This window comes from Lytechinus pictus, chromosome 11, assembly GCF_037042905.1.
Source record: "Lytechinus pictus isolate F3 Inbred chromosome 11, Lp3.0, whole genome shotgun sequence".
Classification (NCBI taxonomy): Eukaryota; Metazoa; Echinodermata; class Echinoidea; order Temnopleuroida; family Toxopneustidae; genus Lytechinus; species Lytechinus pictus.
Genome location: NC_087255.1, coordinates 26,000,866 through 26,072,954, shown reverse-complemented (window position 1 = coordinate 26,072,954; position 72,089 = coordinate 26,000,866). Strand labels below are relative to the sequence as shown.

The 72,089-nt window shown below is 36.6% G+C and overlaps 4 protein-coding genes across 6 annotated transcripts; 3 read left to right on the top strand and 1 right to left on the bottom strand.

The window, feature by feature from the left end:
- The first annotated feature begins 24,504 nt into the window (after positions 1 to 24,504).
- On the top strand, positions 24,505 to 32,577 carry LOC135155979 (receptor-type tyrosine-protein phosphatase alpha-like). The gene is made up of 9 exons (XM_064106651.1): positions 24,505 to 24,636; positions 25,273 to 25,422; positions 26,164 to 26,263; positions 26,645 to 26,718; positions 27,406 to 27,540; positions 27,992 to 28,126; positions 28,435 to 28,589; positions 29,357 to 29,492; positions 30,185 to 32,577. The coding sequence occupies exons 1-9, from the start codon at positions 24,544 to 24,546 to the stop codon at positions 30,260 to 30,262; spliced, it is 1,056 nt and encodes a 351-aa protein (XP_063962721.1). The 5' UTR covers positions 24,505 to 24,543; the 3' UTR covers positions 30,263 to 32,577.
- A 10,120-nt stretch (positions 32,578 to 42,697) lies between these two features.
- On the top strand, positions 42,698 to 54,905 carry LOC129272038 (trimeric intracellular cation channel type 1B.1-like). 3 transcript variants are annotated; one of them, XM_064106221.1, is made up of 6 exons: positions 42,698 to 42,914; positions 46,075 to 46,285; positions 46,792 to 46,948; positions 48,205 to 48,389; positions 49,040 to 49,127; positions 50,794 to 54,905. In XM_064106221.1, exons 2-6 carry the CDS (start codon positions 46,144 to 46,146, stop codon positions 51,068 to 51,070), a joined length of 849 nt encoding a protein of 282 aa, XP_063962291.1. In that variant the 5' UTR covers positions 42,698 to 42,914; positions 46,075 to 46,143; the 3' UTR covers positions 51,071 to 54,905. The 3 variants fall into 3 exon arrangements, with proteins under 3 accessions (XP_063962291.1, XP_063962292.1, XP_063962293.1); XM_064106222.1 differs by lacking the exon at positions 42,698 to 42,914 and adding an exon at positions 42,973 to 43,078; XM_064106223.1 differs by lacking the exon at positions 42,698 to 42,914 and adding an exon at positions 43,722 to 43,745.
- A 641-nt stretch (positions 54,906 to 55,546) lies between these two features.
- LOC129271601 (glycoprotein 3-alpha-L-fucosyltransferase A-like) lies at positions 55,547 to 59,768 on the bottom strand. Its single transcript, XM_054908912.2, has 2 exons — positions 59,114 to 59,768; positions 55,547 to 57,292 (listed from the first exon to the last, which is right to left on the bottom strand). The coding sequence occupies exons 1-2, from the start codon at positions 59,156 to 59,158 to the stop codon at positions 55,967 to 55,969; spliced, it is 1,371 nt and encodes a 456-aa protein (XP_054764887.2). The 5' UTR covers positions 59,159 to 59,768; the 3' UTR covers positions 55,547 to 55,966.
- A 1,518-nt stretch (positions 59,769 to 61,286) lies between these two features.
- On the top strand, positions 61,287 to 66,283 carry LOC129271600 (alpha-(1,3)-fucosyltransferase 7-like). The gene is made up of 2 exons (XM_054908911.2): positions 61,287 to 62,393; positions 63,511 to 66,283. Exons 1-2 carry the CDS (start codon positions 62,316 to 62,318, stop codon positions 64,795 to 64,797), a joined length of 1,365 nt encoding a protein of 454 aa, XP_054764886.2. The 5' UTR covers positions 61,287 to 62,315; the 3' UTR covers positions 64,798 to 66,283.
- The last annotated feature ends 5,806 nt before the right edge of the window (positions 66,284 to 72,089 follow it).

Here is a 72,089-nt window from a genome sequence, read left to right as displayed (position 1 = left end):
AATAAATGATGACTCGAAGATGCATACCGATGGTAGGTGCAAGAACGCGCACGCATACCTGTGCGCGCGCAAATTCTTGACATGCTCAAAATGACCCGAAACGTACCCAAACTTGACCACGGTTGATTTGGGGAATTTTTGAATTTTGACGCGCGCGTACGTGCGCGTCGTGACCTTTGCATGACCTCTGATGACATGTCCTGATGACCTGTCACCTGAACTTGATATGATGCAAATATGGATGATTTTTTATGATTAGTTGCGATGATATGATCAATCATATAATTTTACAAAATGGCGCCTAGATGACGTCATCATGATTTGATAACCTTGAAAAGTTTCGTTTCACGATTCCATAATAATTTCCATACATATGACATGAAAATCAAGAAATTTGACAAGCCCGATTTTGAGATAAAGTGGGAACAAAATTTGGCAATAAAAATAAATAAAGTAAATTCTGACGAATATAATAGGTGATCTGTCATATTCATGACAGACCACCTAAAAAGGAAAAAAAAAAAAAAAAAAAAAAAAGGCAGGCAAGGTTTGAACCACCGACCCCTGCTTTACTAGTCAGGTGCGTTATCCAGTCGACCACAATGTTTCCGACAGACGGCAAATGCAAAACAGGAAACATATTGTCAATGTAAATTTTTGCAAGTAGAAAATTGGCATGATGACAAACCTCTACAAGTTCTAGTTTTGAGAATAGCACAAGCTTTAAAATGATACAATGGACATATTGTCTAAAGGGTACATTCTAAGCTAAAAGATATTGAAAATTTGGCGAGAAATAACCAATATTTACGGAATTAGAATCAATTTACATGAGTGCGATGACATCATGAAACAGAAAACGTTAATTTTTAGTTCCGACGCCATTTTGATGACGTCACGATGTTTTTAAGGGTCAAATGTGGCATGAAATCATATCTCCTTTTCATACTCTATTCGAATAGGAAAAAAAAATTTGGGGTCAACGGACTCCCTGAAGAGCTACAGTGAATTTTATATAGGCATATTTTTGCCCATTTACGCGCGAGTAATGCAAATTTGAATGGACGCGCATTCCCGTATTATTGGTCGTAAGAGGCTGAATGAGGTATCAAATTAATCAGAAGCTAATGGACAATGGACAGACATAAAATAAATGATGACTCGAAGATGCATACCGATGGTAGGTGCAAGAACGCGCACGCATACCTGTGCGCGCGCAAATTCTTGACATGCTCAAAATGACCCGAAACGTACCCAAACTTGACCACGGTTGATTTGGGGAATTTTTGAATTTTGACGCGCGCGTACGTGCGCGTCGTGACCTTTGCATGACCTCTGATGACATGTCCTGATGACCTGTCACCTGAACTTGATATGATGCAAATATGGATGATTTTTTATGATTAGTTGCGATGATATGATCAATCATATAATTTTACAAAATGGCGCCTAGATGACGTCATCATGATTTGATAACCTTGAAAAGTTTCGTTTCACGATTCCATAATAATTTCCATACATGACATGAAAATCAAGAAATTTGACAAGCCCGATTTTGAGATAAAGTGGGAACAAAATTTGGCAATAAAAATAAATAAAGTAAATTCTGACGAATATAATAGGTGATCTGTCATATTCATGACAGACCACCTAAAAAGGAAAAAAAAAAAAAAAAAAAAAAAAGGCAGGCAAGGTTTGAACCACCGACCCCTGCTTTACTAGTCAGGTGCGTTATCCAGTCGACCACAATGTTTCCGACAGACGGCAAATGCAAAACAGGAAACATATTGTCAATGTAAATTTTTGCAAGTAGAAAATTGGCATGATGACAAACCTCTACAAGTTCTAGTTTTGAGAATAGCACAAGCTTTAAAATGATACAATGGACATATTGTCTAAAGGGTACATTCTAAGCTAAAAGATATTGAAAATTTGGCGAGAAATAACCAATATTTACGGAATTAGAATCAATTTACATGAGTGCGATGACATCATGAAACAGAAAACGTTAATTTTTAGTTCCGACGCCATTTTGATGACGTCACGATGTTTTTAAGGGTCAAATGTGGCATGAAATCATATCTCCTTTTCATACTCTATTCGAATAGGAAAAAAAAATTTGGGGTCAACGGACTCCCTGAAGAGCTACAGTGAATTTTATATAGGCATATTTTTGCCCATTTACGCGCGAGTAATGCAAATTTGAATGGACGCGCATTCCCGTATTATTGGTCGTAAGAGGCTGAATGAGGTATCAAATTAATCAGAAGCTAATGGACAATGGACAGACATAAAATAAATGATGACTCGAAGATGCATACCGATGGTAGGTGCAAGAACGCGCACGCATACCTGTGCGCGCGCAAATTCTTGACATGCTCAAAATGACCCGAAACGTACCCAAACTTGACCACGGTTGATTTGGGGAATTTTTGAATTTTGACGCGCGCGTACGTGCGCGTCGTGACCTTTGCATGACCTCTGATGACATGTCCTGATGACCTGTCACCTGAACTTGATATGATGCAAATATGGATGATTTTTTATGATTAGTTGCGATGATATGATCAATCATATAATTTTACAAAATGGCGCCTAGATGACGTCATCATGATTTGATAACCTTGAAAAGTTTCGTTTCACGATTCCATAATAATTTCCATACATGACATGAAAATCAAGAAATTTGACAAGCCCGATTTTGAGATAAAGTGGGAACAAAATTTGGCAATAAAAATAAATAAAGTAAATTCTGACGAATATAATAGGTGATCTGTCATATTCATGACAGACCACCTAAAAAGGAAAAAAAAAAAAAAAAAAAAAAAAGGCAGGCAAGGTTTGAACCACCGACCCCTGCTTTACTAGTCAGGTGCGTTATCCAGTCGACCACAATGTTTCCGACAGACGGCAAATGCAAAACAGGAAACATATTGTCAATGTAAATTTTTGCAAGTAGAAAATTGGCATGATGACAAACCTCTACAAGTTCTAGTTTTGAGAATAGCACAAGCTTTAAAATGATACAATGGACATATTGTCTAAAGGGTACATTCTAAGCTAAAAGATATTGAAAATTTGGCGAGAAATAACCAATATTTACGGAATTAGAATCAATTTACATGAGTGCGATGACATCATGAAACAGAAAACGTTAATTTTTAGTTCCGACGCCATTTTGATGACGTCACGATGTTTTTAAGGGTCAAATGTGGCATGAAATCATATCTCCTTTTCATACTCTATTCGAATAGGAAAAAAAAATTTGGGGTCAACGGACTCCCTGAAGAGCTACAGTGAATTTTATATAGGCATATTTTTGCCCATTTACGCGCGAGTAATGCAAATTTGAATGGACGCGCATTCCCGTATTATTGGTCGTAAGAGGCTGAATGAGGTATCAAATTAATCAGAAGCTAATGGACAATGGACAGACATAAAATAAATGATGACTCGAAGATGCATACCGATGGTAGGTGCAAGAACGCGCACGCATACCTGTGCGCGCGCAAATTCTTGACATGCTCAAAATGACCCGAAACGTACCCAAACTTGACCACGGTTGATTTGGGGAATTTTTGAATTTTGACGCGCGCGTACGTGCGCGTCGTGACCTTTGCATGACCTCTGATGACATGTCCTGATGACCTGTCACCTGAACTTGATATGATGCAAATATGGATGATTTTTTATGATTAGTTGCGATGATATGATCAATCATATAATTTTACAAAATGGCGCCTAGATGACGTCATCATGATTTGATAACCTTGAAAAGTTTCGTTTCACGATTCCATAATAATTTCCATACATGACATGAAAATCAAGAAATTTGACAAGCCCGATTTTGAGATAAAGTGGGAACAAAATTTGGCAATAAAAATAAATAAAGTAAATTCTGACGAATATAATAGGTGATCTGTCATATTCATGACAGACCACCTAAAAAGGAAAAAAAAAAAAAAAAAAAAAAAAGGCAGGCAAGGTTTGAACCACCGACCCCTGCTTTACTAGTCAGGTGCGTTATCCAGTCGACCACAATGTTTCCGACAGACGGCAAATGCAAAACAGGAAACATATTGTCAATGTAAATTTTTGCAAGTAGAAAATTGGCATGATGACAAACCTCTACAAGTTCTAGTTTTGAGAATAGCACAAGCTTTAAAATGATACAATGGACATATTGTCTAAAGGGTACATTCTAAGCTAAAAGATATTGAAAATTTGGCGAGAAATAACCAATATTTACGGAATTAGAATCAATTTACATGAGTGCGATGACATCATGAAACAGAAAACGTTAATTTTTAGTTCCGACGCCATTTTGATGACGTCACGATGTTTTTAAGGGTCAAATGTGGCATGAAATCATATCTCCTTTTCATACTCTATTCGAATAGGAAAAAAAATTTGGGGTCAACGGACTCCCTGAAGAGCTACAGTGAATTTTATATAGGCATATTTTTGCCCATTTACGCGCGAGTAATGCAAATTTGAATGGACGCGCATTCCCGTATTATTGGTCGTAAGAGGCTGAATGAGGTATCAAATTAATCAGAAGCTAATGGACAATGGACAGACATAAAATAAATGATGACTCGAAGATGCATACCGATGGTAGGTGCAAGAACGCGCACGCATACCTGTGCGCGCGCAAATTCTTGACATGCTCAAAATGACCCGAAACGTACCCAAACTTGACCACGGTTGATTTGGGGAATTTTTGAATTTTGACGCGCGCGTACGTGCGCGTCGTGACCTTTGCATGACCTCTGATGACATGTCCTGATGACCTGTCACCTGAACTTGATATGATGCAAATATGGATGATTTTTTATGATTAGTTGCGATGATATGATCAATCATATAATTTTACAAAATGGCGCCTAGATGACGTCATCATGATTTGATAACCTTGAAAAGTTTCGTTTCACGATTCCATAATAATTTCCATACATGACATGAAAATCAAGAAATTTGACAAGCCCGATTTTGAGATAAAGTGGGAACAAAATTTGGCAATAAAAATAAATAAAGTAAATTCTGACGAATATAATAGGTGATCTGTCATATTCATGACAGACCACCTAAAAAGGAAAAAAAAAAAAAAAAAAAAAAAAGGCAGGCAAGGTTTGAACCACCGACCCCTGCTTTACTAGTCAGGTGCGTTATCCAGTCGACCACAATGTTTCCGACAGACGGCAAATGCAAAACAGGAAACATATTGTCAATGTAAATTTTTGCAAGTAGAAAATTGGCATGATGACAAACCTCTACAAGTTCTAGTTTTGAGAATAGCACAAGCTTTAAAATGATACAATGGACATATTGTCTAAAGGGTACATTCTAAGCTAAAAGATATTGAAAATTTGGCGAGAAATAACCAATATTTACGGAATTAGAATCAATTTACATGAGTGCGATGACATCATGAAACAGAAAACGTTAATTTTTAGTTCCGACGCCATTTTGATGACGTCACGATGTTTTTAAGGGTCAAATGTGGCATGAAATCATATCTCCTTTTCATACTCTATTCGAATAGGAAAAAAAAATTTGGGGTCAACGGACTCCCTGAAGAGCTACAGTGAATTTTATATAGGCATATTTTTGCCCATTTACGCGCGAGTAATGCAAATTTGAATGGACGCGCATTCCCGTATTATTGGTCGTAAGAGGCTGAATGAGGTATCAAATTAATCAGAAGCTAATGGACAATGGACAGACATAAAATAAATGATGACTCGAAGATGCATACCGATGGTAGGTGCAAGAACGCGCACGCATACCTGTGCGCGCGCAAATTCTTGACATGCTCAAAATGACCCGAAACGTACCCAAACTTGACCACGGTTGATTTGGGGAATTTTTGAATTTTGACGCGCGCGTACGTGCGCGTCGTGACCTTTGCATGACCTCTGATGACATGTCCTGATGACCTGTCACCTGAACTTGATATGATGCAAATATGGATGATTTTTTATGATTAGTTGCGATGATATGATCAATCATATAATTTTACAAAATGGCGCCTAGATGACGTCATCATGATTTGATAACCTTGAAAAGTTTCGTTTCACGATTCCATAATAATTTCCATACATGACATGAAAATCAAGAAATTTGACAAGCCCGATTTTGAGATAAAGTGGGAACAAAATTTGGCAATAAAAATAAATAAAGTAAATTCTGACGAATATAATAGGTGATCTGTCATATTCATGACAGACCACCTAAAAAGGAAAAAAAAAAAAAAAAAAAAAAAAGGCAGGCAAGGTTTGAACCACCGACCCCTGCTTTACTAGTCAGGTGCGTTATCCAGTCGACCACAATGTTTCCGACAGACGGCAAATGCAAAACAGGAAACATATTGTCAATGTAAATTTTTGCAAGTAGAAAATTGGCATGATGACAAACCTCTACAAGTTCTAGTTTTGAGAATAGCACAAGCTTTAAAATGATACAATGGACATATTGTCTAAAGGGTACATTCTAAGCTAAAAGATATTGAAAATTTGGCGAGAAATAACCAATATTTACGGAATTAGAATCAATTTACATGAGTGCGATGACATCATGAAACAGAAAACGTTAATTTTTAGTTCCGACGCCATTTTGATGACGTCACGATGTTTTTAAGGGTCAAATGTGGCATGAAATCATATCTCCTTTTCATACTCTATTCGAATAGGAAAAAAAAATTTGGGGTCAACGGACTCCCTGAAGAGCTACAGTGAATTTTATATAGGCATATTTTTGCCCATTTACGCGCGAGTAATGCAAATTTGAATGGACGCGCATTCCCGTATTATTGGTCGTAAGAGGCTGAATGAGGTATCAAATTAATCAGAAGCTAATGGACAATGGACAGACATAAAATAAATGATGACTCGAAGATGCATACCGATGGTAGGTGCAAGAACGCGCACGCATACCTGTGCGCGCGCAAATTCTTGACATGCTCAAAATGACCCGAAACGTACCCAAACTTGACCACGGTTGATTTGGGGAATTTTTGAATTTTGACGCGCGCGTACGTGCGCGTCGTGACCTTTGCATGACCTCTGATGACATGTCCTGATGACCTGTCACCTGAACTTGATATGATGCAAATATGGATGATTTTTTATGATTAGTTGCGATGATATGATCAATCATATAATTTTACAAAATGGCGCCTAGATGACGTCATCATGATTTGATAACCTTGAAAAGTTTCGTTTCACGATTCCATAATAATTTCCATACATGACATGAAAATCAAGAAATTTGACAAGCCCGATTTTGAGATAAAGTGGGAACAAAATTTGGCAATAAAAATAAATAAAGTAAATTCTGACGAATATAATAGGTGATCTGTCATATTCATGACAGACCACCTAAAAAGGAAAAAAAAAAAAAAAAAAAAAAAAGGCAGGCAAGGTTTGAACCACCGACCCCTGCTTTACTAGTCAGGTGCGTTATCCAGTCGACCACAATGTTTCCGACAGACGGCAAATGCAAAACAGGAAACATATTGTCAATGTAAATTTTTGCAAGTAGAAAATTGGCATGATGACAAACCTCTACAAGTTCTAGTTTTGAGAATAGCACAAGCTTTAAAATGATACAATGGACATATTGTCTAAAGGGTACATTCTAAGCTAAAAGATATTGAAAATTTGGCGAGAAATAACCAATATTTACGGAATTAGAATCAATTTACATGAGTGCGATGACATCATGAAACAGAAAACGTTAATTTTTAGTTCCGACGCCATTTTGATGACGTCACGATGTTTTTAAGGGTCAAATGTGGCATGAAATCATATCTCCTTTTCATACTCTATTCGAATAGGAAAAAAAAATTTGGGGTCAACGGACTCCCTGAAGAGCTACAGTGAATTTTATATAGGCATATTTTTGCCCATTTACGCGCGAGTAATGCAAATTTGAATGGACGCGCATTCCCGTATTATTGGTCGTAAGAGGCTGAATGAGGTATCAAATTAATCAGAAGCTAATGGACAATGGACAGACATAAAATAAATGATGACTCGAAGATGCATACCGATGGTAGGTGCAAGAACGCGCACGCATACCTGTGCGCGCGCAAATTCTTGACATGCTCAAAATGACCCGAAACGTACCCAAACTTGACCACGGTTGATTTGGGGAATTTTTGAATTTTGACGCGCGCGTACGTGCGCGTCGTGACCTTTGCATGACCTCTGATGACATGTCCTGATGACCTGTCACCTGAACTTGATATGATGCAAATATGGATGATTTTTTATGATTAGTTGCGATGATATGATCAATCATATAATTTTACAAAATGGCGCCTAGATGACGTCATCATGATTTGATAACCTTGAAAAGTTTCGTTTCACGATTCCATAATAATTTCCATACATGACATGAAAATCAAGAAATTTGACAAGCCCGATTTTGAGATAAAGTGGGAACAAAATTTGGCAATAAAAATAAATAAAGTAAATTCTGACGAATATAATAGGTGATCTGTCATATTCATGACAGACCACCTAAAAAGGAAAAAAAAAAAAAAAAAAAAAAAAGGCAGGCAAGGTTTGAACCACCGACCCCTGCTTTACTAGTCAGGTGCGTTATCCAGTCGACCACAATGTTTCCGACAGACGGCAAATGCAAAACAGGAAACATATTGTCAATGTAAATTTTTGCAAGTAGAAAATTGGCATGATGACAAACCTCTACAAGTTCTAGTTTTGAGAATAGCACAAGCTTTAAAATGATACAATGGACATATTGTCTAAAGGGTACATTCTAAGCTAAAAGATATTGAAAATTTGGCGAGAAATAACCAATATTTACGGAATTAGAATCAATTTACATGAGTGCGATGACATCATGAAACAGAAAACGTTAATTTTTAGTTCCGACGCCATTTTGATGACGTCACGATGTTTTTAAGGGTCAAATGTGGCATGAAATCATATCTCCTTTTCATACTCTATTCGAATAGGAAAAAAAAATTTGGGGTCAACGGACTCCCTGAAGAGCTACAGTGAATTTTATATAGGCATATTTTTGCCCATTTACGCGCGAGTAATGCAAATTTGAATGGACGCGCATTCCCGTATTATTGGTCGTAAGAGGCTGAATGAGGTATCAAATTAATCAGAAGCTAATGGACAATGGACAGACATAAAATAAATGATGACTCGAAGATGCATACCGATGGTAGGTGCAAGAACGCGCACGCATACCTGTGCGCGCGCAAATTCTTGACATGCTCAAAATGACCCGAAACGTACCCAAACTTGACCACGGTTGATTTGGGGAATTTTTGAATTTTGACGCGCGCGTACGTGCGCGTCGTGACCTTTGCATGACCTCTGATGACATGTCCTGATGACCTGTCACCTGAACTTGATATGATGCAAATATGGATGATTTTTTATGATTAGTTGCGATGATATGATCAATCATATAATTTTACAAAATGGCGCCTAGATGACGTCATCATGATTTGATAACCTTGAAAAGTTTCGTTTCACGATTCCATAATAATTTCCATACATGACATGAAAATCAAGAAATTTGACAAGCCCGATTTTGAGATAAAGTGGGAACAAAATTTGGCAATAAAAATAAATAAAGTAAATTCTGACGAATATAATAGGTGATCTGTCATATTCATGACAGACCACCTAAAAAGGAAAAAAAAAAAAAAAAAAAAAAAAGGCAGGCAAGGTTTGAACCACCGACCCCTGCTTTACTAGTCAGGTGCGTTATCCAGTCGACCACAATGTTTCCGACAGACGGCAAATGCAAAACAGGAAACATATTGTCAATGTAAATTTTTGCAAGTAGAAAATTGGCATGATGACAAACCTCTACAAGTTCTAGTTTTGAGAATAGCACAAGCTTTAAAATGATACAATGGACATATTGTCTAAAGGGTACATTCTAAGCTAAAAGATATTGAAAATTTGGCGAGAAATAACCAATATTTACGGAATTAGAATCAATTTACATGAGTGCGATGACATCATGAAACAGAAAACGTTAATTTTTAGTTCCGACGCCATTTTGATGACGTCACGATGTTTTTAAGGGTCAAATGTGGCATGAAATCATATCTCCTTTTCATACTCTATTCGAATAGGAAAAAAAAATTTGGGGTCAACGGACTCCCTGAAGAGCTACAGTGAATTTTATATAGGCATATTTTTGCCCATTTACGCGCGAGTAATGCAAATTTGAATGGACGCGCATTCCCGTATTATTGGTCGTAAGAGGCTGAATGAGGTATCAAATTAATCAGAAGCTAATGGACAATGGACAGACATAAAATAAATGATGACTCGAAGATGCATACCGATGGTAGGTGCAAGAACGCGCACGCATACCTGTGCGCGCGCAAATTCTTGACATGCTCAAAATGACCCGAAACGTACCCAAACTTGACCACGGTTGATTTGGGGAATTTTTGAATTTTGACGCGCGCGTACGTGCGCGTCGTGACCTTTGCATGACCTCTGATGACATGTCCTGATGACCTGTCACCTGAACTTGATATGATGCAAATATGGATGATTTTTTATGATTAGTTGCGATGATATGATCAATCATATAATTTTACAAAATGGCGCCTAGATGACGTCATCATGATTTGATAACCTTGAAAAGTTTCGTTTCACGATTCCATAATAATTTCCATACATGACATGAAAATCAAGAAATTTGACAAGCCCGATTTTGAGATAAAGTGGGAACAAAATTTGGCAATAAAAATAAATAAAGTAAATTCTGACGAATATAATAGGTGATCTGTCATATTCATGACAGACCACCTAAAAAGGAAAAAAAAAAAAAAAAAAAAAAAAGGCAGGCAAGGTTTGAACCACCGACCCCTGCTTTACTAGTCAGGTGCGTTATCCAGTCGACCACAATGTTTCCGACAGACGGCAAATGCAAAACAGGAAACATATTGTCAATGTAAATTTTTGCAAGTAGAAAATTGGCATGATGACAAACCTCTACAAGTTCTAGTTTTGAGAATAGCACAAGCTTTAAAATGATACAATGGACATATTGTCTAAAGGGTACATTCTAAGCTAAAAGATATTGAAAATTTGGCGAGAAATAACCAATATTTACGGAATTAGAATCAATTTACATGAGTGCGATGACATCATGAAACAGAAAACGTTAATTTTTAGTTCCGACGCCATTTTGATGACGTCACGATGTTTTTAAGGGTCAAATGTGGCATGAAATCATATCTCCTTTTCATACTCTATTCGAATAGGAAAAAAAAATTTGGGGTCAACGGACTCCCTGAAGAGCTACAGTGAATTTTATATAGGCATATTTTTGCCCATTTACGCGCGAGTAATGCAAATTTGAATGGACGCGCATTCCCGTATTATTGGTCGTAAGAGGCTGAATGAGGTATCAAATTAATCAGAAGCTAATGGACAATGGACAGACATAAAATAAATGATGACTCGAAGATGCATACCGATGGTAGGTGCAAGAACGCGCACGCATACCTGTGCGCGCGCAAATTCTTGACATGCTCAAAATGACCCGAAACGTACCCAAACTTGACCACGGTTGATTTGGGGAATTTTTGAATTTTGACGCGCGCGTACGTGCGCGTCGTGACCTTTGCATGACCTCTGATGACATGTCCTGATGACCTGTCACCTGAACTTGATATGATGCAAATATGGATGATTTTTTATGATTAGTTGCGATGATATGATCAATCATATAATTTTACAAAATGGCGCCTAGATGACGTCATCATGATTTGATAACCTTGAAAAGTTTCGTTTCACGATTCCATAATAATTTCCATACATGACATGAAAATCAAGAAATTTGACAAGCCCGATTTTGAGATAAAGTGGGAACAAAATTTGGCAATAAAAATAAATAAAGTAAATTCTGACGAATATAATAGGTGATCTGTCATATTCATGACAGACCACCTAAAAAGGAAAAAAAAAAAAAAAAAAAAAAAAGGCAGGCAAGGTTTGAACCACCGACCCCTGCTTTACTAGTCAGGTGCGTTATCCAGTCGACCACAATGTTTCCGACAGACGGCAAATGCAAAACAGGAAACATATTGTCAATGTAAATTTTTGCAAGTAGAAAATTGGCATGATGACAAACCTCTACAAGTTCTAGTTTTGAGAATAGCACAAGCTTTAAAATGATACAATGGACATATTGTCTAAAGGGTACATTCTAAGCTAAAAGATATTGAAAATTTGGCGAGAAATAACCAATATTTACGGAATTAGAATCAATTTACATGAGTGCGATGACATCATGAAACAGAAAACGTTAATTTTTAGTTCCGACGCCATTTTGATGACGTCACGATGTTTTTAAGGGTCAAATGTGGCATGAAATCATATCTCCTTTTCATACTCTATTCGAATAGGAAAAAAAAATTTGGGGTCAACGGACTCCCTGAAGAGCTACAGTGAATTTTATATAGGCATATTTTTGCCCATTTACGCGCGAGTAATGCAAATTTGAATGGACGCGCATTCCCGTATTATTGGTCGTAAGAGGCTGAATGAGGTATCAAATTAATCAGAAGCTAATGGACAATGGACAGACATAAAATAAATGATGACTCGAAGATGCATACCGATGGTAGGTGCAAGAACGCGCACGCATACCTGTGCGCGCGCAAATTCTTGACATGCTCAAAATGACCCGAAACGTACCCAAACTTGACCACGGTTGATTTGGGGAATTTTTGAATTTTGACGCGCGCGTACGTGCGCGTCGTGACCTTTGCATGACCTCTGATGACATGTCCTGATGACCTGTCACCTGAACTTGATATGATGCAAATATGGATGATTTTTTATGATTAGTTGCGATGATATGATCAATCATATAATTTTACAAAATGGCGCCTAGATGACGTCATCATGATTTGATAACCTTGAAAAGTTTCGTTTCACGATTCCATAATAATTTCCATACATGACATGAAAATCAAGAAATTTGACAAGCCCGATTTTGAGATAAAGTGGGAACAAAATTTGGCAATAAAAATAAATAAAGTAAATTCTGACGAATATAATAGGTGATCTGTCATATTCATGACAGACCACCTAAAAAGGAAAAAAAAAAAAAAAAAAAAAAAAGGCAGGCAAGGTTTGAACCACCGACCCCTGCTTTACTAGTCAGGTGCGTTATCCAGTCGACCACAATGTTTCCGACAGACGGCAAATGCAAAACAGGAAACATATTGTCAATGTAAATTTTTGCAAGTAGAAAATTGGCATGATGACAAACCTCTACAAGTTCTAGTTTTGAGAATAGCACAAGCTTTAAAATGATACAATGGACATATTGTCTAAAGGGTACATTCTAAGCTAAAAGATATTGAAAATTTGGCGAGAAATAACCAATATTTACGGAATTAGAATCAATTTACATGAGTGCGATGACATCATGAAACAGAAAACGTTAATTTTTAGTTCCGACGCCATTTTGATGACGTCACGATGTTTTTAAGGGTCAAATGTGGCATGAAATCATATCTCCTTTTCATACTCTATTCGAATAGGAAAAAAAAATTTGGGGTCAACGGACTCCCTGAAGAGCTACAGTGAATTTTATATAGGCATATTTTTGCCCATTTACGCGCGAGTAATGCAAATTTGAATGGACGCGCATTCCCGTATTATTGGTCGTAAGAGGCTGAATGAGGTATCAAATTAATCAGAAGCTAATGGACAATGGACAGACATAAAATAAATGATGACTCGAAGATGCATACCGATGGTAGGTGCAAGAACGCGCACGCATACCTGTGCGCGCGCAAATTCTTGACATGCTCAAAATGACCCGAAACGTACCCAAACTTGACCACGGTTGATTTGGGGAATTTTTGAATTTTGACGCGCGCGTACGTGCGCGTCGTGACCTTTGCATGACCTCTGATGACATGTCCTGATGACCTGTCACCTGAACTTGATATGATGCAAATATGGATGATTTTTTATGATTAGTTGCGATGATATGATCAATCATATAATTTTACAAAATGGCGCCTAGATGACGTCATCATGATTTGATAACCTTGAAAAGTTTCGTTTCACGATTCCATAATAATTTCCATACATGACATGAAAATCAAGAAATTTGACAAGCCCGATTTTGAGATAAAGTGGGAACAAAATTTGGCAATAAAAATAAATAAAGTAAATTCTGACGAATATAATAGGTGATCTGTCATATTCATGACAGACCACCTAAAAAGGAAAAAAAAAAAAAAAAAAAAAAAAGGCAGGCAAGGTTTGAACCACCGACCCCTGCTTTACTAGTCAGGTGCGTTATCCAGTCGACCACAATGTTTCCGACAGACGGCAAATGCAAAACAGGAAACATATTGTCAATGTAAATTTTTGCAAGTAGAAAATTGGCATGATGACAAACCTCTACAAGTTCTAGTTTTGAGAATAGCACAAGCTTTAAAATGATACAATGGACATATTGTCTAAAGGGTACATTCTAAGCTAAAAGATATTGAAAATTTGGCGAGAAATAACCAATATTTACGGAATTAGAATCAATTTACATGAGTGCGATGACATCATGAAACAGAAAACGTTAATTTTTAGTTCCGACGCCATTTTGATGACGTCACGATGTTTTTAAGGGTCAAATGTGGCATGAAATCATATCTCCTTTTCATACTCTATTCGAATAGGAAAAAAAAATTTGGGGTCAACGGACTCCCTGAAGAGCTACAGTGAATTTTATATAGGCATATTTTTGCCCATTTACGCGCGAGTAATGCAAATTTGAATGGACGCGCATTCCCGTATTATTGGTCGTAAGAGGCTGAATGAGGTATCAAATTAATCAGAAGCTAATGGACAATGGACAGACATAAAATAAATGATGACTCGAAGATGCATACCGATGGTAGGTGCAAGAACGCGCACGCATACCTGTGCGCGCGCAAATTCTTGACATGCTCAAAATGACCCGAAACGTACCCAAACTTGACCACGGTTGATTTGGGGAATTTTTGAATTTTGACGCGCGCGTACGTGCGCGTCGTGACCTTTGCATGACCTCTGATGACATGTCCTGATGACCTGTCACCTGAACTTGATATGATGCAAATATGGATGATTTTTTATGATTAGTTGCGATGATATGATCAATCATATAATTTTACAAAATGGCGCCTAGATGACGTCATCATGATTTGATAACCTTGAAAAGTTTCGTTTCACGATTCCATAATAATTTCCATACATGACATGAAAATCAAGAAATTTGACAAGCCCGATTTTGAGATAAAGTGGGAACAAAATTTGGCAATAAAAATAAATAAAGTAAATTCTGACGAATATAATAGGTGATCTGTCATATTCATGACAGACCACCTAAAAAGGAAAAAAAAAAAAAAAAAAAAAAAGGCAGGCAAGGTTTGAACCACCGACCCCTGCTTTACTAGTCAGGTGCGTTATCCAGTCGACCACAATGTTTCCGACAGACGGCAAATGCAAAACAGGAAACATATTGTCAATGTAAATTTTTGCAAGTAGAAAATTGGCATGATGACAAACCTCTACAAGTTCTAGTTTTGAGAATAGCACAAGCTTTAAAATGATACAATGGACATATTGTCTAAAGGGTACATTCTAAGCTAAAAGATATTGAAAATTTGGCGAGAAATAACCAATATTTACGGAATTAGAATCAATTTACATGAGTGCGATGACATCATGAAACAGAAAACGTTAATTTTTAGTTCCGACGCCATTTTGATGACGTCACGATGTTTTTAAGGGTCAAATGTGGCATGAAATCATATCTCCTTTTCATACTCTATTCGAATAGGAAAAAAAAATTTGGGGTCAACGGACTCCCTGAAGAGCTACAGTGAATTTTATATAGGCATATTTTTGCCCATTTACGCGCGAGTAATGCAAATTTGAATGGACGCGCATTCCCGTATTATTGGTCGTAAGAGGCTGAATGAGGTATCAAATTAATCAGAAGCTAATGGACAATGGACAGACATAAAATAAATGATGACTCGAAGATGCATACCGATGGTAGGTGCAAGAACGCGCACGCATACCTGTGCGCGCGCAAATTCTTGACATGCTCAAAATGACCCGAAACGTACCCAAACTTGACCACGGTTGATTTGGGGAATTTTTGAATTTTGACGCGCGCGTACGTGCGCGTCGTGACCTTTGCATGACCTCTGATGACATGTCCTGATGACCTGTCACCTGAACTTGATATGATGCAAATATGGATGATTTTTTATGATTAGTTGCGATGATATGATCAATCATATAATTTTACAAAATGGCGCCTAGATGACGTCATCATGATTTGATAACCTTGAAAAGTTTCGTTTCACGATTCCATAATAATTTCCATACATGACATGAAAATCAAGAAATTTGACAAGCCCGATTTTGAGATAAAGTGGGAACAAAATTTGGCAATAAAAATAAATAAAGTAAATTCTGACGAATATAATAGGTGATCTGTCATATTCATGACAGACCACCTAAAAAGGAAAAAAAAAAAAAAAAAAAAAAAAGGCAGGCAAGGTTTGAACCACCGACCCCTGCTTTACTAGTCAGGTGCGTTATCCAGTCGACCACAATGTTTCCGACAGACGGCAAATGCAAAACAGGAAACATATTGTCAATGTAAATTTTTGCAAGTAGAAAATTGGCATGATGACAAACCTCTACAAGTTCTAGTTTTGAGAATAGCACAAGCTTTAAAATGATACAATGGACATATTGTCTAAAGGGTACATTCTAAGCTAAAAGATATTGAAAATTTGGCGAGAAATAACCAATATTTACGGAATTAGAATCAATTTACATGAGTGCGATGACATCATGAAACAGAAAACGTTAATTTTTAGTTCCGACGCCATTTTGATGACGTCACGATGTTTTTAAGGGTCAAATGTGGCATGAAATCATATCTCCTTTTCATACTCTATTCGAATAGGAAAAAAAAATTTGGGGTCAACGGACTCCCTGAAGAGCTACAGTGAATTTTATATAGGCATATTTTTGCCCATTTACGCGCGAGTAATGCAAATTTGAATGGACGCGCATTCCCGTATTATTGGTCGTAAGAGGCTGAATGAGGTATCAAATTAATCAGAAGCTAATGGACAATGGACAGACATAAAATAAATGATGACTCGAAGATGCATACCGATGGTAGGTGCAAGAACGCGCACGCATACCTGTGCGCGCGCAAATTCTTGACATGCTCAAAATGACCCGAAACGTACCCAAACTTGACCACGGTTGATTTGGGGAATTTTTGAATTTTGACGCGCGCGTACGTGCGCGTCGTGACCTTTGCATGACCTCTGATGACATGTCCTGATGACCTGTCACCTGAACTTGATATGATGCAAATATGGATGATTTTTTATGATTAGTTGCGATGATATGATCAATCATATAATTTTACAAAATGGCGCCTAGATGACGTCATCATGATTTGATAACCTTGAAAAGTTTCGTTTCACGATTCCATAATAATTTCCATACATGACATGAAAATCAAGAAATTTGACAAGCCCGATTTTGAGATAAAGTGGGAACAAAATTTGGCAATAAAAATAAATAAAGTAAATTCTGACGAATATAATAGGTGATCTGTCATATTCATGACAGACCACCTAAAAAGGAAAAAAAAAAAAAAAAAAAAAAAAGGCAGGCAAGGTTTGAACCACCGACCCCTGCTTTACTAGTCAGGTGCGTTATCCAGTCGACCACAATGTTTCCGACAGACGGCAAATGCAAAACAGGAAACATATTGTCAATGTAAATTTTTGCAAGTAGAAAATTGGCATGATGACAAACCTCTACAAGTTCTAGTTTTGAGAATAGCACAAGCTTTAAAATGATACAATGGACATATTGTCTAAAGGGTACATTCTAAGCTAAAAGATATTGAAAATTTGGCGAGAAATAACCAATATTTACGGAATTAGAATCAATTTACATGAGTGCGATGACATCATGAAACAGAAAACGTTAATTTTTAGTTCCGACGCCATTTTGATGACGTCACGATGTTTTTAAGGGTCAAATGTGGCATGAAATCATATCTCCTTTTCATACTCTATTCGAATAGGAAAAAAAAATTTGGGGTCAACGGACTCCCTGAAGAGCTACAGTGAATTTTATATAGGCATATTTTTGCCCATTTACGCGCGAGTAATGCAAATTTGAATGGACGCGCATTCCCGTATTATTGGTCGTAAGAGGCTGAATGAGGTATCAAATTAATCAGAAGCTAATGGACAATGAACAGACATAAAATAAATGATGACTCGAAGATGCATACCGATGGTAGGTGCAAGAACGCGCACGCATACCTGTGCGCGCGCAAATTCTTGACATGCTCAAAATGACCCGAAACGTACCCAAACTTGACCACGGTTGATTTGGGGAATTTTTGAATTTTGACGCGCGCGTACGTGCGCGTCGTGACCTTTGCATGACCTCTGATGACATGTCCTGATGACCTGTCACCTGAACTTGATATGATGCAAATATGGATGATTTTTTATGATTAGTTGCGATGATATGATCAATCATATAATTTTACAAAATGGCGCCTAGATGACGTCATCATGATTTGATAACCTTGAAAAGTTTCGTTTCACGATTCCATAATAATTTCCATACATGACATGAAAATCAAGAAATTTGACAAGCCCGATTTTGAGATAAAGTGGGAACAAAATTTGGCAATAAAAATAAATAAAGTAAATTCTGACGAATATAATAGGTGATCTGTCATATTCATGACAGACCACCTAAAAAGGAAAAAAAAAAAAAAAAAAAAAAAAAGGCAGGCAAGGTTTGAACCACCGACCCCTGCTTTACTAGTCAGGTGCGTTATCCAGTCGACCACAATGTTTCCGACAGACGGCAAATGCAAAACAGGAAACATATTGTCAATGTAAATTTTTGCAAGTAGAAAATTGGCATGATGACAAACCTCTACAAGTTCTAGTTTTGAGAATAGCACAAGCTTTAAAATGATACAATGGACATATTGTCTAAAGGGTACATTCTAAGCTAAAAGATATTGAAAATTTGGCGAGAAATAACCAATATTTACGGAATTAGAATCAATTTACATGAGTGCGATGACATCATGAAACAGAAAACGTTAATTTTTAGTTCCGACGCCATTTTGATGACGTCACGATGTTTTTAAGGGTCAAATGTGGCATGAAATCATATCTCCTTTTCATACTCTATTCGAATAGGAAAAAAAAATTTGGGGTCAACGGACTCCCTGAAGAGCTACAGTGAATTTTATATAGGCATATTTTTGCCCATTTACGCGCGAGTAATGCAAATTTGAATGGACGCGCATTCCCGTATTATTGGTCGTAAGAGGCTGAATGAGGTATCAAATTAATCAGAAGCTAATGGACAATGGACAGACATAAAATAAATGATGACTCGAAGATGCATACCGATGGTAGGTGCAAGAACGCGCACGCATACCTGTGCGCGCGCAAATTCTTGACATGCTCAAAATGACCCGAAACGTACCCAAACTTGACCACGGTTGATTTGGGGAATTTTTGAATTTTGACGCGCGCGTACGTGCGCGTCGTGACCTTTGCATGACCTCTGATGACATGTCCTGATGACCTGTCACCTGAACTTGATATGATGCAAATATGGATGATTTTTTATGATTAGTTGCGATGATATGATCAATCATATAATTTTACAAAATGGCGCCTAGATGACGTCATCATGATTTGATAACCTTGAAAAGTTTCGTTTCACGATTCCATAATAATTTCCATACATGACATGAAAATCAAGAAATTTGACAAGCCCGATTTTGAGATAAAGTGGGAACAAAATTTGGCAATAAAAATAAATAAAGTAAATTCTGACGAATATAATAGGTGATCTGTCATATTCATGACAGACCACCTAAAAAGGAAAAAAAAAAAAAAAAAAAAAAAAGGCAGGCAAGGTTTGAACCACCGACCCCTGCTTTACTAGTCAGGTGCGTTATCCAGTCGACCACAATGTTTCCGACAGACGGCAAATGCAAAACAGGAAACATATTGTCAATGTAAATTTTTGCAAGTAGAAAATTGGCATGATGACAAACCTCTACAAGTTCTAGTTTTGAGAATAGCACAAGCTTTAAAATGATACAATGGACATATTGTCTAAAGGGTACATTCTAAGCTAAAAGATATTGAAAATTTGGCGAGAAATAACCAATATTTACGGAATTAGAATCAATTTACATGAGTGCGATGACATCATGAAACAGAAAACGTTAATTTTTAGTTCCGACGCCATTTTGATGACGTCACGATGTTTTTAAGGGTCAAATGTGGCATGAAATCATATCTCCTTTTCATACTCTATTCGAATAGGAAAAAAAAATTTGGGGTCAACGGACTCCCTGAAGAGCTACAGTGAATTTTATATAGGCATATTTTTGCCCATTTACGCGCGAGTAATGCAAATTTGAATGGACGCGCATTCCCGTATTATTGGTCGTAAGAGGCTGAATGAGGTATCAAATTAATCAGAAGCTAATGGACAATGGACAGACATAAAATAAATGATGACTCGAAGATGCATACCGATGGTAGGTGCAAGAACGCGCACGCATACCTGTGCGCGCGCAAATTCTTGACATGCTCAAAATGACCCGAAACGTACCCAAACTTGACCACGGTTGATTTGGGGAATTTTTGAATTTTGACGCGCGCGTACGTGCGCGTCGTGACCTTTGCATGACCTCTGATGACATGTCCTGATGACCTGTCACCTGAACTTGATATGATGCAAATATGGATGATTTTTTATGATTAGTTGCGATGATATGATCAATCATATAATTTTACAAAATGGCGCCTAGATGACGTCATCATGATTTGATAACCTTGAAAAGTTTCGTTTCACGATTCCATAATAATTTCCATACATGACATGAAAATCAAGAAATTTGACAAGCCCGATTTTGAGATAAAGTGGGAACAAAATTTGGCAATAAAAATAAATAAAGTAAATTCTGACGAATATAATAGGTGATCTGTCATATTCATGACAGACCACCTAAAAAGGAAAAAAAAAAAAAAAAAAAAAAAAGGCAGGCAAGGTTTGAACCACCGACCCCTGCTTTACTAGTCAGGTGCGTTATCCAGTCGACCACAATGTTTCCGACAGACGGCAAATGCAAAACAGGAAACATATTGTCAATGTAAATTTTTGCAAGTAGAAAATTGGCATGATGACAAACCTCTACAAGTTCTAGTTTTGAGAATAGCACAAGCTTTAAAATGATACAATGGACATATTGTCTAAAGGGTACATTCTAAGCTAAAAGATATTGAAAATTTGGCGAGAAATAACCAATATTTACGGAATTAGAATCAATTTACATGAGTGCGATGACATCATGAAACAGAAAACGTTAATTTTTAGTTCCGACGCCATTTTGATGACGTCACGATGTTTTTAAGGGTCAAATGTGGCATGAAATCATATCTCCTTTTCATACTCTATTCGAATAGGAAAAAAAAATTTGGGGTCAACGGACTCCCTGAAGAGCTACAGTGAATTTTATATAGGCATATTTTTGCCCATTTACGCGCGAGTAATGCAAATTTGAATGGACGCGCATTCCCGTATTATTGGTCGTAAGAGGCTGAATGAGGTATCAAATTAATCAGAAGCTAATGGACAATGGACAGACATAAAATAAATGATGACTCGAAGATGCATACCGATGGTAGGTGCAAGAACGCGCACGCATACCTGTGCGCGCGCAAATTCTTGACATGCTCAAAATGACCCGAAACGTACCCAAACTTGACCACGGTTGATTTGGGGAATTTTTGAATTTTGACGCGCGCGTACGTGCGCGTCGTGACCTTTGCATGACCTCTGATGACATGTCCTGATGACCTGTCACCTGAACTTGATATGATGCAAATATGGATGATTTTTTATGATTAGTTGCGATGATATGATCAATCATATAATTTTACAAAATGGCGCCTAGATGACGTCATCATGATTTGATAACCTTGAAAAGTTTCGTTTCACGATTCCATAATAATTTCCATACATGACATGAAAATCAAGAAATTTGACAAGCCCGATTTTGAGATAAAGTGGGAACAAAATTTGGCAATAAAAATAAATAAAGTAAATTCTGACGAATATAATAGGTGATCTGTCATATTCATGACAGACCACCTAAAAAGGAAAAAAAAAAAAAAAAAAAAAAAAAGGCAGGCAAGGTTTGAACCACCGACCCCTGCTTTACTAGTCAGGTGCGTTATCCAGTCGACCACAATGTTTCCGACAGACGGCAAATGCAAAACAGGAAACATATTGTCAATGTAAATTTTTGCAAGTAGAAAATTGGCATGATGACAAACCTCTACAAGTTCTAGTTTTGAGAATAGCACAAGCTTTAAAATGATACAATGGACATATTGTCTAAAGGGTACATTCTAAGCTAAAAGATATTGAAAATTTGGCGAGAAATAACCAATATTTACGGAATTAGAATCAATTTACATGAGTGCGATGACATCATGAAACAGAAAACGTTAATTTTTAGTTCCGACGCCATTTTGATGACGTCACGATGTTTTTAAGGGTCAAATGTGGCATGAAATCATATCTCCTTTTCATACTCTATTCGAATAGGAAAAAAAAATTTGGGGTCAACGGACTCCCTGAAGAGCTACAGTGAATTTTATATAGGCATATTTTTGCCCATTTACGCGCGAGTAATGCAAATTTGAATGGACGCGCATTCCCGTATTATTGGTCGTAAGAGGCTGAATGAGGTATCAAATTAATCAGAAGCTAATGGACAATGGACAGACATAAAATAAATGATGACTCGAAGATGCATACCGATGGTAGGTGCAAGAACGCGCACGCATACCTGTGCGCGCGCAAATTCTTGACATGCTCAAAATGACCCGAAACGTACCCAAACTTGACCACGGTTGATTTGGGGAATTTTTGAATTTTGACGCGCGCGTACGTGCGCGTCGTGACCTTTGCATGACCTCTGATGACATGTCCTGATGACCTGTCACCTGAACTTGATATGATGCAAATATGGATGATTTTTTATGATTAGTTGCGATGATATGATCAATCATATAATTTTACAAAATGGCGCCTAGATGACGTCATCATGATTTGATAACCTTGAAAAGTTTCGTTTCACGATTCCATAATAATTTCCATACATGACATGAAAATCAAGAAATTTGACAAGCCCGATTTTGAGATAAAGTGGGAACAAAATTTGGCAATAAAAATAAATAAAGTAAATTCTGACGAATATAATAGGTGATCTGTCATATTCATGACAGACCACCTAATTATAAGAAGAATGATAATAACAATGATAAAGATAATAACTTTCTCTGAATTGCAAGATTCATTTTCCATAATTCGTCAAATGATCTGACTTGAAATAAAGTCATTATCTATTGGACCAGTAACACCAGTTTGATGAAAAACAATATAACTGGTATTACTACTTTGCTTCAACTGGAATGCAATTGTTTGAACTGGTCTCCAGTTGATTTTTACTGGTCCAGTTAAAAATCAACTGGTCCAGTAAACATATACTGGAAACCAGTAAAAATCTACTGGAAACCATTTATTGGACCAGAAACACCAGTTTGATGAAAAACAATTTAACTGGTATTACTTGCTTCAACTGGAATGCAATTGTTGGAACCGGTCTCCAGTTGATTTTTACTGTTCCAGTTAAAAATCAACTGGCCCAGTAAAAATATACTGGAAACCAGTAAAATTCTACTGGAAACCAGTAAAAATTCTTACTGGTTTTTCCTTCTGGGCCGTGGGAGGGACCTCCCCAGAGAATAAGTTTATGTATCAGAATATTAACATGAAATATGTATAAGCTCTTGTGAGATTTGTGAATGAGTATTTGTGTGCATGTGAGGGAGGGTATGTGGGGGATGGATGTGGAGGCGTGCGTGAAGTGTGGGTGAGTAGGATTGTGGGTGGGTGTGTGTGTGTGTGTGTGGGGGTGGGTTTGAAGGCGTGTGGGATGTGTAGGGTGAGAGGGTGTGAGGGTGGGTGTATGTGTGTGTGTGGTAATGAGAATGTGGGTGTGGTTATGCGAGTGTGGGTGTGCAACTATGTTTAAGTTAGATTCTAAGTTATATTAGATTTTGTGAGACAGAAAATGTTAAATGTGTATGTGTGTGTTTCCAGGTGGGTGTGTGCAACCTCTAAACCCAAAATTTGCGATTTGTAGTAGACTAGCTGTCACTCCCAACCTCATCCTTTGCTATGAACCTCTGCTGGCAAAGAGATCCCTATTTATATTTCCATATTATTGCTTAAAAACGCCAAATTTCAACTTAACCCCTACCCCATATTTTATATCAACTAACAAAACCTTTTATCTTTATAAAGTGCTGGTGTTGGCCGTACAGGAACCTTCATCACACTAGACGCCATGTTGGATCAGGCTGAGGCAGAGAATTCCATAGATGTCTACAATTTCATCACAGGCTTGAGGAACAGTCGGATTAAGATGGTTCAAGTAGCGGTGAGTCTACTAATATGCAATGTTTAACATAATGTGTAGTAAAGTACTTTTATTTCTCTTTTTTTTAAACATTTTTATTTGGTATAACCATCTCATACATATACAGAGTAGTCAGAGTAACACATTTCATAATCAAGTCTAGTATCAATATAGAATGAAAGTGTACAGTAAAGTACTTGGTTTTTAAGATATAAAAGGAATGTAAATGAATAAAAGTTCTGAAAAGGTATGTTTTGTTCTTTGCCTTGTTGTTATCTCATGCCGCCATGTTTAATATTGTTATTATTGTTAGCAGTAGTAGTATTGTTATTGTTTGTTTTCATTATTATTATTATATTATTATTATTATCATTCATTATTAACATTATTATTACCATTATTTTTATTAATTGTCATCATTGTTGTTATTACTATCATCATGTTTGTTTTATTATTTTATGATTGTACAGCTGTTGTGGACATGTTTGCTCTATCATATTTGTTTAAATGAAGGAATTATATTCGTGTTTGATTTTGTATAAGATATTACAATGAAAAGCTCCCCCCCCCCCAAAAAAAAAAAAAACGTTAATTTTCATAATAACTTTTTTTCTTTTTCTTCCTTTTGTTCTACGTACTTTTATTTTCTTCCTGCAGGAGCAATATCAGTTCATCTTCGATGCTCTGTTAGAAACCTTTGTCTGTGGGGATACCAGCATAGCTCAAGATCTTTACCTTCAGCGGTACCCGTCACTGTTGGCCCCGAGTCCAGATACCGGCTCCACACTGCTGCAGGAACAGTTCGAGGTAAGTTCTTATTAATGATATTACCACAGTGACCACAGTTATCGCATCTTAGGTTCGGCAATTGTCCACATATTCCACTCTCCAACAGGGTGAATTATTAAGTAATCGGGTACCCTTCAATGTTCGTGCGCTTGATCACAGTTTGTAGAATTGGTAAAAATGGGCAATGATTGAGCACTGTATTAAATACTGCACATTTTTCCAGCATGATTTTTAAATTAGTATTAGTGGTATCATCATGGTGTTGTTTCTTGTCATCATTTTGTTCCAAGCACAAAATTTACTCTTGAAAATGAACTACCTGTCTTATAGTTCCATTATTTGATTATTACCATAAGATTGCAATATCTCAAATATATTTTTGTATTTATACGGGAAAAAATAGAAATTTTAACTATTTTGCCAACAAAAAATCAAATACCTGTCAACCTTGTCAAATATCATATTCTGCTATTGAACATTTTCTTCTTTAAATTGTAAACATTGTACAGGGCAAGCCTGTGTCCAAATATTTGAAGATGAAAAACACTTGACAAAAAAGATACAAAATACCACATCGAACTGCTAAATAATAATCAAATTTTAGACCCTTAATCATTCTCTATCCTTTTACAATATAGCTTCTAATAACTTTGGTAAAGACTGAAAATGCCAAAGGACTTATTTTCAGTATTGAATAAAAACTAGATCTTTATAGATCAACCAGTAATTGATCATTTGTATTATGTTTGTATGATGCAGCGCCTTGACATGTTCACCATCAGGCCAAGAGACGATGAACTGAGAGCTGCCAGAAACCCAATGAACTTCCACAAGAATAGATACCGTGACAAACTACCAAGTGAGTTTAATAATGATTTTCCGTTCTAGTTTTGTTTTATTGTTAAAATAAAGCTTACATTACAAACCATTCTGATACCCAATAAAAATATGCTTCTTGAACACCATATGTTGGATAAAGCATGAACACGAAATTAAATAAAAAAGAAGAAAATTAATAACAGAAGGGAAAGCAACAGATTAGATTGTCTCTGAACTTCCACACTGAGAAGGGAAAGCAATATATTGTCTCTGAACTTCCACGCTGCTGTTAGTTTCAATGTAAAAGTTAGTACCTTGTTAATTTTGAATGCTTGGTCAACGTACCTTCTATATTTCTGCAAGCACTATTTCATATTACCAAAATTCTTATGACAAACTATTTTCACCCTTTTTTTATCAGTGGATAAATCCAGACCATATCTGATCACAGAGGTTGATGGTGGAACCAACTACATAAATGCTTCCTTTTTGCCCGTAAGTTAAATTCTTTCTGGGTATAGAGATCAAAGCTTGCGTATCAATAACTAGCACATAAGTGTCAAAGTGTCCTTCACACTTTTATATACATCATGAGAAACTGTATTATATCTCTTTAGAAAACATCAGAAAAGAGAAGAATTATCAAATGTGAACCTGACTTGCTAAACCACTACTGAAATAAGTCTCATAGAAGACTTCACGAAGAGGAAAAAACATACTCCTAGATTGTACTGATGTGAGGAGCTAAAATGAAAATATTTGATATTTTGATTTTTTGTAATATCATTTACACTGATGATGATGATCATTTAGGATAGGTTATGATATTGGCATAGGATATGTAAGAGTGAAAAAGCTAGGACACTTACGCACATCAAAATCATACTTCCATTTATATTTTGTTTGGTTTTTATCAAAGGTTCTCACAAGTTTGCGAACGTTTCTACATGATATGGAAATGGAAAGTTTCCTTAACGTTTTGGAAAGGTTCATGAAACGTTTTTTAACGTTATCTGAACATTTTCTAAACATTCTAGACATGGTTTCATAAAGGCTTTGAATGTTTTATGAACATTTAGAAATTTTCAGTTGGTAGATTGGTCCTTACTGTGCCATTGATAATGATATGATGATACTGGTGATGATGAATATGAATATCCATGGTGGTTTTTGGTCTTCCAGGGATACACCAAGAAGGACATGTTCATTGGTACCCAGACCCCTCTCCAAGACACTGTTGTTGACTTCTGGCGATTGATCTTTGATTACAGGATTTCTACCATTGTCATGCTCAACGGTATGGCCTCGGAGGATCAGGTAAATGGTATCATCAAAATCACAGACTCATGATGATGTTATCCTCTATAGTCACTTCAAGGATTACAAAGCAATATTTTTGGACAGTCCATAATTTTTAATAGGATGCCATTTGCATTTCAATGAAGAAAGGTGTTTATTTAACCTGAAGTAGTTAAAACTTCGCAAAACGTATTGGTTTAGCAGCAAACGCGTTCTATTGATTCTGTTTTGAAGAAAGGTTGTTTTAATCAAGACTAATTGTTTCTTTAGTGCTGTATAATTGGCAATGCGAGTGTGTTGGTTATCCACAGGATATTCTCCATGCTCAGCAATAAGCTTAATTTTGTACAAATCAATCAGAGGTTTCCAATCAAAATTCCCTTGTATGGGAAAATTTTAAATTTGCGCCTATTATATCAATTGATCACTTATGCATCTCATCATTTACTTGTTGTCTTCCTTTACATAGTCCATGGCAGAATACTGGGCGTACTCTTCACAGAGTGACGTCACCCATGGTCCCTTCACGGTAACACTCCTCAATGAGGAACACTATGATGAGATATCTTGTAGGACAATGGAAGTCAGAAGCACAACTTCCAAGGTAGGTAAAACATCTCCTTCGCTCACTTTTTTATTTTGTTTTTAATATATATTTATACATATCCTTTCTTCAGTTATTTCTTTTTTTGTATTTCATTTTTTTCATTAATTTATTTATTCATATAATTTGTATTTGTTGCCTAGATCACATACTGCAGTTCTACCTGGCGGCCAGCAACTCTAGATAAAAGTCTTAAATTGTTTTCTTTTAATATGTCAGTTTTTATCCTGATAAGTAGAATTATATATTTCATAGCATGAGATGACAGTGACAAGAGTGCATTCCTATTTTCCACATATCTGTTGCAGTCTCGAGTTCACACTGTGTATCAGCTGCACCTGACGACATGGCCAATGGCATCTGAGGTATGTACCTCCGCAATCTCTTTCATGGAGCTTCATCGTAGAGCCATGGTATGGAATGAATCAAATGCCAAAGACGCACCAATCCTGGTCCATTGCAAGTAAGTTCAGATCATAAGGACCTTTGTAAATACGGTTTATAATTTTTTCCAGTAACACTTAATGACCCCCAGCGAACTAAAAGAATGTTAATGCCGATTGTAGAAGTTAACTCAATTCCTACTGTGAGTAGTAACAAGTGTACAACCTTATCAACCCTAAAGCTGTAACAGAGCTAGGTTTATCTAAATAGAACCGTTCGGCCCCTCCCCTGAAACCACATCTGCCACTCATCATTCCTGACGTTGTCACCAGTTGTGAAATATCAAAATGAAACTGATATATACCATCAGTTGTACCATATGGAGGAGGAAAATGGTCCACACATCAATCTGCTGTCATCAGTAGAAACATATCTCATAGAAATTTAGGAATCTCAACCATTACTTGGTGATTATATACAAGATTTAATAAAGAAGCCCTCAAATCCCACCGCTGCCACCAAATGTACCGTATCAGAAGAAACCTGGTCAACATCTTTTAAATCTGCTGTCAGAAGTGTCATATGCGTATGTCAAATAAATTCAGAATTATGATTAGTTCTTCTACGATGCAATCTTGATATATCCCGGTAGTCACTAATTCGGGCAGTAAACATAGTTATTACTGTTGTTGCCGGCATGTTGATGCTGGTACAGTATTTCTATGAGGAATGTGTTTTCCGACAATAGTCTTGGAATTTCATGAATGTTTTTTTTTTAATTTCATGAACTGCTTTTCAATCTATGACAAGTTCTCATCGTCATGATTGTGTTTTGATTTTCTTTAGGGATGGTGAAGGGGCCACAGGAACTTTCTGTGCTCTCTCATCAGTCCTGGAGAGACTGAATGTAGAGAAACTGGTAGACGTCTTCCAGGCATGTAAGAGACTGAGGGCAATCCGGACAGGGGCTGTGGCATCACTGGTAAGAGACTGATACCCTTTTTTAACCCTTTCCAGCTGTGACCTTGAATGATCATATGTTGTGTGAGATGGTAGAGATATTTCTGCACCACTCTAAATATATGTTAAAATATTTCTAAAAGGTCATGTTAATGTAGTCTTTGAAGTCATCACAGTACCCGCAAAATCAAACAAAATGAATATAAAGGGAGGTACTGGGTATTAAAAATTGCTTGTATATATGTTAAGAACTCAGCTATAATGATTTTGAAATAACATCTCAATAAGAACACGTTTGTTACACTGTGGCCAATTCGCAAGCGCATAGAGTTTAAAATTCTTCTTTTTACATGGAAAGTTTAGAATAGTAATGTGAAAATATTTACAAGACCCATCATGCCTTATACACCAGCATCTCTTAAAGACTCCTAGCCTATGGTGAAAAGACTTTTTCTAACAAATCATATTTGGATTAATTTACCCTTACATTTTAGAAATATAACGTCATCATGATCATTGGAGACTTTCGATTCTGAACTGAGGTCTTTTTAACACTATCAGTTCTTAGCACAAAGGCACTCTTCCAAACTTGTTTATTCTTTTTTATTTCTCTTGTACACCTTGCAATAGAATGTATCTAGATAAACGGATATTCATGCCTATTTTTATTATTATTAATATACATTAAAAAAACATTGATTTGTTTTATTCCAGGACCAGTATGAGTTCATCCACTCTGTTATGAGACTGTATTTGGATTCTTACGACATCTATGAAAACTACCGGACATAGGACCCTCAGAGTTCTCTCCCAAACGTGAACAAGATATGAAATCGATCCGGATCTACCCCATTGTTCAGTCATTTTATTTAGCTTAATTATCTCCAATTGAGATATTTTATAACAATTCCGATACTAACTGTTTTGTTGTCCATTTACAGAAATTCATCTTGTTTACATGCGTGCATAAACAAATCATGAAAATGAAAATGCATAAGTCATTTTTGTCTACATTTAATACACACAAAAATAATATGGGCATATATCCGACACAATAAGGGAAATTGTCAGACTTAATTCTTTCACTTAATATTTTATGCTGCTTCAGTTATAAACTTTATACTTCAATGTGGGAATGAATAATTCTACGAGAAGATTAAGGCTATTATATATATATTTTGCTTATGTGAACAAGAAGGGTATCTAGGAGAGAATCCCCCTTTCCAAATACTGACAGCGAGATGGTTTCTTGAAATGTTCATCATTTTAACCCTGTAGCCCAGGCAGCTGGACCATGCAGCCCCCCCCCCATCATTTCCGGCCTATTATCATAATGCTGGAAGATTGTGCAGCGATGTTACTCTTCTTGTTGTTATTTTGTCTGAAGTCTTGAGTATCTTATTCCCAGATAAGGCGTTTTGTTAAGGTGTCAGACAATTTTGCTCCTGCATTTATCATCCCGAATTAGTGGAGAACCGGATTTCATTTATAATTATTATTTCAAATAATACAAATCAATAATGGATCAATAAAAATCTTACCTGCATGGGGATAAGAGTTAGCCATGGTAGAATTATGATAGAATTTCGGTCGGAAAATACAAGAGGTATTAACACTATTGTTGACCCCTTTTTTGGGGGTACTGATTTATAGCTAATGAAATATGAATCAGTTGCAATATTTAGTGGCATTTAGCGCGATTGAGAAAGATGACATAGAATTTGGATACCATCCCCAATGCTTTGTAAGGTAGAGGGGAAGATATATTGATTCATTGTTCCACATAAAATGATTTCACTTTTGTACACAACATTTCATTATTCATTCTCTGGGATCACTTACTTTGATTTCTCTCAATATTTTTATGATAGTGTACCATCTGTTTTACGATATGATCTTGGCGAGTATGTCATGATAAACTCATCAATTTTAATTCCGACTGCCGTCTATTGATTGCCAAGATCTAGTGTTTTCTAATCGTTTGTTTTTATTATCATTCTTGGACCGTAAGGGGTATTTGAATCGCAAGCCTCTTTAATCCCCCAAATATTAATTGAAATGAAAGTGAGATGCCTTAAAAGTACACAGTTTTCTTGCCAAAACACAAACATACCTTCCATTGTAGTGTTTATATTGCAATATTTGTTTCATGTTTTTGTACATATTACATGTAATGTAATTACGATAGCTTATGTATATATTTATAATTGAAATTGAACGTTGAGACATGAATAAAAGCTTGAATGTTTTTTTTATAATTATGTGGTAAACACAGTTTCCGTAAATCTCTTCAAGTCTATTCTACCTAAGTGTGTTACAGCTAATAGATAAATCATTGAATGAAAAAAGATGATGTATGATTTTTCTGTAAACTGTATTTACTCGTTGCTATCACAACTAACATGACAACATTTCAATAATCAAAGCATTTTTAAGATACTTGAAGAAAAAAGTCTTTTAATGTATGGATTTAGAAAAAAATCATGCCGTTATGAATATCATATATTTCGTACCATAGTCTTACATAATGTATGTGCCATCATATGCAATACTAAATTCTATGCATTTTAAATATCCGTATACATAAATTATATGTTTCCTTTTTTTGTATCTGAAAGCGTACTAAATTTATTATTACCTAGAATGTAATACATTAAATCAAATTGAAAATTGTAAGATTTTAACGATTTATAGTGGCTTAATTGTAAGACACTATAATGATGATGATGATAATGATGATGAAGATGATAATAAAGATGATTGATGATGATAATAATGATAGTAATAATGATAATAATAGCAATGATTATAATGATAATAAAAAGAAGTATATTGATAATATAATTATTGATGGCCGGTGACATCATAGAAATAATAATGACAGTAGTAATACGGATGATAGTAATTCTGGTTTTATATACATGCATATTGCTGCCAATATCAAAGTAATGTTAAAAAACATTTAAAGTTCCATAGTTGTCTTTTTCAGATAATTATCTGTATTGTAAGGAGTAGATGGCTATTTTTGAATCTTTTTGAATTATATAGTACTATGGTGTTATTGTAAACGAAATGATTAAATACGAATTTGTTTGATAAATAAGTGTAAACAAGAATAGTATTGATTTTTTATCTTGGGAAATTATGTTAATGTCATTGAGGAGAGTACAAAACGTCTTCGAAAGTTTTTGACGTAGTTATGACAAAACAGTACAGAAAACAACAAAGGTGGAGGGGATGACAAAAATAAAAAGAGAAAAAGAATGCAAATTTGACATTATATGCCTAGAAAGTCAAGTTTTTTTGCATAGCGTAAAGGGGAAAAACAACGAAAAAATTAGGAGATGTGGCGTAAATTATTTTTCAAGACCAAGAAAACAGAAAAAAGGGTAAAATATGATAGCAATTTCTGAGAATTATGTCAAAATCTATCAACTGATTGGATATTTGTGATAATATAGAAAATTCAACTTTTCAATAAATTTTGTACGATTCGCCATATCTAGCCCCCCTCAATTTTTTTTGCTTATTACGCCACTGGAGATGTGTGAAGTAGATGGAAGAGGATGTATGTATGTAGATCTGTTCTATTTGAGGGATATATATGTGCCTATGCGGTTTACTCATCACAAGTTTGCACCGTAAAATAAATAGCAATGTTTCGATTGTGATGCAAATTTTAAGAATATTACTGCATCATTCGTTGGTAGGAATGATTACAATATTGATTTATTTGTGTGACATGAACCAGCCCCCCCCCCAAAAAAAAAAAAAAAAAAAAAAAAAAAAGAAGAGAGAATGGGTGAGCATGCCCCCTCATAATACTTGCTTCCAGTGGGCCCGAAAAATTCTACCTCTTACACAACCAGATATAAGACCATTTGTTGTCATACAAGAAGCTAATAATTTATATGAATTTATCGCAGGTTGGCGGCAATTTAAACCGCTATCGTATCTTCTCTAGCAAAATGTCACGATTTTTATTCTTCCCCTTATTCGAGTGATTAGTAGAAAAATGTCTCCTTCCCTTTTCTCTTCCATATGTGGATTCAGGGGGGGTTGGGCAGGGGCCCGGGCCCCCTCTTGGCGGACCAAACAAAGAAGAAAAAGGGGGAAAGAAAAAGAAAGGAAAAGAGAGGAGAAAAAAGAAGGGGAAACATGAGAAGAGGAAGACGAGTGAATAAAATAAGATGAGGGGAAGACGTGGAAAAAAATCTTTCATGTCCCTTTATTCGGTGATTTACATATCTTGCTCAATATGGAGCTTAAAATATCAAATTTTGAAGTCAATAAACAAAACATATTTCAGCTCGGAGATCGAAATTTCATTATTTTGTTTGATTTACAAATCTGATTTAAAAAAAAGTGCTCCGTAAAAATTTCCGTTTTATGGTCTGAATACTTAAATAGGCAAAATTTGATTTGTCATAAAGTTCTTAAAATATCCCTATTCAGCTCAGATTGTCAAAACGCATCAGCTAGCGCTGCATGCTCGCATTTTGATTGGTAAGTTATGTATTTCTCAATATTAATTCTATGAAAAACTACTTATAATCCCCATTACACGACAGTTTATCGAAAATTCCGGCTCGCGATTTGCGCTCGCAATGATTGTTGAAAATATATTAACTCATGCATCTTATTCATAATTACAGAAGTGCTTTAAATGTCCAGTTTTCAGGCCATAATATTAACAGATTTCGCGCTCTCATTGGGTTAATTAGATTGATAAATAAGATATTAATTTAAAATCAAATTGTCCCTTTTCAGAGTGGGATATCGACAAGTTTAAACAAGAAAAATAGGAAGATAGTCATCATTTTCATATGATGACAATGTTCTTAGAATGTCTCGGTCCTACGTCAAAACTCAAAGCAATAATAATGAAACATGTCAGCTCTTTTTTAACTGTGATCCATATCCACCTCACAATATTCCTACAAACTTACAAAGTGCCTAAAATACAGAGCTTAAATTGACCCTTTTTCAGATCCGAATATCAAATATTTTAAGAATGCGCTTCGCGCTCGCTTCATTTTTTTTCATGATAAAAAATGTATTTAGAATGCCCAGATTCTAGATCGAAATCTGAAAAACGCAAGCGCATGTTTATTCAGATACGCAACTTGTTCTATTTTAACCAGTTTCAGATCACAATATCAAACATTTTCTGCCCGTGCTTTGCGCTCGCATTATTAATGTAGGAAGATCTCAAATTACTCATCCTTTTCATGATTTACAAAACGTGAATAGAGTGTCTCATTTTGGGGGTGTAAATCTCGAATTTTTCCCCTCGTGCTTCGCGCTCTCATCATATGTTTTAGTTAGCCATGTCCTCTCCACAATGTTTTCTTTTTGATGGACAGTGCTTCAACAGTTCGCTTCGCGCTTGCATTATGTTTATTGAGATACACAACTTGTTTAATTATGCAAAATTTGAGTTTATTCTTTATTCAAAAACTTGTGAAAATGTGAAGTTTTCAAGTGTTTGAATATAAACAGTTTTCAGCTTTTCTGTACCGACAGTGATTGGTATATGTCCCTGAATGTCCAATTTTTTCAGCTCGCGCTTCGCGCTCGAATCATTATTTAGTGAGATCCATCCTCTTTACAAGTTTCCTTCATGTTGGAAAATGATTAAAATGATCTCTTTCGGGTCAGTTCATAAAAAATGTGTATTCTGTTCATGGATCACTGCGAACAGCCTTTAACAGGTCTATTTGCAGGCCAGTGTATTAAAATTTTCGGCTCGCGTTCAGTTCGATACGCAGCTAGTTCATGAAAAGCTGCTATAACTGTTAAATTCTTATATCTAAATAAATTATATAAAATATTTTTTTTTAAATTAGCTCGTGCTTTGCTCGCATGGTATTTGATATTCTGGCCACATGAAATACCTTAATTTGTTTCTAAGAATGAAAATTTAGTTAGCACTAAAATGCATCCAAAAATTTCAGGTGGACCCCTATATTTTTGGGCTTCCGCCGCCAATGCCCTGACTCATGGTCGTCGGACGTCGGTAATCGGTACCGATATTAATTGTCGGTAATCAGGGTCTTTACACCCCCACTGGAAAAGGCCTAGCGATGCCCCTCAGTGCTGAAACCATACCCTTAACATAGGCGGATCCAGCTTTAGGCGAAAGGGGGGGGGGGGCGCACTGCCGAGCGGCGCACATATATTTTGCACTTCACCGGCGCCATAAAAGAAAATGTTGAAAAAGGGGTAAAGTCTGACCCTGTCAAATGCTCTTTTCAAAATGTAGGATTTCCAGTCATGCCATTTTGCATGACCACACACAGATAATATTTCCGGGGGGGGGGGGCAAGACTCGAAAATTTGGTGCACATCTCACATTTGCACATTTTTTTAACCACACATCCAACATTCAGTACCTGGTTACCTCCTCCAAAAAAACTTAACCATCAATCTCCGACATACTCCTAGATATCAGCAATAGAAATGTAAGACAAATCGATTTCGCAATAGCCCCATACCATATTTCATAGATCTCCTGAATAAAGACATGCCCAATCAATAAACCCATTGCTCATTTGAAAGAAATACCAGCCTACTTGCAATATCAAGTTTTTTCATGAATGAGGAAATCAACTCTTATTTAATATACATATATTTTTATTGATCTTTTACAGCTTACTTATTCCTTTTTATTATTCTTAATTTACCTTTTCCTCATTATCTTATGTACATGTATGTAAATTTCCATTGCCTAAGTCTTCTTGCCTATACACATATTTCTCATGTCAGTTTTTACAAAGGTGTACTGCTTTTTAATGTTTGAAATATGTAATGAGTCTTTTAATTGTTTTTACTTTGTATACATGACCAATTCAGCCATTTGGCTGCGACTCATGTTTTTAATAAACCTTGAATTGAATTGAATTGAATTTTTCATAGTTTTCATGAAATGTTAAGGAAAAAAAAATTGTTTTTCACAACAGCAGATCGCGAATGTGCCCCCCCTTCCCCCTTGCTGCGTACGACCATTCCCTAAAGTCCACTTAAACATATCTCATTATAACAGAAATATACATCAATTTAAATATATAATCTTTCTAAAACATATAGAGAGAGAGATTGAAAAACTTATTAAAGAAAGAAACAAGCAAAAAGTAACACAAATTATGCATGTTATGTGCGATTTCAAAATCTCATGTATTAACCCTTTTATTGCGATGAGGCCAATACTTTTGTATATTAATAGAGATACAAGTTTTTTCTACTATATGTATATATATATATATATACACAGGGGCGTCGATCCTTTTTTTAAGATTTGGGGGGCAAAATCATGTATCAACTTTCCAAAGGCGCTCGATATCACACAAAACAAACAAACTCACACAAACACACATATGCATATATATATATATTTATATGACTCATGAGATCGAAACAGATATCTCACCAACAAATTAATACGAGCGCGAAGCGCGAGCTGAAATTTTTTAGTATACTGACCTGAAAACAGGAAAAAGGTGCCTGTTTAGGACTGTTTGTAGTAACTCATGAGGAGGATACATATCTCACTACACAGATAATGCGAGTGCCGAGGGCGAGCAGAAATCTCTTTATATTCTGACCAGAAAGTTTGATCGATATTCTATGCATTTTTGGTACCAATGATTAAAATGGGTATCTAAAAAAACAATAGATGCGAGCGCGAAGCGCGAGCTTAAAATTTTGATATTTCGATCTGAAAAAGAAGACATTTTAATGGACGTTTGTAATAAAGAACAAGATTGTATCCAGCAAAAGATTATTGCAGATCGAAGCGGGAGTTCTTTTGACTTTTAGTCCTGAAAAAGGGACATTCTATTCACCTATTTAATCATGAAAAGTATGGGGTTTTGCTACAGAAATGATGCGAGCGCGAAGCGCGAGCTGAAAATTTTTATATTCCAATCTGAGAAGCGGATAATTTAAGCACGATTTTAAATAAAGAACGAGTTGTGTAGCTCAATCTCAATATACGACTGGTTGCGTAATTATACACTCCCGGTACTAGCAACGGGTTTTAGCAAAGTTTTGGGCTAAAATATCGAATCATGTTCATAAAACACAATAGTAGCTGTCTTCATGGGCGTCAATCCAAACTTGAGCATAAGGGGGACACAATAGCAACATGCAAGCATGTCACTTTTATAGGTATACTTTCCAGATCCATTACGCTTTGGTCATACTCCACCGCTACATGTACCGTATGTCACAGGGGCGGATCCAGCCTTCGCCAATAGGGGGGGGGGCGGAATTTTTTTTCACCCACGTTTTCCCCGATCGGCCGCTCGAAGTTAATTTTTTTTGTTTCTTTGAAGGGGTAATATATTTATATATATAATATCATAAGCCTTATTTAAAAAAGTGCGAGCTTTTTGTTTATTTTATGTATTTTGTTTAAAAATTCAAACATTTTGGGCAATGTTTATGATCCTAAACGAGATGTGTATCTAACTAAATAATTGCTGTGAGCGCGAAGTGCGAGCAGAAATTTTTAATATACGTTTTCATCTGATAAAAAAGGATCTGTTACGGGCAGCTTGTTAGCCATAAAGACGTTACATATTTCAACTATCAAATAATGCGAAGCGCGAGCTGAAAATTTTGACATTTTTACCGGAAGAATGAAAAAGGTTAAGTATATAGCTAAATAATTAATGCGAGCGCGAAGCGCGAGCTGAAAACTTCGAGATTCAAACCTAAAAATTTGACACTCTATTCATATTTTGTAAATCATGAAAATGATGAGTAATTGGAAATCGGCTCTCTACATAAATAATGCGAGCGCAGAGCGCGAGCACAAATTGTTTTATTTATTTTTGATATACGCTTTGATCTGATCTGTTAACGGCTACGTGTTAGCCATGATGACGTTACATATTTTAACTACCAAATAATGCGAGCGCGAAGCGCGAGCTGGAAATTTTGATATTTCTACCTCAAGAATGGAAATTCTAAGCACTTTTTGTAATCGTGAAAAGGATAAGTATATAACTAAACAATTGATGCGAGCGCAAAGCGCGAGCGGAAAAATTCTGGACACTCTATTCATGATTTGTAAATCATGAAAATGAGTAATTGGAAATTTTCCTACATTAATAATGTGAGCGCAAAGCGCGAGCAGACAATTTTTTATATTGTGATCTGAAACTGGATAATGATTTAAATAGAGAACACGCTGCGTATCTAAATAAACGCGTGTTTCAGATTTCGACCTAGAACTTTTAGAATTAGGGTAATTTAAATACATTTCTTATCATGAAAATCAATAAAGCGAGCGCAAAGCGCGAGCTAAAAATATATGATATTCCGCTCTGAAAAGGGTCAATTTAAGCTCTATTTTTCAAGCACTTTGTGGGAAAATTGTGAGGTGGATATGGATCACAGTTAAAAAGAGCTGATAAGTTTCATTATTATTACTTTGAGTTTTGACATAGCGGACCGGGACATTATGTCATCATATGAAAATGATGACTATCTTCCTATTTCTCTTCCTAAGCATGAGAGCGCGAAATCTCTTAATATTATGGCCTGAAAACTGGAAATTTAAAGCATTTTTGTAATTATGAATAAGATGCATGAGATGATATATTTCAACAATCAATGCGAGCTGAAATCGCGAACCGAAATTTCTGATAAACTGCATGTGATCAAATGGGGATTTTAAGTAGTTTGTTTTAGAATTAATATTGAGATAAACATAACTCACCAATCAAAATGGGAGCATGCAGCGCTAGCTGATACGTTTTCACAATCTGAACTGAATAGGGATATTTTGATAACTTTATGGAATACAGGAAAATAATAGGTACCTGACAATTTTGCGAGCGCGCAGCGCAAGCAGAAAATGTTAATATTCAGACCATAAAACAAAAATTTTACAGAACACTTTAAAAAAATCAAATTTGCAAATCAAACAAAATAATGAAAGTTAAATTTTCTAGCTGAAATATGTTTTGTATATTGACTTCAAGATTTGATATTTAAGCTCCATATTGAGCAAGATATGTAAATCACCTAAAAGGCGATGCGAGCGCGAGCAAAAATTTTATATCCCGGCATGAAAGATTTTTTATTATTACTTTCCAAGTCTTCCCCTTATTTTATTCACTCGTCTTCCTCCTTTTATGTTTCCCTTTCTTTTTTTCTCCTCTCTTTTCCCTTCTTCTCTTTTTTTCTTTCTTTCCCTTTGTTTTTCTTTTTTTTTGCTCCGCCAATAGGAGGGGGGGGGGGCGGGCCCCCTGGATCCGCCTATGCTGTCATGCCGTGCATACCCACATGAAAAAAACCCACCACGCACGTGCGGGTCTCCATGTGGGTGCTCGCGTGTACCCCGGCGTCGTACGTACAGGAACGGCTCATAGACGGCTAGCTGCGCTGCTTTTGAATGCGAATTTACCCACCGTTAATTGCATCGAAAAGTTACATGACAGTTGTTTTTTTTCTTTATATTTTTTTAAGGGAATCAACTCTCATTTCCTTGAGAAGGTATGCACATATTCCCCCCCCCCAGATGGTCACACTTCTTTTGTGACAAAAAAATGGGGGGGGGGCATTTGATATTGTGTCCCCCCCCTGAAAAAACCATAGGGGGACACGTCCCCCCCCCCGTCCCCCACCGATTGACGCCCATGGCTGTCTTAAACTAAAGGCCATAGAGGTGGCACAATGTGGAATGTGTAAAGAAGAAAAGTGACTGACCTTCTTTTTATTAAAGCATTGGAAAATAAAATCAAAATTAAAGGAATTGCTCTACGCTTTGTATGATTCTGGGATTTTTTAAAATAAATTAAAGATTTCATGACATCTGTCATTCTGTGGGCAACTGCCCCGCCCCAGTCCACTCTGTAAGGGCATGCGATAAGCTTTGTTATGACCATTCAACAATAAAATGTATAACCAGGTGCCGCTGATCATTCTTGACCGGCACCGATCTAGATTTGGTTGGCAATCGGCCCTTCTTCATTATTCTACCGGCGCCTATTTATTGGAACCAGGGGACGCTGATTATTCTTGACCGGCGCCGATTTAGAACAAGTAGTGCTGATTATTTTTACCGACGTCACGTAATATTCAGGCAGCGGCAATTCATAATTGACTGGCGCCGATTTAGAACCAGGAGGCGCCGATTATTCTTGACTGGCGCCGATTTTTAACCAGGTGGTGCTGATTATTCTTGACCAGCCCCGATTTAGATATAGGTGGCGCTGATTATCCTTGATCGGCGCCGATTACGAACTCAGGCAGCGCCGATTTTTCTTTACCGGCGCCGATTTTTAACCAGATGGCGCCGTTTATTCTTGCCCGGCGCCGATTTAGATTTAGATGGAGCTGATTATTCTTGATCGGCGCCGGTTAAGACTCAGGCAGCGCCGATTTATAACCAAATGGCGCTGATTATTCTTGACCAGCCCCGATTTAGATATAGGTGGCGCTGATTATCCTTGATCGGCGCCGATTACGAACTCAGGCAGCGCCGATTTTTCTTTACCGGCGCCGATTTTTAACCAGATGGCGCCGTTTATTCTTGCCCGGCGCCGATTTAGATTTAGATGGAGCTGATTATTCTTGATTGGCGCCGGTTAAGACTCTGGCAGCGCCGATTTATAACCAGATGGCGCTGATTATTTTTATCTGGTGCCGATTTAGATTTAGGTGACGCAGATTATCCTTGATCGGCGCCGGTTAAGACTCTGGCAGTGCCGATTTTTCTCGACTGGCGCTGATTTATAACCAAATGGCGCTGATTATTCTTGTCCGGCGCCGATTTAGATTAAGGTGGCGCTGATTATTCTTGATTGGCGCCAGTTATATGCAGGCAGCGCACTGCTGATTATTTTTAACCGGCGAATCAGTTGTTGGGAAAAGGGTAGTTAAAAGAAAAGATAAGGAAGATGATATGATTGTGCTTTGCTGGGGGATAGTCTTTCCTTACTGTTGCTAATATTAGATCAGTGTATAATTTTTAAGCGGCGCCTTTTCTTTTCTTTCCTTTATTTTATTTTTTTCAAGCAGCGCCTTTTCTTTCTTTTACTTTTCTTTTTTTTTTAATTAGGGGGGGGGGGCGCCCCCTGCGCCACCCCCCTGGATCCGCCACTGCTTAAGATCTGAAGTGAGGAGCCTAATTTTGCCCTCTATAAATGGGGTTCTTGACTGGGAACTTGAATTCAAAATAAAATGGTAGGCTTTTCACGGTCATGTATATGAGCCGCACACATAATAATTTCCTAAGACAGAGTGGAATTAAAATTAAGTGAGCTTAATGATTTTGATACTTGACAATTGGACAAAAAGCAGGGGCCTGAGAAGATTTATGATACTAGTTTCGAAATGCATAAACACGCAAAATAATAGAATGCTGCATATCGTGTACAACATACGCAGGACCCCCAGAAAACTCTAAGGCGTGCTGAAAGCACGGCCCCTTAGAGTCATTACAGAAATGTCATTACAAAAAGGTGCCTTGACCCCGTAGATGTTCTGGTTTATTCTGATTTGGTCCAATGTCAATTTGTCCAATTGCCAACTCGTCTACTATCATTTGGTCTACTGTCAGTTCGTCCAATATCCACATGGTTTAATTGCCATTTCGTCCACTCACCATTTCTTCTAATAACCAGTTGGTCCAATAGCCATTTAGTCCATATACCATTTGGTCTAATTAGATGAAGTGTTAATTGGGCAAAATGAATGAAAATAAAACGAGTATTAGCTAGACCAACTGATTATGAGATGAAATAGTCATATATGATTAGACGAAGCTGATATCAAATGGTTATTGTACCAGATGGTTGTTAGATGAAATGTCGGATCGGAATAGACTAACTTGAAGGTAGACCATGTGATGAGTGCAGTACCGTACGCAGGGGGGGGGGGGGGGTGGGGTTACAGGGGTTCAAACCCCCTTTTAACTTTTTTGAAACCCATTTTGTATTTATTCTTTTAATAGTTTTTTGGTACAAAACGAACTCGAATTTTTGTTGAAGATCTTTTTTTTTTGCTTGTTAAATTTTATGTGGGTACGAAACGATCTGTAAGTTTTGGTGAAGACCTTTTCTTCTTTTTTTTGGTCAACTTTTTATTCAGCTTACCTCCCCCCTTTTTTCAAAATTCCTGTGTACGCTACTGCGTGAGTGGACAAGTTGGCAGTGGACGGATTGGCAATTTACCGATCTATTTCCAACCATCTTTTCTTCTTTTTTTCGTTTTGATTTGCTCTGTTGAAAATACCATCCTGTACCAAATTTTTTTCCACGTAAGCAGCTAGCTGAAATCCCTGAAAATAACCAGAATGGCATAATGCAATGACAACCACGAAGTCTAAGTCTTTCAAGAGTACTTCGAATTGTCGATTTTTAGGGGAAATGGTCTGAGAAGGCTGAGAAGCGATTAAATCCCGGTATTGTTCGAGACGTTATTAGTACGGGTAAGTTTAGCGGTTTACCATCTGAAGCTCCGCCGCGACCGCTGGGTCTCGCGTAGGCGGTTTTGTGGAGGTTCACCGCTGCGCGCTGCGACCTAACCCAATTCCCAAACTCCAATTCCAAAGTCAGAGATCCAGCCCGCGAAGGTAACCATAGGCTGTCACAGGTAACAACTAAACAAGTACTAACATGTGCTCCTTCATTTGTTTCCTTTTGTTTCAAATCAAATGACTGAAAGTCTTAGTTTTAATTGTTCTCGAACACCAGCTTTTCCCACCCATGACCCAAGGGTTCATTACATGCCGCCGCGCACAGAAAAATCAAGCTATAGAAGTCGTGTGTTGTGGACCCAAGAAGTGAGATCCCAGCACGCGCGACCCACTAACGTTAGTAAGAAATCCACTGCCAAACGCGGTTCGTGGTGCGAGGTTAGTAATAGTATACTAATAGTAATACTAACCTCGCAATACGTGTGAGTGAGCTTTTCCTGACCCCCTCCCAGACTAGCCAGGCGGCTTCTAGAGAGTAAAAATCATTTACTAACATAAGGTTACTCTCAATCTCATACGAAGCCAGGGATTCCTCCCTATTCATCTGCGTGTACCGCAAAAAACCCTGAAACTTTCGCCCCCGAGATTTCTACTTTCCTTCTAAAAGATCTAGCTCTAAATCATGTACATGGGATAAAACTTCATTTCCGACATTTCTACGCTCTCGTTATTTTTAAACAAGAATTCATCAAAAATATTGTGAAAAGACGGAAGAGACTTGCCCGATGTTTACGCCGCCATCTTGTTTCTTGTACTTCCCCAACGTTACGCGACGCGAGCGGGGTAAGTTGAAACATTGTAATTTTCTTTAACATCTTTAAATAAATTTCTGCCAATAAAGTGCAATACTGCCCTCAATTTATTGCCATTATCAACAGCCATCCAGCATCTTACAGACAACACATGTGCAACAAGCCTGGTGAAGTTAGAAAGGAATTTTTGTTTTTTCACCTTCTGAGTAATTTTTTTCTCTTTCAGAAATGTTTTATTATCTCAGAGAAGTTTATAGTTGGCCAGTTTGGGGGTATAATAGACACTTGTACCAAGCTACAAAATGAGGTTATTAATATGCCATGGTGAAGTCCCTTTTTTTGTGCTGTAAGCTTATAAATGTCAAATGGGCCTCCGGGGTTAGTTGGAACAAAATTGAAGGGGCTAGTTGGAACATGTTCCAACTTACCCCAAACATAATTGTGAATAAAAACATTGGATATGAGAAAAAAATGTATGAAGTATTTCACACTCTTCTGAACATGTATTGTATACAATGCTTGTTTTGTTTCTCAGTTTGGTCTGAGTGTGCATTTAAGGCCTATTGTAGGCCCCTAATGCAATATTAACCCTTATCAAACGGGAGGGGGGTCAATTCGAGAAATTTTGTCACTCCGCCGTTACGCGAAATTTTTTGACTACACTGCTTGCTGACTTTTTACTTTCAAGTCTTGAGCATCATTTGAGACCAAATTTGCGATGCCTGGGTGCGCGGTTTCGAAATTACGCAACAATTTGTATGTGCATGTCGGACCCAAAATTGCTCAAAAATGTGATTCCATGTACAAGGTCAATGCAAATTGTGTTTTTCAACCAAAAATCATAAATGTATGATTATTTTTTACTTTTGTCGTTCAAATGGATTTATTTTATGCTATTTATGATTGCAAAACAGTCCCCGACAAAGTTCATCGGAAAAAACAATAAAAAACAATAAAAAACAATGGTTCTAAAAAACAAAGAAATTCAAATTGAAAAAAAAAAAATACATTTATAAAAAATTATATTTTTTGCAATTTTTTGTGGATATTTGCTATAAATGTGAAAATTGATATTCTCACCAAAAATTAGCATTCTACTAGCTTAATAAATAGTTAAAGGCAAAAACATTAAAAAAAAGAATTAGGGCAAATTTCATATGCTTATTTGCATAATTAATTAAAAAAATATAAACTATTAATTTTTGTCTTGTAAATTTAATGCAGAAGTACATGAAATTGCTGATAGTACACTTAATTGCATGTAAAATCAAATACACGGAATTCTACTACACAGTCTGCTTGCGTGAGTGGCTGTATAATAGAAAACATAAATTTCAACAAATCCACACTTTAAATATTTTGAACTTGAAAAAAATTAAGCAAATAGGCTAAAACCATGTAATATTACAGTTTTAAGTAGTTTTAGTATAATTCTTAATTGACCATGCAGTGTTCCAACTTAACCCATACCATGTTCCAACTTACCCCGATATGGGGTAAGTTGGAACGCTTGCGATGGTCTTGTTCAAGGTGGATTTTTTTCAGTAACCATTATAGAGTTAAACATTTAATGGGGTACATTTGATGCCCTTTATATGCTTCAAGCTGATATATTGATTGTTTCTCTAATAAAATATATTTGGATTTTACAGCCCAACTAACCCCGATCTCCCCCAAGTCATGAAAAATAGACGGTGAACTGGAGGGAATTGAGGTCACTGAATCTATTTTTAGCACTCTCAATTTCCGTAATTGATGTCTTTGTCCCATAGGTGGAAGTGAAAAAAAAACGTCCCCATAAACAAGGACAGTCTCAATTTATCAAGACATGATTTGTCTTGGTTTATGAGGATATCCTTCTTTTCTGGGACAATCCCAATTTTTGGACCAGCGCCTCTACTGCCTCCCTTCCCTGTACTAGGTTTACCATCTTATTTCTTCTTAAATGTAATGTTTGTATTGATTGTTTTTACTTTTATGTACGTGTAGATCTATATAATATGTGCTGGGTGTCCCACTCATCAAGCTTTTGCTTTTAGGGACACCCTAATCATTTAAACTTTATTTTAAATAATTGTGCATTTAGATCTGTGTATGATTTGTAAATTATATTGATTTTTAAATGAATGAATAGAATTAATTGAAAAAAAAAATATTCAGCCATATTTTGTATTATTTTTTCTGCTATTTTTACAAAAAACTTTTTTGTCAGGGTGAACTTGCCCTGTAAGAAAAAGTTCTGTGTTTGATATTAGATCAATGAAAAGTGTCCAAAAGTATACCTCGATACGTTTTGGACTTCCCCTGAATGTTCAATACCATGGTAATTATTTGAATAGCATTTTTAAAAATCTCTACAGGTTATCTGAGTCATCTTTTGAAGTCGTCTAAACGTTCAAAGACCCCATACGCAGCACCTCTAATTGAAGATGAATTACACAGCTTATATTCCAGACTACCATCTGTTCATAGAGTATGCCAACACATACGCCCAACTTCCCTTGTTTCCTTTCTTTGATGTGGCCCATTACATCATGATGATTCTAGCCCTCCGGAGGGATGCAGGAGATGGTAAGAAATTCACAAGTTTGGGCAGTGCCAGCCCTAGCCCCCTTTTCATAAAAAAATTGTGTATATTCAAATCAATCTGTGATTGATGTTGTGTTGTTGCGATATAGGAATTTTGATCTCACTTTGATTTTAATGTATTGTTTAATCTTTGTAAGACAGAGCCCTGGGGAGTAATTTTCATCATCAGTTTTGTCCATTGGCGGCGGAAGCCAAAAAATTTAGGAGGGAGGTCCACCTGAAATTTTGGGATGGACACAGGTAAAAAAAAATTGACAAGCCAAAAAAAAAAAGGTTATCAACCTCAAGGGTTTTTTTTATTAAAAAAAAAACTTATATCACATAAAAATGTATGATGCAGTGGTGTTTCAAAATTCTACAGGATAATTATGAATATATGTATGTCATAGCAGATTTTTTTAAAAACCTTTCCGCTTGTTTTCTTGCTATCTGAATTCTTTTCCTTCATGCATTGCTTCACTAGTATTCTCCATTCCATCTCCATACAGGGTTTGTCTCTCTGGCCGAGAACAACCCCCTCGCTTGCTGGGTGTGTAGCATGCTGTCCTGTTTCGCTGGATACATACTGAGCAATGCTCTATTAGGACAGTCCCTCTTGGCTCCCTTTGCATACCACTTGAAGATCGGCATTGCTACAATAGTATGGTAAGGAAGACAAAGTCTTTGTAACTCTTTGTAAGACGGGCCAGTTACGATTGATCCAATCAATGGTAACTCTATGGAAATCCATCAGTGTCATAAATTTTTCTACAGGAAATTTGCACAAAGTCATTTGTAAACAGAGAAGCACAGTGAATTTTTAAGAAAACAATGCATGAATTTACATCATAGCTAGAAAATATTTTGAACAAACATGTATGATGCATATTGACGTTGCTGGCTGTCCATAGTTGCGATTGATTGAATCAATCGCAACTCTTTGTAAGACAGCGCCCAGCAGTGGTTGAACAAACTTCAGCAACATTTCTATTGTGTTCAGAATGACTGGCTTATTGCTCCACTTATGATAATAAGTAACCATCAACGAACGTAGAACATGTTACCAATACTTTGCAGTGTTGCCATCAGGAAGTTCCACTTCACTACTGCTACAATTTTGTGACCACTGCTCTCTGAGAACTTTTTGGTAGATGGTAGGAATGTCAACAACAAGAATTATAATGTGCAAGATTGAATTGTAACTTCAGAGCCTCCCCCTATGTTTGATTGCAGCAATAGAGGGAAGAAATTGAAGTTGGTTTTAGAGGTATAACATGAAAGATAGATCTTTGTGTTTGAGCGGCGGCAGGGACTCCTTGCATATACGCACGCATGATTCACATAAATGGGGAGCAAGGGTCGATGCAGATACAAATTTCTTCAGAGATAGGAGTTTATTGGGTCAAATAAGAATAAAAGATAAAAGTTGAATGTTTTGTTTGGATTGGTCAAGTTGGGTAGAAACAAAACCTTTGCTTTTGTCTCACATTAGAGTAGCTATGAAATTATCAGACAATCACATTAAGAAAAAATCATTCAAAAACAAGGAATGGGATGAACATTTAAGGATATAATATGTGGCTTTCTGATGTCTAGAACTGTAAGATAGTTGCTGAAAAAGCTCTTAACCCATTGAAGAGTGAGCCGGCTGGAGTCTATGGAAAACATGTGTTATAGCAAAATTATCCAGTCTCCAACGGGTTAAAATAAACAAAAACATTGCTGAGAGAGGGCGGTATATATCTAAGAATTGAATATACAAATTTTCACAGAGCATCTGCAGTCGAAAAAGGATTCAACAGCAACAATCACTTCTGTAAGATTGTCATGTCCAATAATACTAGAGTATAATTCACATAATTGACCCTTTTACCAAAGCATTAGCTGAGCTTGAACTCTTCTTGCTCCTATTCCTCTTCCAGGTACCTTATCTTCTACTCACCTGCTGATATGTTCTACAAGCTTGTGACCAGCTTCCCGGGAAAGCTGGTGGTCGGTCCCATGAAGGAAGCTGTCAGGGCACGCAAGGTTGGACTGGGTGTGCTTCAGGCTGCCCAGGTCTATCCTCAGGGACTCATCATCATGGTCATCATTGGAACTGTCAGAGGTATGCTTACTTTCACTGACTTCTTTTCCAGTTTTTATTTTATAATTAAGTGTTAAGAGTTATGGATACCTTTTCGTGAGCTCCCTCTGTCAGTGAGCTATGTTTCTCTTATGAATACAGATTTTGTGTACAATTTTCAATTGACCTCCTTTCCGGCATTACATTATTCAGTTATATTTTTCAAAATAGTAATTGTTAATTTTTTTTGGTTTTAATGTTTAAAGGCAACCCTACGAATTAAAAAAATAAAAATACCATGCTTCATTTTGAAATTTACCAGACCAAGTGAAAATGAGCCCCCCCCTCAAAAAAAAAGAATAAGATTTTAAAAAATACAATAAATATATTCATAAATGAAAAAATATATTTAAAAAAAAAGATTCTTATAGTAGTAAATATATGAATAACAGTAACAAATGAATGAATCTAGATAAAAGAAATAAATCCCATTGATAAGTATTCCGGAATACTCTTTTGTATAGGGAGCATCCATTTCCAGGTGTCAATCCCTGACCCATGTGCTTCGTTTCACTAACTAGTGTTAATCTGTTGAATACCAAATTTGATCATTTTTATAGGCTTTGACATGGATCATCTGGTTCCAGTATTCATGTAATAATACTTGCACCTATTGTCTTTTACCTTGATAGGATCCGGAAGTGCCTTCATGAGGTTCTTTGAGAGAGTCTTGCGAGGAGCTTGGAATCCAACTCAGAATGAATTACTCAACCCATCATTGTAAGTAGTTTGGCTTTCAACCATAATGTTACACAATACATGAGCCACTAACTTTCATTATCATGAGATGCTTACTTTTCCTTTGTGACATGTGATGACACTGCATTATGATGTAAAAATATATGACTGGGTCAGCGGTGTCAGAGATATTATGTCGAGTTGTCGTCCTCGATCTTGGCGTAGGTGGCTTGATGTAACAGCCGGAAGGTCACTCACTAATTCAAATAACGGCAAGAGGTTAGACTTATGATGGCCTCAAGAAATGGGCCCCTGGCGATTGTATAATTTTTTAATTGATATTTCTCGGATACACACTTTGGCTACAGCCGGGGTAATAATATCATACATTAAAAAATTTAGTAGATGGAGTAAATAGGGCAACACTTTCCCATGGTTGCTGCCCCTTACAATTAATTGATTATAGGTACTATTATAATTATCATTAGTATTATTCATATGATTATATTCATTATTGTTGTTATTGTTATCATTACTACTTCTACTACTACTACTACTACTACTACTACTACTACTACTACTACTACTACTTATATTACTACTACTACTACTACTACTACTTCTACTACTACTTCTACTATTACTACTGCTACTACTAATACTACTAATACTACTACTACTACTACTACTACCACTACTACCACTTCTACCACTATTACTGTCATTTTTGTCTCACCTGCATAGCAGAGTGAGACTATAGGCGCCGCTTTTCCGACGGCGGCGTCAACACCAAATCTTAACCTGAGGTTAAGTTTTTGAAATGACAGCATAACTTAGAAAGTATATGGACCTAGTTCATGAAACTTGGCCATAAGGTTAATCAAGTATTACTGAACATCCTGCCTGAGTTTCATGTCACATGACCAAGGTCAAAGGTCATTTAGGGTCAATGAACTTAGACCATGTTGGGGGAATCAACATCAAAATCTTAACCTAAGGTTAAGTTTTTGAAATGTCATCATAACTTAGAAAATATATGGACCTAGTTCATGAAACTTATACATAAGATTAATCAAGTATCACTGAACATCCTGCCTGAGTTTCACATCACATGATCAAGGTCAAAGGTCATTTAGGGTCAATGAACTTTGGCTGAATTGGGGGTCTCTGTTGAATTACCATCATAACTTTGAAAGTTTATGGATCTGATTCATGAAACTTGGACATAATAGTAATCAAGTATTACTGAACATCCTGTGCAAGTTTCAGGTCACATGATCAAGGTCAAAGGTCATTTAGGGTCAATGAACTTTGGCCAAATTGGGGTATTTGTTGAATTACAGCCATAAATTTGAAAGTGTGTTGGTCTAGTTCATAAAACTTGGACATAATAGTAATCAAGTATCACTGAACATCCTGTGCGAGTTTCAGGTCACATGATCAAGGTCAAAGGTCATGTAAGGTCAAAGAACTTTGGCCACGTTGGGGGTATTTGTTGAATTGCCATCATATCTCTATAAGTGTATTGGTCTAGTTCATAAAACGTGGAAATAAGAGTAACCAAGTATCACTGAACATCTTGTGCGAGTTATAGTAGTTTTCAAAATCAGCACTGCTGCTATATTGAATCGCGTGATGCAGGTGAGACGGCCAGAGGCATTCCACTTGTTGTAACAATTGTGTTATCCTAATTTTTTCCTCCCTGTAGCACCACCAAGGCCACCATACTCTGCAGCATCCTCCTCACCATGGAAACACTGGACTACATCCCCATAGATGCACCAGAGCTAATGCTGATGCTGACGACCTTCCTGGTAGGCTTCAAGATAGCGTCCATCATGTTTAATGTCGGCGACCCGCTGGTACCCTTAGAGAACCCCTGCAGATCCCTACTATTTGGAAAATGGTTTGGAAAGGATGCCCCTAAAGATGAGAAAAGAGATGAAAAGAGTAGGAAGAAGGACGGAAAACCCAAGAAGGAATGATACCAGCTTGGATGATGGGGTAATATAATATCCCTACGCTGTCAGGAGTTTTCTGCTTCCATCACTGATAGAGATCGCTTCAGAAGGTTGATGTAGATGATCTTTGAAAGTATATTGCAGTGTTGCACTGTGTTACACTATTACTTGTGAGGTGAGGGTATGTTATTAGGTGAGTATAACCAGGAATGAGTTTACTGAGTAGAATATAGTATTGCAGTGTCACCTTGATAATCCACCTTGGTTGGAAAGATGAGGGAGCCAAGATTCTTGGCCCAAGAAGTTACAAAATATTAAAAAGGAAATGGCTAGTCAATACTACAATGCTGCATACACTTGATCTTTTCCAGAGGTATGACATTCTTGTTAAGGTCATCACTTTGTCATAGAACTTCCCTCTGTGGACATTCAAAGGACTTCCAATCTTAACCAGACTTTGTACATGGACAAATCGGGTTCAGAAGGCGGCAGGATAATACTCGGGCTTCACTCAGCTCTGGGAACTGCAGGAAATGCAGTACATTCCATAATTGAATCATACAAGGTAGTAGAAGCTTTACAGCAAGGATGCTTTATTGCAAAAAAAAAAATCAGTGTCTTGTTATGACCGAGTCAAGATTTAACCTCTTGGCTCGTAAATTGTGTGATTCTGATATGCTTTGTACAGTCAGGGACTACATGGTTCCAGTATGCAAAGAGTTAACACGTTGACTGCTGAATTATGTGATTTCCCATAGGTTTTGTACAGGGACTACTGGATCCAGTAGACATTGGGTATTTTACTGTTCCATTCATTTGTCCACAAGACAACAACACCTTTGATAATAATTCAGTTAACAGAAAATTGAGAATAAGACACGTTTTAAAAAGCAGCATTGTAAAATAGGAAGAAGGTTATGTTTTGTACTTAAGTTGATCTTTATGTAACTTTAGAGTGGGGTGATACTATTATATGTAATGTTGAATTTGAAGTTTTGGGGATATTTTAATTGTTTCAGGTTTGAAGTATTCACATTTATTGATAACAAAAAGGGTCCTTTAAATTTGCACCTATGTATTTTGCAGTGCATGTGGTGATGATAGTCAAAGTTAACATATTCAATCTTATTTATTACTCATGTTCATTGCCTTTGAAAGTTTTTGGCAGTATAACACTATAGAGTCCTTTCTATTCAGTTATTCAGTTGAGTTCAGATGTGTTTGTGGACATCTCACATGCAAAAGGTGCAAGAATGGTGCTAATTCTTTTGCTTATTAAGATTTTAAACAATTCTTGGATTGTTAATTCTCTGAAATCTTCAGTTTAAGCAAGAGTGTCCCATGCTGTGAAATATAATTTAATAAAATCTTGATTTTAGGATAATTTCGTAAGTTTTTTTGAAATTCAAAGAAATTAGGTAGTTATTTTATAATTACAGTGAAAAAAAAAAATTCTTTGTTCTTCAATGAAAATTCAAAGTTCTTAAGAATGTGGACACAAGTTGTGTTAGGTTTACAGGAAGAACTTTTCAATTAAGTGAGGCTCATATTAGAAAAGAAATCAAAGTCCATGATGTAACTGATTGTTTTCCTTAAGTGATAGTTGATTGATTCTGTTTACTTGAAATGAAATCCCCTCATTGTGTGCTTCATTTAAAAGGGGTATTGTGCAAATGTACAACTCGAATTACGTTGTAGAATAAATATTATGAATATAATGTGGACTATTGTTATAAGATTACACACAAATTTAGACCTGCCATTATAGATTTTTAGCTCAATATCATCTCGCCCTTCTCTTTTTTGGTGCTGCCTATTATATTGCCAATTTTTTTTATTTACTTGCACTCAGAAGATGTAAGAAAATATACATCAGAAGAAATAAGTAAATATACAACTCATTATATTTGTGAGTGTTATAGGATAGTGATTGAGATTTGTTGAATTCATTGCCCATCTCATTGTGTGACTGACCAAGTGCATTACCAAATATTGTCTGATCTATAAAAAGATTATTGTTTCTTCATTGTTTTTTAGAGAATTTCCCAATATTGCATATATTGAAAATGATGCCAGCCAACTCAAAACTCACCATAAGTCACACAGTAATGTATCCTGCAGTGAGCAAGAACAATATAGTAATTTTTTTGTAGTAATTTGTAGAAACTTGCAATTTTGATACATGTAGTTATCTTGTAGAGTAGTTCTTGCTCTACCTACCGTCATAATGACATTTTGAAATTCAGTCGCCAAAACAGATATGAGGAACAACATAGAGAGAGTTAACGCACATGTGTAGTCAGCTTTAACTCTATGTTTATGAAACACCCCTTCCCCCAAATTTTCTTTGTTCTGTATGAACAGTTTGCCTTTTTCTTGCTATATGCAGGCAATAATCAAGAAGATATAGTGCAATATCAACATTCTCAATAGGCTTTGAGTTCTATACAGTAAATCTATTGAAAGAAATAATACAATATTAATGTAGAAACTTCGTTATTCATCTCTTTGAAAGTAATTGAGTAATATTTATATTCAACTGGTATTGTACCTGCTGAGTTCATTAATGTACATTTATTTGATCAAGCATCTCAACTCTCTTGTGTATCACAATGGACTTTATATACATGTATCACCTTTCAGATAATAGTACTGTTTTATCAAATAAAGTTGAAATAATGGAAAATTTAATTCACATTTATCTTGTGTACTAGTTGCAACCATTGCAGGTTGATTAAATGCAATGTATAACATGTTCACATAGTACAGGTCAGTTTTCATTTGAAGAGAACAGCATATTTCACAGACTTCACAAATAAATAACATCCATGAATCTATGAACTATTCATTAGCGAAGAAGGGGCTTATGAAGAAAAGTACATTTCAGCTGGGTTTGTTTTTATATGTTACTGCATTCTAACAGTATCATTCACAGTTGAAATTCAAAAATAATTCTTTCTAAAAAAACAGAAAAAGAGCTGTCTTTTATGCTGACCTTTCCCAAAATGTTGATTCCTTATTTAGTCACACTATGCAGGTGTGGCAAGAAAATGTTTGTAATCAGTTGCAAAATTCAGTTATGAATTTAAAAGTGGAAGGTAAATTTAAACTATTAAGCAAACCAATTTATACTTGTTGATGTAATAAGCACACCACCAATCAAATAAAAATTTACAAGTAATTTCAAGACTTAAATTGACTTGGGGATTACAATTGACTTGAACGATGATTTTATTCAAAAGAATGGCAAAAATAGTAATCTCGGAGCTCTATTTAGGGAAAGTTAAGAGGTCACTACTTAACAAATTAATGACTGAACTTTGAATTTCACCAGGTGTATCATTGGCAATCATTGAAACTAAACTACTACTTTCCATTAGAGAGCAGTGGTATTTTCAAATTAAAAAAAAATGTATATCTTGGAAGAAGTTTAACTTATAAAAAAATTTAAAGGTATATACAGGTAATGCATGCTTTGAATAATCTGGTATCGAAAAATGCTCAACTCTGGAGAATATTTTGATTTCTGGAATGCTAACTTTATGCAAGTTTCTATATTTCAATACAAAGAATCTATTTCACCTCACCTGATTATTAGTCGCAATGTACAATGACTATATGGAACACTTGAGGGGGGCGGGTTTTAAGGCAATATATAACTATATCCTGGGAAATTTTCAAGTAAAATTATATATTAATCTGCAAACAGCTCTCAAATGAAGGTTACTGTATTAGCATACTGTTTTTCCAATCGTATGTTGGAGCGTAATGTTAAGATTTTGAGGGTTTTTTTTTATACTTTTATATGTGAATTATAATAATGTGGATTGATTATTAGATTAAATCTTGAAGAAACAAATTGTGAATATTAAGTCTGTATTTGTTTTGTTGGAAGAAAAGATGTTAACTGATAGAAAGCCGATTGGTATATTTCATATCCACATTGCATGCAACACATACAGTTGGAAGTGAATCAAGGCCCAGCATGGCTGACTAAAGATCAACATCCACTTGCATGCGCGGTGTGGATATAAACTTGATTCCTATATAAATTTGGCAAGATAATGCATTTTGCCACGTTGACATACAACTTTTTCTGAGTCGACTTGGTGAGATAATTTATCTCGCCATATTGACATAATAATGTTATGACGACCTGGCGAGATGAGTTATCTCAACAAGTTGATGGCACATTACAAATCTGTTGGGAGCCACAGTGCCACACAATTCATTTTGTAAAACACATGTTTTGTATAATTAGGTCTTGAAAAGTACTTTGACTTGAGAGAATAATTGATTTAGAGAAGGTGGAACTATGCAAACTTTTTCTTATCTCAGTGAGATGTGTCATGTTATGGAGTTTCCTAAAGATCTTGTATTGCGATAAAATTTATGCTGTAATGATAATTCACGGGAATTCATGTTGAAACTCTAGACATGTGTACTTACAGTAGTACATAATACAATACAAAATGAAAACAAATCTACATTGAAAAGAAATCTGTACAAAAGTTTTTAATAATGTTATATTCAAATTTGTAATCATTTTGACAACACATTGTGAAGTAAGAGATGCCTTTTCTTTTTAGGGGCCACATGGTTTTACCATTCTTTGATCAAATACTGCCGGCTGTGGTACCAGGTATTATCATTGATACCATGATTATTACTAGGGGCAGATTCAGGATTTTGAAAAGATAATGTCTCAAACGAAAAAGATCTTCAAATAACAAGAATTTTGACAAGCAAACAAACAATCTTTTTCATCATCACTTCCACAAGTGGGGCACTAGTACTTTTTAGTACATTTAAAAAGGATTAAAAGGTATGCCATGCCTATCACCGGACCTGCACCAGCGTGGTTGAAGTAAAAAAAAATTCCTGTGTCAATGAGGGATAGGTGCATCTTCTCTGAGAAATTCAGAATGGTTTTATATCAGTACCTCTATTTATCCCATCTCTTTTCGAACCCCAAGGAGTCCACGTGAAATATGCAAGCATCTGCTCCCTGGGCCAAAATGGGGTTAAAATATCCTTATTGGGAAGATTTCGACACCCTTTGTACCAAGTGGAATCACCCAGTCTATGCAACTCTTGCGTAGTTCCTTTGTTAAGATGGGGTACAATTCTGCACAAGTTGTTTATCTGAATAGGAAATGTCGGAATTGCTTCATAATAGCGACCCCATTCTAAGTACTTCATGTAAGATTCATGATCTTTATTCAGCTTCTTGAGATGTTCTGCCATTTCTTTCAGTGAGGAATAGTCAGAAAGATGGATGAAAGAATTTGGAGGTCCCATTTTCTGGAAGTCGGACTTTGGGGCACCGTAAACGACAGGCACAATACCCTGGCCGATCGTCTGAGTCCAAAACTTTTCAGTAATGTACTCGTGACATTCTGAATTTGCAAGGGTCATGTAGAATTTATATTCCTTCAACATGTGGTTGCACGTTTCCGAACGTTGGGGTTGACAAGACAACTTTCCACATCTGCCATACGTGTCAAGTTGTACTCGACGACCGAGTTGTTCTACGATTGGTATCCGGGGCCAGAAGATCTGTGCACAATTGCTTGCCATCCAAGCTACGAGCTTCGTCTTGTTCTGTACGTATTTAGTATTGAATTCAGCATCTGTGAGAGGCTTTAATCTTTTCTGATAGTAACCGAAAGGAATATGGATATCAGAATCACTGCGATAGGTCATCAGTTTATGATACTTCAAATCAGCAATGCGAACGTCTCTGTTCCAGTTGACTACACGTAATGGTGTTTCGGTGCTGTAATAAAACCAGGTTTGTCCTGGTTCAGGGTCCTTGGAAATCACGTCATGGAGTCTTCCTTCAAATGCCTTCGGGAGCGCGCCAAAAATGACTGCATCCTTTCCTTTGAGATGTGTAAGGTTTGTTCCAGTTGTAAATCTGAGGGTGCAGTTGTAAAGAGGACAGTAGGCATCTGCTGTATGTTTGAAGACCTGACCCCTTTTGAAAAGCTTGTACCATGATGAAAGCTCCAGCCAGGACGCCATATCTGTCAGGTTGCCAAAAATATGGACCTTCTTGACACAGTTCGTTGATACATCAGGGAAAGGTTCAAAGGTCATCTCGGTAACCGGACGATTTCCCAAGTTGCTTCCATCGGGACCCTCCGAGTCACTTTGCAAAGACTTTGTCTGGAGGATAGCGTTGAGGATGAAAACACCAAAACTGAATATCATCATGCCAACAATCTGCTGTCTGGCATTTACCTGCAATGTTACAAATAAAAAGGAATCGGTGAGATGTTGGTGGCTTCGACTGGCCTATTGTAATGATTATGATTCATTTTTACTCACTGTATATTCAGCAAGACCGAAATCATCATCATTCTGGCTCAATTAGAGATCAAAGTAAGAAATTTAATGGACACATGTCAATGAAGTAGTGAGATGGATGCAATAATCAAGTCGACAAATTAATATATCTCACACGTAGACAATAGTTAACATAACATGGGTTAATTTGCAGTGAACAATTTGCACTTGAATTATTCAACCCTTTGGAAAATTGCAGTGTTTGCATTTTTTCTAAAAAAATGAAAGGTAAACTGAATTTACTTGTACACCAGTTGAATACTTCGAATTTTCATCTTCAAATCAGAGCTTCCAGTTTTATCATATTGGCCTAACAATTTATAGGGTGTTTCATCAAAATTTTAAGATGTTAAGAATTATTCATACCCTTGGTGATTGTTTACATCCCCCAAGGCATATAGAGGTCTCTAGAGGACAGTACCAAGTGTTCAGTCAGTCTGGCTCACACTTCCTGAAGATGTTGTCCAGAAAATTTGTTTCCAATGTTGGCCATAAGAGATCCATTTCGTGTACAGCAAATAAAATGTGTACCGGTATTTCAGTGACTTTTCCATGCCTTTCATTGACAATTGTGTATTTACCATGAAGTCAATCATCCTTCCCGATGACACCTTTCTGGTAAATATGTTCATGATGAAATTACTAAAGGAGGCTATTGTGCTCGAAAAGCCATGTGTGTGATGTCGAAGCATTTTCATGACTTCAATGTACTTTAACCAATAATGATGTTTTGTAACCGTTCTATGCGTTCTATGCGCATACCAAACTTATAGAAGCTTCATATTCCTGATGCGATCCTTGAGTCGGCTTGTAAAAGTCTTAAAGATCTATTTGAACTAAGTTGAAACCTAAGAATTAACTCTAAACATGTCACGGACATTGCAGGTCTTTAGAATTTATGTGTTGTATTATATGTATACTGACAACATGCAAAATATGCATCTTAATGGGATAAGAATATCGACATTATCTCATTAATTGTCTAGTTGGAATGTGCATATAACTAAAAGACAACATCATGGTGATCTAGCGCAAGGATCATAAAACTGCACAAATCATGGCTTTCTTGAACTCTCTGAGACAGTATAGAGCCAAAAAATAAAAAATAAATAAACAAACACGCGCCCAATTTAAGCAATTGCACCAGGAAGTAGTTACAGAGAATGTATCATGAGGAAGCGTGATCGACCTCAAGTTAAATGAATAAAACTAAAATTAATTAGAGACCTTACACTATCACTACATATGAAAACTGCCCTATACCAGATGAATCGCTGATGGCCAAGATGGCAAACCCATGTCTGGGCAACATCTTCAAGAACTTTGAGCAATACTGACTGGACCCTTGGTACTGACCTCCAGATACCTCTATCAGCCTTGGACAATGTACATAATGTGTTACAAGCATCACTCATAAGACGCAGCTTCCTACTGATCAAACCAATACTATGAATGATGTTGAACATCTCTAAAGTTTAATGATACATCCTATTCATTATTATGTAAATAGTGTAACATCAGATATAGCATCATTTGTAGATGATAGTTGAATAAAGTAAATTAATGCACAAGTAATCCCTGTTTACCTTTAATAATTTTTTGAAGGAAAAGTAAATACACTTAAATTTTCCAAAAGTATCAATAATTATGATGTTTACTAGGCCTACCGTATAGATTGTGTTAAAAGGAAGTATTAAATCGTCCAAGATATCTTACCATTCTTCGCCTTGTAATACATTTCCATCTTCGAACAGTTCTCATTCTACAAGCAATATAAGATGATCAAGGTATATAACTCTATGCGTCCGTCCACTCCATTTTTTCACCAAGCCTGTTCTATGTGTAAGAAAATTTTAGTGTTGTTGTTCTCTCGTCGAAAACAAACGCTTCGATGCTGAACAATAAGATAAGGCTTTCCTTGGCCCGATCGTATCAATACTAATCAATACCGAGACTAGTCTTTCGAAAATGATCTTTCAGTTTAAAGCACCTTAGAAATGACAAAGTTAGAGATTCTTTGCTCGAATAAGTTCTTGCATCTTCTTTAAAAAATGTTGGCCCAACTGTATCGTTTAATCATGAATTAAAACAGACATTGTCTGGTTATTCAGAAGGTATAATCAAGACTGACTACCCCGTATTTTGAAGTCCGTTTAACTTTAGACCACGGTCGTAGTTAGACCCGAAATCAGAATACTACAGTGTTTTTCTATTAAGTTTTTGTGAAGCTTGGTTTTCGTGTGTAAACAATTATATAAGTATATATATAATAATTTGTTGGAATCATTAAAATTACCAAATGGAATTCGAATTGGGAATTTCGTATCGTGGAATGCCCCTTACTACATTCGATTTTCGTTGGCTCAAGTCCGTAAACCAACCAGAAAACAAGTCTATTTTGGAAGACTGGTTATCGATTTATCATGTCTTTCTTCGTCTTTGGGGTTTTACGATCATGATAATCTACAGGGTGATACGATACGTGTCCCGTATCATTTCGTCGTCTTGCTCGAATCCTGTAAACTCTTGTACCATCTGCGCATGTGCAGATTTAAAACCTGTTAGGATATTTTCTGAATACATGTATTATGTAACCATCTTCTGCCTACTAATGAATACTGCCCACAATTTGCGCATTATCGTACTAGTTTGTGCTTGTCACCAGCCCAGATGAACCAGACTGCTAGTAAAAGTCTCTCTACAAAAGCTATGTGCGGCTGAAAACAGAAGACGAATAACGAATTCTCCTTTGCTGCACATCCTGCTTAAGAAAATAGGGAGGTGCTTATTCATTAATGACAAAAAAATCCGATGGAAAACAGGTTGAAAGCATATTGATTTAAATGATAATCAGAGTTAATGTAACCAAATTCAATCATCATAAATATAATAATATAGGGTATTTATTTATATTGCGCACATATCCACCTTGTTAGGTGCTCAAGGCGCTCCTATATTACCCGGCTAAGCTAGGCGTTCATAGCGCACACAGCTTTGAAAGATCATGAAAGATAATGAAAGATCAATTTATGAAGCGGAGAAACTATGCCTTCAATTTTTACCTGGAAATGTATTTTTATTGTGCTTGTTTGGTGTCATGTGTATCTGAAAATGGAATAAGCACAGCCATTACATTGTATGTTTTTTTGTTCTTTCCATTAACAGTGTGTGCAAGATCGGAAAGATCTATTGGTGGTCTAAGATATTTAAGATTTAGTTTGACGATGCCATTCGATTTCAAGTTGATCAACCCTACTTTGTCGACATTGTGACTTAGAAATTCCCCTAAAAATGTCACCTGTAATATTTTAGTAATAGCATTTTCTGTGTAATATTTGATTGTTAGTGTATGACTTGGGTATTCTATTTATTTCATTTATTTACTATAAACAGGAACAAAAGATCAATATTTTACTGGTTTTACATCAATGCCCTGATGAAAGAAAATGAAAACACTTATAAAATTAAACATCAACATCGTGCATGAAAATAAAACCTCCCTTGGAAACATATATCCAATGCTTAATGAAATTAAATAAAGAAAATATTTCGACACAAACGGTAACTTTAAAATATAATTTTACAGATCAATCACGATTTAGCACAATAGTTTATCCAATATTATAGAAACACATCCTTTTTTTACTTTAAATCATTCTATTAATGATTAATGGCTATTTCAAAGTGGGGGAGGGGTATCTGTATTGTAATCAAATGTAATTTATGTATCAAAATTTGATATCAATTTAAACACATTCATCAAATTACTTGCGATTTCATCTGAAGATGCTGTCTTTATTTGTATTATGTACATTCCTTTTAGCCGCACCTATTCTTGAATTCATGTATTCACGTAATTGGTACCATGAAGTGCCAGGTGCCGTGAAATGATAGTTTGTTATTGTTAATACTGTTTTAGTTGATATTTTTGTTGACTTTCCTCAACATTTTGGTCCTATGCCAAACCGTATCTATTCTGAAGAGCAACCTTGAGACTGAATACTCTTCTTAAATTTCAAGGGTTTATTAGTCATTTTGTTTTGTTCAGCACTTAGTCTTTGAGAGATGCTAAAAATATACAAAATCGAAATATTCCGCAAAATAAACTGGCAATGTTTGCCATATATACCCCCTGGAAGGGCTTAAATCGCTTCGTCCATTATTCCATCATGGTTCAACCCGATAATACCATTGTTCCAAATAACTAAATGGTATTGTACAATGAAAGAAGCATGTCGATCGCCGCTTCTATAAAAAGGGAACGAACAATTAAAGAACTGTCCGTGCTAAAGAACCGCCTCCCCAGAGTTAAAGAAAAATAACAACAGGATTTTAAAAGGTGATGTTTTAATCGGAGGATGCCCAGATTGATAGTTGCTGATGGCCTTCCAGCTTTGTTCAGGTGTGAGAGCCGTTAGGAGGGATAAAGCAAGACAGCGCCTGCAGAGTCAACTTCTCCTGTTTTCATTAGTTTTTCAATCATCTATGACTTCTGTTTCATTATCTTGCTGAAGCTTCGAACATTTCCAACATCGAGGCCATCATCATGATCTTAATGTGAATTTTATATATCGTCAGTATTTTTTTAGGCAGCAAGTCAGCAAATCGTCAGTGTCGTAATTTTCACTGATGTCTCCAATATCATCTTGAGTTTGAAGTCAATCAATCATGTTAATAATTCCTGGCCTGTACTGGGGTTATCAGAAGATAAGACCTGACTGATCGTTAATGAACTTGACAAATGGAGATATATCTCAATTCGAACTTATAACATTTACTAGAAGACTATGGAGGCTGTTGACTGACTTAAGTGTTGTCGACCTAAACTCCACATGAGATAACTCTTTTCGTCTTTGATTTGTGAACTGTCTGTCACTGCTTCCTAAAATTACAACTCGAGAATAGAAAGAAGACGACCATGGAAACGGGTTTATGGCATGTGAAGATTAGGCTCACTCTGGGAGAATGCAACCCGAGGCTTTCACCAACATCTACGGTAAGTACACGTCATCAGGGGAACATTTCATGAAGAGTTTTTAGTTAATGATGATCCCTTGACAGCCAATCAGATGTAAAAATTTCTAGCAGCTCATAAGAATTATCGTGAAAATCACTTATTATTTGTTTCAGGAAATGCTTCTCTGGTTATTCTTGCTTTGAAGATCAGAAATAAACCAAAGATGAAAGGAGGAGTATCGAGATTGAAATAAAAACATGCAAATTATGCAATCTCATGAAATAACAAGTGCATGATATTTTTTCTAAGTAAATGTTTGGCCTGTTCAATTTGTCATTTTTTATTACTTGAGCATCGGTTTTTTTTTTCTCTCTCTCTTATTTTATTACATTGTATTTTATTTGGAAAAAAATAATGCATTTGTTATTCTTGTAAAATTCAACAGTTGTTTTAGAACTTGTAATTATAATGAAATGATTGCAAATACATATAGTTTTCTTTTCAACCACGTCTTTCTAAAACAAACAGTAACATAAACTGTGAAAAAAGCATTTTAATACATGTATTTTTGATGTCGGAGCACGAGGACTAGGTGTATATTGAGTCTATACAAAATGGAGTGGAATCACAATAAACCGTTATAGTTGAATATCATTTTAATGTTGAATTTCACATTAGCCCAACAATTTAATTGCATTGATCAAGTTATGGAATTACCCGGCTTCCGAGGAAATGACTTGGTTCAGTTCGCTAAGAGAGAAACAAAGTTTATTCAACATGATATGATATTCCTTCTTATATGTTTAATGCACCGCAATGCCGGGTAAATATTTGTCGAGGTGGTGTGATCTCTTACATCATTTCTATGATGACATTAATTTTATGATAAATATAATTTACGAATATTTTGTGTTATATTGAAATTAAACACTGGCGTAATGAGACAAAATATATGTACGCCACTGAATTAAATCAATACATGGAACTGAAGATTATCCAAATTGTCTTTTTTTAAATATAGGCAAAAAGATGTTGTTTAAGAACCTATATTATCTCGGGAAAAGAATTAAATATGATCACCCATGACATGCAAGATAGATATATCTCCCCACACATTACCTTTATATAGATATTGTGTATTTTGTAATTCGTGCAGGGGTACAAGATCCGATTGGTCTTACTCTTCTTGATCATCATGTGGTCAACATTGCTCTCAAGTCTAGTTCTCCACTCAAACATAGTCATCATTAGACGTGGCGTTGTCACCGAATCCAGCAACGACCACGCCATTGTAGAACATGTATCTGAAGCAAACACCAGCGGCATCGGTCCGTGTGAGAAACGTATCCTGCTATTTGGGGATTTAAGTGGCATGAGGGGTTGGCCTGAGCTTTCAAAGTGGGTGGAGCTTCTGGAGAAAAGTCTGAGGCTTGATCACGAGGTGAACTTGGGATGCAGAACCGACAGTATGAACTGCACGGTCCGACTTTCTCTTGGGACGGATCCGAAGCGGTTCCGCGGTAAAGACGCGGTCATCTTTGGCAGTTTACCGCATGCGATGAAAGGACAGATTGAGATGCTGAAAACTCTTGAACCGGAAGAGAACCAGACGTGGTTCTTCTACAGCACGGAGTCGCCACACCGCGTGACACTATGGAATCAGAATCTGAACATAACCCAGCTCAAGTATCATAAGTTGATATCGTATCGCTGGGATTCCGACGTATATGTATCGTTTGGATCGTACAGTCACAGACCGCCAACCAACACGTCCATAAGCTTGTCGCCTCCATTGCCTCCAAAGAAACATCTCATAGCGTGGGTCAACAGCAACTGTGTTGAAATATCGTGGCCAAGAAAACCGTTCTTAAGTCGCCTCCGCGCTCGCATACCTGTTCACGACTTTGGAGCATGTGGGACCAAGCAGTGCGTACCTCGTCATTCCTCTAAATGCGCATCATTGATACAAAGTTACAGATTTCTACTTATTCTTGGAAACGCTGAATGTAATGATCTCATCCTGTCCGATTTCTGGTCCCTAGCTCTTGCCAATGACGTCGTACCGGTTATCTACGGGGCTCCCAAGTCGGACGTTGTCAAAGTAGCTCCACCTCATTCCTTCATCCACGTTTCTGATTTCGAAACGGTTGGCTCATTAGCAGACTTTCTCTACATGTTAGCAGAAGACGAGGAAGAGTATGATAAATATTTTGCTTGGAAAAGACGCGGTAAAGTAAAAGTGACGTATCCCATCGCTCCAAAGCTGGTGTGCAGAGCGATTCCACACATGTTCGATGGCACTCCTCAGTACCTTACCACTGTTGGTGAATCTACCTGGTTTAATGGTTGCCGGACAAGACCGGATAAGAATTCATTGAAACCGTTTAGCCCTGATCAGCAGTACAGAGAATATAACCACTGGACTATTTGGCGGGCGATGTGATCTCAGATGTAATACTGATGGGGAACAATTAAACAAATTAAAACTATGGAATATGATTATATTCGCGCGCGGAAAATGAATAGCTGGATGTGCCATAGTCCTAGCATGATAGTATGATCCACTCATAATAAATGACAATGCCTGTATTTTAATCACATTTTTAGAAAAAAAAATCCATCAAGAGCAAAGGATCCTAATGGATGTGACGTAAATCTATAACATGATCTAAATATAAATTATTTAAATACATGTATGTTTCAATTTAGGGTGTAAGCCCGTTGTATTCCATTTATAATATACTTTGTATTTATTCATTAAATGGCATTTTACGCTAAATTTGTGTTCTTTGTTTTTCGTGATACGTCTTAAGATGTTAAGATCTGTAAAATAAATGTTCATGTGTGATTGTCGCGTAATTATAAGACGCGGTCCTAAATTTTTGTAAGGAGCCTATTACATCTCTTGGGCTTAGTTACACCTCAGTAAGTCAGATAATTCATAGACAGTATAGGTCTTAACAAGATGCCACCTAATGGAAAAAGCATCCAGGATTGGACGTGAAGTGTACTCTCATTTACATGTTCAGTCTAGGTGACAGGATCTGTTTAATAGTTTAACCATTAAATTAGGCATTTATGTAGCTCAACAGGCAGAAATACTGAAAATAATAATCCCTATAGTAAAACATTTCTTTCAAGTTTTGATCTCCAATAGATTGCCTATATCAAAATACCTGGTCGTCGTTCACGGGTTGCCAAGATAAAGCCAGGTTGAACACAATCTTCGAGAGAAGCAATGGACTACAAACAGACAAAGATTGGTTGCATCGATTTGTTCTCTCCATTGTTCCAAAACATCGCCCTCAAGTGACAACCTTACCTTCATGGATGCGATTCACTTCTTGTATCTGGGCAGTTACTGAAAACATATTTTTAAAGGGTTTTGCAGTGTACTTATTTTATTTCATTTATATTCTAATTTGTTTATCCTTTCATTTTCTTTATTTTTGAGGGGGTATGGGGTATTATTATGCAATGATTAATCTAAAGACGCAACGGCTTTCTAGAAATGAATAATAAATGTTTGAGATATCTAAGTTCTTACGGTAAGAACATGATAATGTAGGCCTACCTATATTTTGAGAGTGATACGGTCAAAGGGAATTTCGAAACATTTATGACAACTTCTAGGGTATGATTAAACAGGTAAAATTCAAATGTTGTACATTTTTACATATTCAATAATATCGGAATGACCCAAAATCCTGAATGATCGCTTGAAACAAAGATGGGTACAGTCGTTGACTACACTGATGTGCAGATGGGGACTTGTGGGGTCATGCCCCCCAAAAAAAGCAAAATCACGACCAAGAGAAACAAAGAAAATGAAAGGAAAAGGGGATAGATTTGATATTATTTTCTGAATATCTTATCAAAGTTTATCACATAATTAGATTTTTTGTATCAATAAAGTAAAAAGAAAATGCTACTTCGCTTCGTCATTTCCAACGTTTCACCAACGTTTCCCCATACAAAATGTCTGCCCCTCCCCTCATTTTTTTTGCTCATTATGACAGAGGTAAGCTATAATCTTCCCACACTTTACTATTCCAAATTTCACACAGTTCCAGCTTTGTATATGATTGTGTCAAATATGAATAAGAATGACCTCTCATAGTCATGACAATAGATGAAATCAGGGGCCGCGGAACGGTTTTCAAAGTGGGGAGGAGGCGAGTAAAAAGTGAGGGGGGGGGGCTGACCATGCAAAAAATCACAATCATATGGTCACTTTTACTTTTTTGTACACGGTTTTGGAAAAAAAAGTGGGAGGGGGGCTGAAGCCCCCAGTCCCCCCGCTTCCGCGGCCCCTGGCAATATATATAGCCAATGGTTAATGGACATTAGATTTAGAAAGTTAAGGGGGCTAAAATCCAAACGCTGCATTTTGCATTTGCCAAGACGTCTGCTTAAATTTAGTGGATGGATGTTTACGGGTGTAACCTTTGGGCCTTTGCCTGGCGCGTGTTTACAGGGTGATGGCAAATGTCTAGATACTGTCACACCAACGATACCGAACCGGACTGATCAAAGCTATTAGGTTATTTCGAACGGCTTATGATCGGTCGGTTTAGAGTCTGTTTCGTTGATGTGACTGTGGCACAACTGGGTGATGGCAAATGTTATCAACTCGAAAGAGGTCTTGGAAGTAGATTGGAAACAGTGCAGAGGCATTTTCCATTAAAGAGACAGTGTCAATGTGTCTTCGGCCAATCTTCGACCTGACACAAGTGGTGTCATATTACATATTAAACTATGTTTTCAATTTTGGTGTTGGATTTTTGTGGCGTTGGTGTTGGGCAATGTTTAGATCAGCACAACACTAAACCTAAGTTGGAACTGGTCCTGGGACGAATCTCACCAAGTGTTGAGCTATCATTGGGATCTCGTTTGTAAACTAATATTGAGTGTTGGACCTTTGTCACTTTAATCGTGTTTTGATAGGGTGGCGCTTCAGGGGCATACATGACCTGTTTTACTGGAGAGAGAAGTGAAGCAAAATAGGAAGACAGGGCAATAAAGAAGAAAGATAGTATCAAATTGACTGGGCTGGGTGGTGTAACTTTACTAGCCTTTACTAGCCCTGTTAGCAGTATAATGATAAAACATCAGACCGTGGCTGATGCAGTCCAGGACCAGAGATGTTGAAAAGCTCTCCGCTATGGCCTATATGCTTAAGGAAGAGGAACAGGCCTTATGTATCATGGTTATTCAATAGAGAAAAAAAATTCCGTCATCGGTTTCAATCGTTTCCCTCAACCCATAGACAGACGATATGAGGACTTTTGCAAATCCAACACAATCACATTTTCCTCCTACAATGTATTGCCTTCTTTAAAAAAAATCAGATAAAGTATCAAGCGATGGAGACGGCGCCTTTAAGGAGAGGTGAGATGGGTTAGCATTTTGTCAAAAATCAATACCGAGAGTGGAATGGGATATACGACAAACATCAGTGACGCCAAAAGTGAGTGGATGGGATAACCGTCAGACCCGACTTCTGTCAGCGACAGGGGCGGCTCTGCAGTGGGGACAGGGGGAGACTACTCCCGTGATGTTTCCAGTAGTGAAAAAATAGGAACAAAAGAAGGGAGAAGAAAGAACAGGGATGTTCCTTCCTGGATAAACAATGTAACCGACTGTGTGTTCAAAGTGCATTCACTGACATTGTGGAACACAGCCATGTACAAAATTATCATCGACTGTTGAATTCTAGCATTTCAAATGTGAACCACATCTTCACTGTATAGTTCACTATTAAATTCACATTGTTAGATTTGAGCATTTTGGCAGTGTGAATCACATCTTTATTGTCTTCACTATATGTGAACACATTATGAGCACACTCTGAACACACTGCGAACACACTGTGAACACACTAAACATACTGTGAACACATTGTGAACACACTGCGAACACCATGTGAACACACTGCGAACACACTCTGAACACACTAACATACTGTGAACATTGAACGCACTGTAAATTCACTGTGAACGCACTGCAAACTCACTGTGAACACATTGTAAAAACACTGCGAACACACTGTGAAAACACTACAAACACACTGTGAACAAACTGTGAACAAACTGCAAACATACTGCAATAAAGTGTGAACACACTGTGAAAACACTATGAGCACACTGCGAACACACTGTGAAAACACTGCAAACACAATGCAACACACTGTGAACATACTCTGAACACACTAACATATTGTGAACACTGAACGCACTGTACATTCACTGTGAACACACTGCGAACACACTGTGAAAACACTGCAAACACAATGCAACACACTGTGAACATACTGCAAATACACTGCAAATACACTATGATTACACTCCAAATTCACTGTGAACTCACTGCGAACACACTGAACAAACTGTGCGACACTTTTTCGTGTATTTTTCGTGTATTCTCCATATTTTCCGTGTAATTCAATTAGAAGAATGGGTTGTCATGCCCCTCAACCCCTATTAAAATACCTTCGCACCGCCCCTAGTCAGTGGATAGAGGGAAGGAATGAATGAAGAGGGAGGATGATGAGGTGGACGAATTAGGGGAGGTAGATGAACGTTCTATCAACTCGAGTGGAATGATGCTATTAAATTAAGTAATATGAACGTGGGAGGGGTGAGGCATAGAGGGTGGATGTTTTGTGATGAAAACGAGCAGGATGTATTTGATAATGCTGCACTCACACCAAGACACTGAATCCAAATCGACCGATGGTATGTCATTGGAAATAACGTAAAAACTTTGATCGGTCTGGGGTCCGTTTCATGAGTGTGACTGAAGCGTAATGAGTGAAACCGGAATTCTTGTCCCGATCATATTGCCTTCTGGGATACCCATCTCTTTTCTTCTTTAATGTTTCTATTTCTGGCTTGTATTTCATGTTAAAATTTGTTCAACGTGGCACGTGTCTTGAGTTTTGTTGTTATGATCGTTAATTTTGCGTCTTTATATAAAAAATGTTGGAAATCCAACTTTTCAAAAAGATTTGTATAACTATACTTAAATCAGGTTAGCATCATTGAATTAATTCTGAAGAATGAATTTTTTTTTCTTTTAAAAATAAATTTATTGATAATTTGTAATAGTAACATAAAATGTAAACAATATCATACAAAGCATGAAATATTTTCTTCAACAATACTGTTTTTTAATACATATTTTTTTTTACTTTTACAACGCTTCTCTATTTCTAAACGATTACAAATCAACCCTTTGAATAAACAAAGTATACCAACTCATGAAATCTGCAACTCCGACTTTCTCTTCGAATTAAGATTGAATAAATAGCAAACCTTGCATACATAATAAGAAGATTAAAAATTCTATACTGTTTTTTTAACTCATATCCTTTTATCAAATTAAAATCAAAATTAGTATCTACAACTTAATGCACAATGCTACTAATTTTTTTCTAAAATAATTGTACCTTGTAGTTCCATTCCCTGAAGTCCTCCACCAGGAAGGGTAACTCAGGGCTGACGAGAGTGGGAGTATTATTACTCTGTTTTGTTTTGTTGCAGGTTTTGCATGTTTAGTTTTACTTTAACATGCAAAACCTGCAACAAAACAGAGTAATAATACTCCCACTCTCGTCAGCCCTGAGTTACCCTTCCTGGTGGAAGACTTCAGGGAATGGAACTACATGGTACAAGGTACAATTATTTTGGGAAAAAATAAGTAGCATTGTGCATAAAGTTGTAGATGCACAATGCTACTAATTTTTTTCAATCGCTATTGTGATTTCTTACACGTTACAAATAAATGTGCGATGTCTTGTATTTCATTGTCCTGTGAACATAAAGGATGAAAATTAATTTAATGATGCATTTTATTACCCCTCTGTGTTATAAAAAATAAAAAAGAATACATGCTATTCGACATAGCCCTGACCAAGCATTTATTTTTTTCGGACTTCGCTATTGTTTGATATCGAAGCGGTAACAATACCAATGTTGATCATAAGATCGAGTTAGAAATAGATTCAACATAATAAACCTGAAATGAATTTCACTTAAGATGGATCCAGGCCATCACTTTATGATATAAGGTAAAACATGCACACATACATCAACACTTAGTACCTTGTACACAATCTAAACACTCTTATTCATCGCTTCCTCCTTGTTTATGTTGGTACACCCTGTAATACAATTTTTTACAAATTCTCAGAGCATGCTAAGTGATCAATGTGTTTGTTTGTATATGCACCCTGAAAAAGGTCAAATGTAACACTTACAGAGAGCACTTTTTATGGCGCATCTCTGTCTTAGTAACACAATCATAATCAGGGGTGGATCCAGGATTTTTCGAAAGGGGAGGCACCTTTTCCTGAGGAAAAATTTGACAAAAAAGGGTATTCACTTTCAAAGGGGGGGGGCAGACTCCTGTTTTACCAGCAATTTTACTTTACAAATTTTAATTGTGCCTCTCAAGGGGGGCACTGGCCGGCTGTGCCCCCCCCCAGCCTGGATCCGCCAGTGATCATAACAAACCATCATGGTCATCATGTGAGATAAATAGCATGTGTTTAAAGCCACCGCACATTTAACAATTGGTCTGCGACCCGATTTTGGAATAAAACGTAGTAGAAATTGATGATAATATTGAGACATGGAATATCTTACTGTGTGAAGTTCTAAATCATCGTACGAATACCTATGTTAAAATATGTCTATGCTGTAATCCTGAAAATAAAAGCGAGTTTTAATATCTTGTCGTAATGACGTCATAGCAATCTTGCGATTAGCTACGACTTGAAACTAATTTTGCCTTTATTAAAAATTAAAGCCTTTCAATCAACCTAAATTGTTATATTAGTATTCTCTCAGATAATTTGAGGCTCAAATCAAAATATAATTTTCATATACATTTCAGGAAATGGGCAAAACGCGATTTATTCCAAAATCAGATCGTGGAACAATGGTAAGGTGTGCGGTTGCATGCCTTTACATATACATTTTAAGGATAAGAGCGGCGTCAGAATTTTGTGAAAGGTGGTGGGCGAAAATGTCAGGGGGTTCGTTAATTTGAGGTTACTTTCATTTCATTTATTCATTTTTTTTTTTGGGGGGGGGGAGGGTAAAATAGGGTTCTCAGAATCAAGCGACAAGACCATTGCCAGGACCAAACCATCTCGTTTCCATGTTTTTCTTTCTCTCTCCTAGCCAACTGCCCCGACCTCCTGCTTTTTGAAGCATGATTCTATATAGTTTTTTCATCGTTACTGCGTAAATGCGCATTCTTTAAAAAGTAAGATATGAAAAGACTATAGAGAGAGAGAGGGGGGAGAGGGGCCTAAAAACTTCAGGAGATATGTCTAACAAATTAAAATATTTGTACGAAACTTAATCATTACTCCAATAATGTCCAAATCCTTGTGTATGGGTAGGTCAATATGCATTTTCAAACAATTCTCCTATACGATATTTGACATATTTTCCTTTGGGTATCCAGATAAATAAACACGGGGACTGACGCTCGATAACCAGCCTTAAAAGCAATTTGATTAGCCTTATATATTCTTTTCTTTCCTCCAACGACCACATGCGCTAAACATTTGTTTATTTGCAATATATGTTTCATAGATATTGCATACATTACATTAAAAATAACTGAACGTAATGGATGCATGTTACAGCATAGAAAGGGTATGTATTTATTTGAAATGCGTTATTTTTTGCTGAATTCAGCCCTGTTGTTAAGGAATCTTCA

Excerpts from the sequence above, each read along its gene's own strand:
- LOC129271601 (XM_054908912.2), bottom strand. The coding sequence starts at position 59,158 with ATGAGAACTGTTCGAAGATGGAAATGTATTACAAGGCGAAGAATG. Across the intron at positions 57,293-59,113 it reads GTATTACAAGGCGAAGAATG|GTAAATGCCAGACAGCAGAT; the intron begins GTAAGATATCTT and ends GTAACATTGCAG.
- LOC135155979 (XM_064106651.1), top strand. The coding sequence starts at position 24,544 with ATGTTGGATCAGGCTGAGGCAGAGAATTCCATAGATGTCTACAATTTC. Across the intron at positions 26,719-27,405 it reads TAAATGCTTCCTTTTTGCCC|GGATACACCAAGAAGGACAT; the intron begins GTAAGTTAAATT and ends TTGGTCTTCCAG. Across the intron at positions 28,590-29,356 it reads CCAATCCTGGTCCATTGCAA|GGATGGTGAAGGGGCCACAG; the intron begins GTAAGTTCAGAT and ends GATTTTCTTTAG.
- LOC129271600 (XM_054908911.2), top strand. The coding sequence starts at position 62,316 with ATGGAAACGGGTTTATGGCATGTGAAGATTAGGCTCACTCTGGGAGAA. Across the intron at positions 62,394-63,510 it reads GGCTTTCACCAACATCTACG|GGGTACAAGATCCGATTGGT; the intron begins GTAAGTACACGT and ends TAATTCGTGCAG.
- LOC129272038 (XM_064106221.1), top strand. The coding sequence starts at position 46,144 with ATGAATTACACAGCTTATATTCCAGACTACCATCTGTTCATAGAGTAT. Across the intron at positions 46,286-46,791 it reads CCGGAGGGATGCAGGAGATG|GGTTTGTCTCTCTGGCCGAG; the intron begins GTAAGAAATTCA and ends ATCTCCATACAG. Across the intron at positions 48,390-49,039 it reads CATCATTGGAACTGTCAGAG|GATCCGGAAGTGCCTTCATG; the intron begins GTATGCTTACTT and ends TTACCTTGATAG.